We start from the raw sequence: 72,089 nt of genomic DNA, 5'->3' as shown, positions 1-72,089 counted from the left end.
TTTTGTAAACTTATCCTTTATTTTGTATTATGATGAAATTTATGTATTCAATTTCTGTAAAATATTTATATGTTTCTGTTGGAAATGGAAAAAAGAATGAATGAATGAATGAATGAATGAATGAATGAATGAATGAATGAATGAATGAAAAAAGAAAGGGGTGAGTGAGAGGAAAGGAGGGGTCGAATAAGGGATACTTGAAATTGGTATCGAATCTATGCTCACCCGGTCTAAACAAGGATCGGGCAGTTGGCAATCTTAACGCTGACCCATTTTGACATCGATTTCCGACCATGCTCAAACGGTTGCATTTCCCCTGCTTCCCGCCATTCTTGACGTCGGCAAGGCAACACGCAAACAGGGCGCGGATCCGCAGAAAGCGAATCTGCCCTGTTTGCGCTAAATTATTCAGGTTACACACACTCGACTGGAGGTTATTTAGCTAGAATTGTCGATGCCATTTCGTGTTTCGTCCACTATAGATTAAAGGAATCTGCTCAGGCAATGGAAGTCAATTCATGCGAATAGATCTTTAGGAATCAGAGCAAAATGATATCTTAAACTTAAGATAAAGTGATATTCCTGAAGTTGTGATATATACAGATCACATATCAATCGATTTCTTCATTGTTATCTTATTTTCATCATTTTTATCACACTGTTTAGAGCTTTCCGCCACCGTTACGTGAAACATTTGATTTCTTATCAAAGTATAATGCACCTTATATGCCTGTAGATTCTTGAATGGGAGTGAAACCCCTGTGTGTGCGGGTTTGGGTGGGTTTGGGTGTACTGGTGTGGAGGTGAAAGTGTGTGCGTGTTTGTGTGTGTGTGTGTGTGTGTGTGTGTGTGTGTGTGTGTGTGTGTGTGTGCTTGTTGGTGTGTGTGAGAGAGGTTTTTTCTTTACTATTATTTTCCATCTCTCCAGACTTGATTGTATTTTTTTTTTGGTTCTTTTTTGGTTTCATTGGCTTGTGTACAACCCTTTCCCGTGTACGCTCTAATGGACTTTTCTAATCTTGTGTTTATGTTTCCACTTTTTTACCGTGTTTGTACGTTTGCTTTTTTTACTCAAATTGTATTTTGTATGTGATGCAGGGCCCCTTGGCAGAGCAGTTCCAAGTGAGTTGAAAGGGCTACCTTGCTAAAAGAAAACGGAATGAATAAACAAATAAATAGATAAATGAATAAATAAACCCCAAATTACATATCAATGAGTGAATGAAGCGATATCAGTACAATACATCAGTGAAGTTTAAGGAAATCGGACTATTCGTTCAAAAGTTATGAATTTTTGAAGTTTTTGTGACGAGACCGCTAGATGGCCATGGACTGAGTTATGCCAAGGGTGATATCATTCATCCTGCTTTCTGAAAGAATTAATCTAGTGCTCCTTCATTATGCTGGAAAAGTAAACATTTGTGGATTTTTTTTAATATATGTATTCTCTTTTCATCGTAGTCCCTAATAGTGACGTCATGATCTGTAGTAGTCTTCTGATTTATCGGTCTCGTCATCAAAACCTCAAGAATTCATAACTTTTTAACGGATTGTCCGATATTTCTCAAACTTTCACTGATGTGTTCAACTAATATTGCTGCATTCACTCAATCTTCATGTATGTTTGGGTTTCATTCCCCTTTAATTGTTTTTCCAAAATGATTCTCCAGACATGTTAAATGCATCATCGTCCTTTCCCTGAAAGTTACGCAGTAATTTATATTCTTTTAAGATGCGATGACAAAACTATTGGTTTCAAATCATCTCATACTATATATTTACTGATGGAGAGAAAAAAAAGAATGTGGTTTTGTGGTCTGCCTGTCTATCCGTTCTATTCTTTAGTCGTTCTTCTGTCTCAGAGAATGGGAGATCTTATAGATATTGCTACGGTGTATCCAATTTGGTCATAGCGATAAAAGGGAGTATAGTAATCGGCAGAACAGACTTTTCCCTGTTACGTTTTGTTACACATCCTTCCTGTTATACTGAGTGTGTTCTTGATTCTGTGCCTCTTTGCTGGGAGAAAGCAACTGTGTACAAATCCAACAGAGGTAATGATGGATGGAATCTTCAATTTGTAATACAAATTAGCATGTTTAGCGAATTGCAGCTTCGATATCCTGCTCCCTCAAAATGTCAGACGTTCCTAGTACGCTAAATCCTCTACTACGATAAGCTGCATATTTAATTCATCGCAGACAAGTCTAATGGGGAGAGAGTTGAACCACAGTTACATCTTTTTTTCATGATTGAGTGGGCCGTTTGGAGGATTGTTGGCAGTTTCGACAGAGAGCTCAAAGGTCGGAGTTGACATGCATTTCTGTCTTGATCCATGTGCATACCTTGGTGTGATGCATGGTACATTGAGGGCATGGTTGTAAATACTTTCAGTGTAAAGATACTATTAAAGCCCAAGTAAAATGAGCAGTTTCATTAACGAACCTGTGGCAGAATTAATCGAACAGTTAACCCACGGTTAGTAACCATCATGCAACAACATATTTATGAGATTGCATAAATATACAATACGTACTAAGCGGAATCTATGTTGAAAAGAGAGGGTTTTCATGTACACACATACACAAACACACAAATACACACACACACACACACACACACACACACACATACACATTATAACATTTTGAGGCGTTTGTGTGCATGTATGTATGGGCGAGTAGGTGCACACAATGTCATATACAATGACAACATTAAAGTAGTATAATACAACACAAGAGCAGTATTTGATTGAAAGGTATTTATTGAATAACATCTCTTGCAGCCAGGAGGCTGAATTGCGGACATCTTACAAGGATCATCATGAATACATTAAAATATACAAAGATACATTAAATATATTAACTATTGCACAATCATTAACCTTTACCATTAACAAAACAAAAAAAAAAACAAATAATACGATTACAATTATTCACACCTCTGTTCTTGTTTTGTTTTGCACACGTAAGGACTAAATACAGTATACTGTATTTAAAAACGTCTGTTCCTTTTCTGCAATAGAAAATTCATAGCTCCCACTGAAATTGTCATACATTTAATGTAGACCACTCTGGACAATATTCAGTACTTTTTAGGCGCATTAATGACATCAACAGGAATGATATCAACTTCTCATACGACTGTCTCATTTAAGCAAGTGCATGCACTTTGGTAATGTCTTCCCCCCTATCTTTATGCGAGCATGAAAACCATTACACGCAAGCTCTCACCCCAAACGCACTCAATAAAACTTGCCGACTTGCCTTTTTGAAGCCAGTTTATGTCAACGTCCTCATCTGACACGCTAACATGAGATTTGCGTTTCACTTCAACATCGTTTATTGTGTCAATTATTACAATTTCAGGTGCATGCATATTTGAGATACAGCTGGCTAATGCGACCCTGCAGATTAACCATTTGGAGAATTACAGACTCCAGGATAGAGATTGATCCTGGAGAAACGGAGAATAGTGAATTAGGTTATTGTGTGAATTTAAACTCCATGGTTCTTGATCATTACTTTGGGATGTATTAATTGACTGGCGCCATCGTCTTGCTCTAGAAACCATATCCATACCTTTCCTTTCTTTCTTTTTTTTTTTTTTATCCAGCCCCATACTCATCTACCATGACGACTCCAGATCAAGTTTGAACGTGGGGATGAGGAATATTTGATGAGTCAAACACGGCCCATCAATATCAAATCATTCTTTCAATCTTATCACTATTTAATGTCGGCCTCTTATTATTTTCTAGTTCGCTTTAATCTGAATCAGACTCCAACTCAATCAGCTCTATATTCCGTCTTCACATTATGGATAGCTCCCGTCGGAAGGTGCTGATTTAGCTTTATTTCAGTAAGATGTTATTAACACCTATAACATTATCATGTCCTGATAGATATTCATTTCAGAAATACAGCCAATTTACCTCTATAAACAAACTCCCTGGCGAATCGAAGCGAGAATTTCTGTCCACGTGAAAAAAAAATGCAATTTGTAATTTCTACTTATTTTACATAATCTCATTCCACACGATCATCACAAAATCGTCAAGAGCTGCGCATGAAGAACATTATTCATTCATAATGTGATACGGAGTATTCACAATTGGGGAATTAACGTTGATCGTATAGTAATTTGGTGATTCATCATATCCCTTTACTTATCTTGACCTTAAAGTAATGAGTGCTTGCTACTCTTCCCTCCACATACATGGCATACCTATTTGATTCATCTCTCCCTCTTTCTCTCTATACATTCTTAAGTATACACACATACACACACACACACACCCACACACACAACACACACACACGCACACACACACACACATATATATATATATATATACATGTATGTAAATGTATATATACGTATGTATTATATCAGGGCTCGACATTACATGTAACTTTGTGAGTTTTTTTCTGAAATCTTTGAATCTGACATTTTGGTGGCCCCCAAAAAAGAAAAAGTAAATATTCACTTTGAATTTTGGCTTACCCTATCGAGACACCAAAAGATAACCTTTCTTGAAATTTGGTGGCCCAGCATCAATTTTAAGTGGCCCTGTACCACCGGTCTACCGCTAAATGTCGAGCCCTGTATACATGCATGTACCTGATGTACGACTAATGTATGATAGAGTTGAGAAGGAGGAAACATATTGTATGATTTGGACTCTCACTGGTGAATAATTGACGTATGTTCTGAAATCTACTTAAAGTACATCATTCAGAGTATTTTCTGTCTTTAATCATTCACCGTGCTCATCACGAGCGACTTGTATACAAACTTGTATACAAGTTTTCAAATTTATAACTCCTTTCATTCTAAACCTCTGTCCACATGATAATCATAACCGTAGAGTTAGATGTTCACCATTCCCGGAATACCTTTCAAAACGAAAAAATAGATGTATGTAGCAGATGATATCAATAATCCAGTTTGTGTATATTCCTTGATCTCATGTCTTCTTAGAATCACAGGGAACCCTGTCGATGTATCGGTAACAATATCGATACTTTTTTAGATTCTCTTTGATCCATTTTCATCATCAATGAAGGAAACCAACCTCACAAAGAGATATACCTGCTGCTGCCGTACTTGATTTTACATTCATTATGATTTGCTTCCTCTAACTTTTACTTTTGCTATACTGTTATCACGGTTATTACTTCTTCGAGTAATGGACAAGGCATTGCATTCACGGACATTAACCGTCCTTAGGTTATCAGACTGCAGTCTGCAATCATTGCAAACTTAACATGCTTATTTGATAATATATAACTGTTTTCAGAAATGGCTGCTTATTACATGTATTAAGAGATTTGACATCGTATTCAAAAGCAAATCATAAAAAATAACCAAACACCATATACAATCAAGTGAAATGAAGAGTCCTCACATAGATTGGAAATTGAAAGAAGATGCCATCGCTTTTCTTTTACTTGTCAAAGGAATGATTGGGCTAACCACCCTTTCTCGTCTCGGGAAGCTACAGAGATTAATTTATATCAAAAATGGTCAATTGTCATTAAACGAATAAGAATTGCTGAAGCCTCGTCGATGTCAATGTCTTAACAACAGCAAACGTCCTCTAAATAAACGCCTTATAGAAAGTTGAATCACTGCCAATCTATTCGTGCGTATTTTGCCGAATATCACGCAAGTGACACGGTAAAGTTACTAGACCAAGATTACTGTGACCGGTAAAGACCATTCGCGAACTCTCGGAAACTTTCATAAATATTTTTTAAACTGTCGGTCGTGTTTCATTGCTCTCATATTTTGTAATAGCTTGCTACTTGGGGTACACTCTCCGTATAAGATGATCCTATTAGCACACATCAATCCGGACAAACGACAAGCGATGTCATTTCTGCTCCCATCTATTTGGGAGTGTCTCAAGATGGCAAGGTGCATAAGAAATGGATTTAACATTATATCTGCGAACGGTTTTCCATGGAAATTTCAATCTGTCATGCATTTTAGTATGAGGAAACTAATTGTAAAACATAGCAGGCGATGTTCTCTTCACTCCTCAGTATCCATTACGGTATGAATAATAGAAAAAGCTATCACTTCTACATTCTGATGATCCTGGAGTATGTGTTTTTGAATATTGTCCGCCATCTCCTCATAACGTCGCTCCCTGTAGTTATCAATTCATGAACAGCAACAATAATTCCACAGAACCAAAGTTTTAGATTACTATATAATGGACTGCGCTCATTCTTCTCTTCGCTTTCATGTGTGTGTATGTGTGTGTGTGCATGTTTTTTTTTTTGTGTGTGTATGCTTGTATATGTCTGTGCACGTGTTTTCGACTTTCAGTACAAAATGTGCGTTCAAGTGCCGTCAAACATCGAATAATGGAACTCCATGGTCTTTGTGAAGAAATGCAATGATCACAATAGGACGATCTATGACCGTTAGGAGTGCTATCATACAGGTGACGTACAGGCACAGATAAGAGTCATATACACTGTACAAACAATCTTTCATTATACGAACTGGAGCGAATGGAACGCGTGTAATTCGAAAACTGTCAAATCAGATTATGTATAGAGCACGTGAAATGTTTCGTTTATTTGAGCGAGTGTTTGCCAGTGACCTTGATGAAGATGTCAGCTCAATAGTCAGATGTCGTGTAATCACTACTTAATACTAGAAGCAGAGGGACTATAAATGTGCCGTGACGTAACAGGAAGAACATCTACAGTACAGAACAAAACATATGAATGAAAGAATATTGTCGAATCGAACAGACCACCGAAAGGTTGAAGGTTAATCATTTTAGATGGCTTAACAGAGATTTTTTTTTTTGGGGGGGGGGAAAATTTATCTCTGAATATTCAAACTCAAATGTCATGCACAGCTTATTCACAGAAAACAAGAAAATAAAATCAATGGTTCCTCTATTGAAGCATAGTTATCTTTACATGCGATGAACAATTGTCATCATAATTTGCGTTACGAAAGTTTGAATAATGTTTAAAAGATGAATTTGAATAGAAATACCGATCATTACATTTCTTTAGAAAAGCTTGTGACAGCATACGCTGCGTACGATTGTAAGAAGATTGAAAGTCCTGTCGACAAATGTGGTTTCCTAATTTCATACGTTCAAGGTGATATAAACATTACATTTATACTCTCGTGACCATAATGAAGGAATGCGAATTATACAAACACGTTACCGTAGGTAATGACTGACTTCAATGGCACGGCTTCACAGTACGAAAGCGGGCGTAGAGCCTGAGACAGGATGCTACGAGCAAATGCTCTTTTTCTTTAATCAGTCTTTTCTCGGGCAATCATATACGATTAGAATATGACTGTACCGACGGCTCGCCTAGGGATAAATCAAGATTTCTTTCCCCCCTCCATTTGACCAAGTGATATGTACTGCCATCGAATCCCAACAAATAAATCTGATGAATTACGGATTTCTGAGGGTGGAAGCACAACCAGGCGAGCGCAGGCAGCGGTCTTCGGGGTGAGGTAGCCGGGAGAGGAGAGGGGCAGACACGGCAGGTTTTGGGTGTCATAGAAAGAGACCAAGAAGAAGAGAAAATTCATAACATCCGATAGGCACATCATCTTCGGAACCTGCCTCCCATTAATTTGGATGTCAGTATAGCTATCATGTTATCCTTTAAGCGTCACGACACCATGGCATTAAGCCTTCGCCTTCAGAATTTCACGAGGGAAAAAAATCGTTTTTCATTCCTCTGTCTGACACGTTGTGACTACTTGACTTGAAAAAAACAAACATGCATAATATGGACATCGGTGAAACTTTTGTCGCTGATGATAACGATGCGCCCCTCAACGAAAGGTAAAAACTTTATTCAGTGGATACTAAAAATAGAGACAAAAAAAAATCGACTGTGATGAATGACGGTATGCAGTGTGATAAGAGGAATGCTTTTGAATTCCTATGTGCTCATCGCTTGTTTCTTTTCCGCGCGATGATCGGAATTACACCCACTAATGCAATAAATTTTGAGTTAAGTCTCTGTATAACAAGTGTCCTTGATCGGTGTTTCATTAGTGACGTGCTGCTGTCATTGGAGTAGCAATAATGTGACATTTCATGGACTGGCGGCGGCGAGTACCAAATTAGACCGACGTTTTCTTTTCCCCACGTCGACTTAAAGATTGCTTCGCTTTGTCGGTCGTCCCACCGCACATAACTGGTGCCGTGTTGGTTATCAAACAATAAATTCATACAAATCACATCTTTCATAATACCATTTCATTCTCACAGTATATAATATCATCGCATTTGAGATACAGGAAATCGTTCAAAATGCAGAGTTGGTATTTTGTTTTGCCGACACACCGAATACTCGATAGTCGGCGATGCAGTGTGGGCCTCTCGAGCTTATAATTTGGTTAAAATAGTGTCATTCATAATATTGTACACTTGTTATTCCTTGATGTCAGTATAATGATGACACAGTGTGGGCGGTTTGTATAAAATAATGTATACATATTATATAAACAATGGTATGTGGAATCATCTTTGTGTGTATGTGTGTATGGGGTGTGTGGGGGTGTGCTTGTGTGTGTGTGTGTTTGTGTGTGCATGCATATTTTTGTGCTGAAAAAGATGAAATGAAAATCAAAGGCCAAAGAATGGCAAATGTCGACAGTTCATGAAAGATGCCCTCAATCAATGCGCGCTTCCTGACACAGATTAGCAAGCATTGGTATTGTTTATGGGCGAGCCAATTAAGGCCACGCTTTCATCATTATTATCCTTCGAAAGATATGCACACACGCGCGCGCTAGCGCACGGACACTGCTTTCACCGCTTAAAGTTACCGTCATACATCAACGTTCACAAATCATACATCCATTGAGTGGTGGTACATGTGCATGTTCGAAAGAGTAGGTCAAGCGAGAGTGCGAGAGACCGATGAAAGGAGATTAATACCGCGTGTGAGCCCCTCGTCAATGAGTTCACCCATAGCCTTGATCCGGAATTAATCTAGTCTATCCGTTCCAGAGCTCCGTCATTACTGCCCACTCCCCCGATGTGATTACAATATCAAGTTCGCGTCAGTAATTAATCAATTGCTATTGATAGGGAGCGAGTCGCGCAATTGAGACACACAGACACGTCGCTACAGGCTGGGGTGGAGATCCACCCCGTTACAATAATCGCATGTCTATCAATTGACGGTGTGTAAAAGCACAAGCCCTCCACTGGGTTGGTTAGTGAAGATGAATTGTGTAATTCTTGTTTTACAGCACAAAAACTCAATATATTAAGCAGAAAATAAAAAACGACAAAAAACACACACACACAAAAACAAAAATGGAAAGATGTTGCTGGTTTCATAGAAAAAGGAAAGAAATTGAACCCTTTTAAAAATCTTTTTCCCAAACAATATTGAAATCAAACAATTGATCATAATAAATCTTAAAACCAATCAAACATTATTATTTACATTGTTATGAAATATAAAGTCTTCACAAAGGATCCCGTGATGGAGGTCTTCACAAGGGAGCTCATAAAGAATATCTCCACAAAGAAATCGAATAGAAAGATAAACACTCAAAATTCATTGATGAGTTCAAAACCAAACTAGGCAATACAATCCTCATTGCTCTTTCTGTTTGTAGGAGACAGAATAGGAGCAAAATATTCACGTGTGTAGATGGCATGACATTAGAACTGGGGTAGTCGGGATATTCGAGTTTCTTCCGCGCTTCTCCGCGAGGCAGCTATACTGTAATATCAATATCTCACGCACTGGAAAGTCACACCGTGGGTGAACTATTTATTCAGGGCGAGCATACATCGGCACGAAGAAGGAGTTAAGTGACGCTATGATGAGGAGAGGAAAAAAATAAACAAACAACTATAGAGCACTGGATGGGGAGAGGTGGTGCTAGGGGTTGGATGAAATCCTCATTATGCCTTGATGCAAGACCACCATCCGCCTTGTCATGCGCCGCCCGTCTACAGGTCGCCCGTCTACATAGCAGGTGGCCCATCTATACAGGTCACCCGTCTACAGGTCGCCCGTCTACAGGTCGCCCGTCTACAGGTCGCCCGTCTACAGGTCGCCCGTCTACAGGTCGCCCGTCTACAGGTCGCCCGTCTACAGGTCGCCCGTCTACAGGTCGCCCATCTACAGGTCGCCCGTCTACAGGTCTCTTTTCATATCTAACGAAGATTTCAGCAGGGCTGTGTCTCGCACACAGGTGGTGAAATGAGTCGCTTCATTAGCCCTTCACAACCATCGCTTTAGGTGAGAGTCCAGTCCATGCACAATTTGACTTGTTGAGGGTTTTTTTTTCTCGATATAAAACATGAAATAGGACAGTTATGGACTGTGACAGTTTCACGTGCTTTCACCAAACAGTGATACCAAATGCATTACATAATTCTGCAAATAAGATGAGATGGTGATGGTTAGCACTTCACTACTCTTTGATCAGTATGTACTGTGTCCCGTTTCATAAACCTTGTGTTGTTAGTGACAACTGCCACATTTCTATGACAAATTTGCTCTCAGCCAATCAGATGCAAGGATTTCAGTAGCTTATAACAACTATCGCAACTTGTCACAGATAACAGGTTTTATGAAACGGGGCCTAAGAAGACATCTAAAAAAACTAAAGCTTTTGTCGAATAGCTTGACGACTACAATGACACAAAAATGATGACGACATAAGCAATAGTCATAATGCTAGCAATAATAGCGATCATGGTGATAGTGGAAATAGTGATTATAACATAGTGTTAGTGAAATAACAGTGAATACATATAATCTATTCACATCGATAACAGTTTTAGAAATGAGAAGGATTGCCGTTATAGTGCAAATGAAGGTAATGATGCTATAATTTTCCTGGATAGCACCATTTTTGCAATGCTCGTTTTGAAAGTTCTGTCATTGTTGTTTCGATACCAGGCACCTGCTTCACATTCTGGATCAAATGGGGCAACTCTGCTTTAACTGTTTTGCCAATGGACCGACGCGCCGCGGAAAGGATTGGACTCACCGTATTTACATACAAAGACTCAGAACATCTTCCAATAGACCACGATGCTCACTGAAGCAGAATAGACGTTTCCTTGATGGGTTTGTTCTAATGTACGGTGAAATATACGGTGACCCTACTCCCGATTGCTTTCATTTGGAGATACGCTGTATACATGACATCCCTGGGATAAGGAGGAAATGTCGCCGGTTCGTAATGCAGTCAGGTGGATTGTTTGGCGCAGCGGTGGGATAGCAGCAAGATTTTATTTCTATTCCCACTGAACCTTATCACACACACACACACACACACACACACACACACACACACACACACAAATACTCAAAATTATTATAACAAAGTCAGAGTCGATTCATGCTTTGAACAATTGCCCTGCAGCATTTCTATTAATATTCTATAGTCACATGAATTGATTGGAGTGGGAGGCTTAATTCGTCCGAGGAGATGTGTTCATACAATAACTCTCAAATCAAGAAATGGAAAACGACAACGTTTCCCTCCATTTTTCTGAGAGTCAAACATTAGTCCAGCGTCTCTATATTACACCTGCAATGCTTAATGTAGTCTGAGCATGTTAGCAAATTGCATTTGGATAAGTTTCTGGCAGCTGTAAATCGAAGCTTATCAATCACACAAAGTGGTGTGTAGCATGAATATTATTGTATGGTAGCTCAAGAGGGCCCTCCTCCGTCAACTGTTTTGCTCTCTATGTGACTAGAAAGTATGATACTAAACACTCAAAATGAAATAAAAGATAGAGAGATAGTTGTCCCAACTATCCGACCACGCGTCTGGTTTAAACATTTGGAGACTCAAGAAAGTCATGAGAAAGAATGTTATATTATTGTGATGTCTTGAATTGACCATAATTCCATTATAAGAAGGGAATGTCTCTATTTGGTATATAATTATAATCATTGGAGACTTTGGTGTGCACGGGGGGAGGAGGTGAAGGGGTGGAATTATCTTCGTTACTGTCCTGTCTCAGCTTACGGCCTTGTTGATATATTGTTATCATTATACCTTTAGGAAAATGATATTTTTCATTCGTGCATTTCTTCAACATGTTTTATGCAATCTAACGCCCCCTGCTGGTTACACATTTGATAAGACATACCTTATTGCTTAATACTTAATGAGACATTATAAACTTTGTTGTTTTGTTGTATTTTCTTGATGTTGATTTGTCAACCAGGCCACTGAGGAGGTGTAACGTTTCTTCCCAGATGAAAACATGTCGGCTAAGTAAATTGACGATTGATATAATCATGTTTGTTTGCTCAATGCGCACACAATTTGATGGCGCTCTGTAATCGTTAAATCACTTATTTACAACATACTATGTGAAAAAACATGTAAAAACTACAGGGTACTTTCGATGCGCATGCGTTTCCTAGCACTACGCATTGTTTTCTCCTTCTTTTTTTTTCACCACAACGTATTTTTATAATAACGTACCTTAACGTTTTGCTATTACTTCGTTAAGTATCGATTACGTTATAGTGCTGATGATTTATATGCGGACCGGATCGGCAACTCTGTTCTATGTGCCCATATGTATATAGTTTATGACTGTGTGCATTGATTAGGATAGATAGGTAGAATGTTGCATGGTTTCACGAATCCGAAAATGATAATAACAACTATTGGAAAACAAACAAGCAAACAAACAAAACAATACAAAACAAAACAATTGCTACTGTATATTCAGCGACAACAACCCGAGGCAGTTATGCGTGCATTGTTTGTGTGCGAGTGCGTGCGTGTATGGGTCTTCGTGTGTTGTATAGGTGTCTGTAGGTGCGATGCTTGTGCTCATTACGTAAAAGTGTGTGCCTGTGCTCACTCAACAAGTGACGGAAGGCAATATATACCAATTTCAGAAGAGCACAACACACCAAAAGTATAGAGTAAAATAATGGTTTCTTTTGCAGTTTCTGTTACATGAAATTCGCCCGTTTGTCATGTCTGTCGTGAAAATCGCTACAACAGCTAGTGCAAGACGGAGACGATGGTCATGTTAGGTGTAAAGGTCTTTTATTGATAATGTGATTCGAATGCGCTAACATCATTTTTTCCCCTAAGCAATGGCACATATAAAAATTTGTTTATAATCACTTGCATAATAGCATTGCAGCATTAAAGCATAATAAAGCGTTCTGTGCTATTTGGCAGGTACTCATTAGGCATGTTAATCACCCCTCAACCAAATGCTATTCACATGAGTTACAAAAATGGTTAAACATTGTTAAAAGGAATTTTTGATAGTTGCGTGGGAGATTGGTGGTCACTGATTATTTGTATGACAAACTATTGCTTTACATCGGTGATTTAATCATGGCAATTTCACGCGCTGTATAGATCTTACATTTATGACTTAGAGAAAAAAAATAACATACTGTAACCGATTTATATAAAGTCGTGCTTTACTATACGCGCCATTGAACTTTTTCTTTGGAATTAAGCGTCTGACAGCTCTATCAAACACAGGAGAAAAAACAACAACTTGGGAATCTAAAAACAGATAGCACTTACATGACACCAACGCTGGAAGTCCAAAGAAACATTTGAGTACAAAAGTTGAGAAATATGTTTTATCCGAAGACACGTAGGTTCGTCTTGGTCACGTGATGAGCCTTCATTGCCGCGACGCTCCGCGTTCCTTTTGTTTTTTGCGCGTGATGCCAGTAATTTCACGTTCCTTCACAGACTCAGAGGTAATACATGATCACGATGACTGGTTTGAAGCAGTTTTGATTGTGTCATTAAGCATCCTGCTGAAAGAAAAAAAAGTACTAAATGGACACCATGTTCTTTGCTTTCACGTTGTATAATACCAAGAAGCTTCATGAAGCTCCTTGATCATACAAGGGATGAATATTTTTACAACACATGAAGGGACCATGTTGTCATGTAACGGCTTATTTGTGATTGTATTGCAAGCCATCTCGGATGACTGTGATATTTGAAACTGCTGTAATTCTTTTTAACGAATGAAATCATTGTCTTCCTATTTTTCACCGCAACTCTCCCAGATTTCTGGCTCTGATTTCAGCGCGATATCACCGAAAACATCTTAGTCTTGGATGTCAATTTTTCTTTAAACTTATGGCAGTGCAGCAACGCGGGTGTCGGGAATACCAGCGTCTTTGTTTGCTCAAGTCTGAATGGATCTATAGAGACTATCCATTTCGACTGATATGGATAGCTTTCTTTCTTCTGCCAATGTCCTGAGGTCATGTGCATCGGTTTGCTATCGCTTCTCTCCCCGGTCCGTCCCCGGGGATTTTTTCCTGCTCCGGACACAACACCCTTTGGTTTCTCACTGATAAACCAAACGAGGTGATAGCGCTGTGTATTTCTTCATCTTCATGCATGATCCACCACACGCTTCAGTTAGACCGGGGAATTACTTTGATTTTGTGATGGGAACCCCGGCTTATTGAAATGGGAATTGTGGAAATGTGAAAAAGAACGTATTTTCGCCCAAAGTGCACGTAAAGAGGTGAAATGCAATACGAACAGAGCAGAGATGCTGTCATAACTTCTACTTCTAATATGGTAATAAATTAATAATTTCACCATCTCCCTCACTGAGACTCCCACAGCTTTGGACGCATGAAAATGTTTGTTTGTGTGTTCTGTGTAATTTGTTTGATGTTATAGATATATATTAAAAAAACAATCCCTTGGTTTTCTTCTGTTTTATGTCCAGTTTTTGTACACGGATCGTATTTTCCTCAGAAAGATTATTTGTGTTGTTTTTTTTTTCATAATTTCTTTTTCGAGTTTCGGGAAAGTGAAAAAATACATTGCATTTTACACACTTATGCATTAATCTTGTGCGCATAGATATTTATATGTAAAATAGATGAGGATAATCTTCACTATAGTTCCATCAATATCATAATTCCAACAAATAATTGGAGAATTCAGACTCTCTGTCTATGGATGAATGTCTTCATTCTGTCGCGCCTTTGTGTTTAGTCACGAAATCTAGCCGTGTCTCGGAGACGCCAGTACAAAGCTATAGGTTTGGGAAAACATTTACACAGACACATTTGCCTTAAAATCACGAATTTGGAGAGATATCCGATAAGTGTCAGTTTGAGGTCACTTTTACAAGATTACGCGTTTTCTCTAACAACGTTGTGTACTTTAACAATTTTGGAGAGATTTCTTCTTTTTTTTCATATCTTTGTTTTCTCTGTTGTCTCCTTCACATTTCCTGTGAATCGAATGTCAGGTTTATTCGAAACTGAGTTTGAAAACTGAGATCTACATCGACGATCTGGTGACTTAAAATAATCGCAGAGTACAAGGAAGCTCATAGTACAGCTACAGACTTGCTTTGTGAAGGAAAAAAAGATGTATGCTGAGAGAAACTGATGAATCCATTATCAGATTCCTATATAAAAACGTATATGATATATATATATATATATATATATATATATATACGATCTAATGCCAGAGGCAATATCCATAATCTCGATGATAGTTGTTATGAAGAATTGTTGACTCAAATACATAACCGTTCAGGATTCTATATACATGTATCTATGTATCTACTTTAATATATGTATGTATATTTATATATGTATATAATTATACCTTATATAATGTAAATATTGTATCTGCTTTAATATGCACATACATCTCTTTTGACATATCTGTATATAATAGAATATACTCATATTTACATATTCATAATTATATCTATTTATCTAATTGGCCCATCGCACTGGGTGAAAAAGAACACTCACAACGATGGACTAACCAATTTGCTGTTCGACAACCAAAGATCAGAGTGATCACAAACGTATTTAAACGTAGCTGCTGATGTAGCACCGTGTGAACGCCATCGTAAAATCATCTTTCCCCTGCCCCTCCCCTCCCCCTTTTTTTTTTTTGCGAACACGTACACAAACTCACTCACGCGCAAACTGAATACCTCTCATTCAGGAAGAATCTTCTTGACGTCATCGTCTCTGTATAAGTGAACTCGTAAGCTATAGATTCGTCGCAACTTAAACTCTTATTATTGTAAACTGCATACATGTCTATATATATACATATATATACATATATATACATATATAGTCATGATGGTACTCGTATATGTTTCATATCATACTCTTCTCATATATATGAATATTATATATATATATATATATATATATGAAGAGTTTGATCGCAAAACAAGTTAACTCCATATTTGTCAAATTCAGATACTTGCGATAAAACCTGCTAAAAACACAGAAAAGAACGAAATATATATGGGATATTTTAATCATGACTCCAACAATAAGCCTTGTTATGCAACAAGTGAGGTTTTGTTGGAAAGGTTTATTGCTCTATCTGATGATGAACCTACTAAGATGGCGCTTAACACGTTTCGATCTATTCATGTATATATATATATATATATATATATATATATATATACATATATATACATGAGATATATATGATATGTATGATTATTATATATATATATATATATATATATATATATATGATATGTATGATTATTATATATATATATATTTATCATATATGTATTCACATACATATATTACATTATTTATATTATATATTATATATTATATATATACATATATTACATATATATATATTATATATTATATATATATATATACGTACAAATATACCATAACACTCAATTCACAATCATAGTGCAACATTTACCATGATTAATGATAACAAATCACTCGTCGTCTTAAGGTGACCGACAAAGGCCAGTATCATCAAAATGAATAAGATGGAGTATTAGTTTGTCATATGAATTATCTGTTCATTACAGCTAAACAAAACACGTAAGCAGATAAAAGTCAAATGAGATGGTCTTGAACGTTTATATCAATCTAGTTTACTTTGATATTTTTTTTGTATGTGATGTCATGTCTGAAACTCTCTTCTGTCCGATAGGGAAGGTGAGATATAATGTAAAGAAAAGTTTAGAGGGAAGCAAAACGAACGTCTGTGCGCTAAACTCGGAATGAAGAAACCACTTGGATACCGAAGGTATTTCCATATATACATATATATATATATTGCTGGTTGTTTGGATCCTAACTTTGGTAGCAAGTCCCTAGGGGTAAAACGTTAACATCCTAATGATACATTAGCAGATTAAACGAGTATCCATGAAAACATGTTGTCATTGTAAATCATCGCATATAGGAATGTTCCAGTTGAGCTTGCCCAGACAAGAGTATTGAAAATAACGCGATTAGCATCTCTAATGTATTGTATCACACTACATCTTTTTCCAACTCGCATATAGCTAAAAGAATTTAATCTCAAAATTATACCTTGCAGATTTTTTTTTTCTTAAACTTCCTAATATCGAGAAGAATCGAACAGTTCGGATAAAACATGGAGTGCAACTGCTAAGTAAACCCTTACAAACGTATAATTCTGTTTTGCTGTAGTTGAGTTCAAAGCATGTCCATTTGTTTTATTCCTATAAAAAAAGTACCAGATAAAGATGTAACGATAATAGAACATGCACCAAGATAGAAGGTTATACTTATAAAGGGCGTCAACAATGAGAGGGGATTTTTGGAAAGAGAGAGAGAGAGAAGGAGATAGATAGAGAGACTTCCGTTTGTATCAGTCTGATAAATCGTATTAGATTGATATGTGATTGGTTTTAGTTTTTTTTTCTGTCCATGTTTACATTCTCTACTGAAGTCAATTTTCAATTATTTAGTGTGTGTACCCTATTGAAGGGAAGTACGTTTTTGCTTTATTAAGTTCTCTTTTTCATCTTCACGTTTATATGTAACTAATTGATTGTGCTTGTTTTGTATTATGAAATTCAATACTGTTTTATTGTTTTATCAAAAAATGAGATGATTAACCGAATTGAATTGAATACTAAGATAAGCTTACGCTGAAAAGGAGAGGATGCGCACGCGTCTCTCTGTGTTTGCGTGTGTGTATGTGTGTGTGTATGTTTGTGTGTGTGTGTAAACAAGTGATGATTATCCCCTATTATTTTCTGTTGTTGGACGTGTTTAATCATTGACTCTAGAGCAATTAACATATCAGTTCCAATCTTTTCCTCTTTACTCCATTTCGCACGTCGGCACAACTTGAATGTTCTCATTTGCATGCTTGGCCGAACTTCGCAGCACTCAAAGACATCGCTCTTTGAGACATCACCAATCTAATGGCTTAGGATGTAGTGTCATGCAATGTACCAGAAGCCTGGACTGTGATGAATGACATACCCGCACGACATAAGAACCTACATACCCCTCCACGCTCCAGATGCTGAACATCTATCTCCACAAGGCAAAATTTTTGGAAGATGGTCGTAAAAAGGTTATTTGACCGAAGGGCTTACGAAAAAAAAAAAAGGAAAAAAAGAAGAAGAAAAAAAAAACCCCTAGCTGCTCACACGCGCCGCTTTAACGAGAACGTGCAAAGATGCAGTGGGTAATTGCACCGGGAGGAAGAAACGTAGGAACCGTACTCCCAAGAGTCAGTGCTCTTAAAACGGCAATGTAATTCGTCAATGGCAACATTAAGATAATGATGTCAGGAAAAACCAGGCTCTTGGTCACAAAACAGGCGTACATACCTGTATATTAGACCACCAACAGACGTCATAGAGGCATTTGTAAAACATCGCTGGTTAAGGCACAATTAGAGTAATGTGATTCGGAATGCGGCAGATTCTTTTCACCGTCCACTCACTTAATGAAACGGTCAATCAACCTAGCGATGTTATAAAGATTAAAAAACCCCAAATAAATTCAAATACAATAAACATCTGAAAGAAAAAAGTTAATTTGACATTGAATCAAAAGAAAAAAATATACTAAGGAGACTCTTCTCAAGGCTAATTTCTTAATATATATGAAATAATATTGTAATAAATATTGCGTGCGTGTGTGTGTGTGTGTGTGTGTGTGGGTGGGTGTCGGTGTATAAATCTGTATCTATGCAAACGTACTATCGCAGTGACGTAATCAAGTCGACAATGTTGAGATTTCTTAAAATCCTTTAGAAACAAGTCTTCTCTTTCAGGTATATTTTCCCGCTCTGTTTGTTTTATTTTTAGAACACACCCTTTGTGAGTGAGAGTGAGAAACGCGTATTGTCACCGTAAAGCAATGAAAGCAACGGATGACTGAACGACTGCATGGTTCTTTTTGCCGAACGTTCACTTAATCGAACGGTCAGTCAACTGAGTGATGTTATGATGGTGAAAAAAAAGAAACTCGAACAAATTGAAAACGATAAACATCTGAAAGGAATTAGATTACGAATCAAATCAAACGAGAAAATATACGGAGGAGACTCTTCTCAAAGAAACCAAGGACCGGATATAAAAGGGAACTAAGAGAATTGACCAGTATAAGTTAGATCAAGATAATGAAGACAAATTTGAGACACCTTACATCTCTAGGAAACTGCCGCGCACCTTGTATTTTTACATTCATAATTTCGAGAATTTTGTGTAACCACAATCCTCTCCTTGGCGTATATTTAAATCATTGGGGATTACGTGACCTTCAAGGCTAATTCCTTAATACATTTGAAATATAATTGTGATACAAACTTGTTATGGGTGCGTGTGTTATTATACAACTCGTTATTCCGAAGGTTCGTTATTCCGAAATTCATTTTCGGATTAACAAATCTTCGGAATAACGAACCTTCGGAATAACGCCACAAATGTTCGGATTAACGAACCTTTTTCATTTTCGGATTAACGAACATCTAGGTATAGGGAATTTGTGTGTTTCGGATTAACGAACCTTCGGAATAATGAACCTTCGGAATAGCGAACCTTCGGAATAACGAACAGCACCCGGTGCGGTTGTGTGTGTGTGTGTGTGTGTGTGTGTGTGTGTGTGTGTGTGTGTGTGCGTATCCGTGTCTGTAGGCCCATGTGCATAAATCTACATCTGTGCATACGTACCGTCGCAGTGACGTAGATTAAGTCGGCAATGTCAGATTTCTTCAAATCGATTAAGAAACAAGCTTTCTCTTTCAGATGAGGGGGGGGGGGGGGGGGGAGGTGGTAGAGCATTTGCAACACTGCAGAGGCTACCATGTGTAAAGGAAACCATATTATTATCATTCAGGTAAATTTTCCCCTTCTATTTGTTTTATTTTTAGATCCCCATTTTTTTAAGAGTGAGGAACGAGTATTGTCACCGTAAAGGAATGTAACAAAAAAACCACGAAAATAAGTTGCGCGCTCATCCCCAAAGAGAGCCGAATATTCTCAGAGCACAGAAATTCTGAAAACAACACCATTAAAACCTCGGTAAGCTTCTGTCGAGATTACGCCTAGCAATTCTCAAAACTCCCACTGTCGACTGACTGTGAACTGAGTTTGAACTTGATTTTTTTTTTGTTCTTTTCAATTACCTGACGACGGTATAGGGATGAAACAATTTGGATCTTGAATGAATTTTCTCCTTAAGCCCTGCCCATGATATTGTTCTAAGGTTTTACTGCTACGTAGACCCCAAACACTCAAAATTAATTTCATCAGCAATCGCACTCTCTTTCACGCTTGAGGATGATCACACACACCCACCCGCCCACACACACACACAAACACACACACACACACACACATACACACACACAGAGCATAACATACACGCATACATAGAATGTCAGCTCAGTTTGATGTATTGACTATACATACTCTACATTACCATTTGTTTTGAACGCCGGCAAAATAAAAACAAAGGAAAGAATAAGTAACTACAAAACTAGACATTGATAATGAGAAATTGTGCTAGTGCTCTCAAAGGGAATCATGAACACTCGTCTGGAATGTGTAACCTGCTTTGCCCTATTAAAGGGGGAAGTGATATACATGGATATCCACAACAGCAAGTAATTCTTTAAGAACCTTAAAGTTTGTCAGAAAGGTCACTGAAAAACTCCGCAGATAATTTTCCGATAGTTTTATTTTCTAATAGTTACTGAAATTGATGTTGGCATTTGCTCTCATTCGAATCTTATCCTCTCTTCTATCTTGATTTTTTTTGTTCTATTTTCTTTTCTCAGCCTAGAAGCATTCTAGATATCGGAGTATATACTCAAATCTCTTCTACATGCTGCGGATTCTTTGAAAGAAATCACGTCATTTTAATCCTTGCTTATTTCATTGCAATGTGATTATCTATTGTATATGTTGTGAAGGGCTAAAGGAATACCGGTGACAAGAAATGAATCGATGAAAAGGAAACAGATACATGTATATATATTAAACAAACAGAATAAAACTAGATAAAAAGATTTCACACTGATATATAAAAGAGATGGAGAACCGGGAAGTGTTTCAACCGTTGAAGTCAAACAAACCATGCATCTCCGAAAGTAAAGCACGCAACCGGAACATGTGATGACCAGCTAGGATATAAAAAACATGTAAGATCGCCACCGCAGCAGGCATTTGAGACAAAATTTGGATCTCAGGTGGTCTCATGGTTCCACTCTCGCTTGGCTCTTGTAAAATCGCTAACGAACATTTGAATTTGAAGAGATTCCCAGTGAATAGATGCTAATAAGTGCCGTGAGCCTAACCACCTGAGACAGACGAAACTCTTAATTACGTGGCAGCATGCCTGTTACGTTCTGCTTTGGCGCTGTTATGCACCTTTGGGTGTGCTCATTTTTAGCATTCACGCAGGGCATATCGCTGTATAGTGCGACTACGTGGAAATCGAGCGTACTTGCATCATAAATCGCAATCTCTGTTTTTAGATTATATAGCTATCTATTATAGGTTTGTGTGATATATTGTTTAATTGAAACGATTTCTTGTGGTCAGATAAGCAAATGGTTATTTCCTGTAACTAGATCTACATGCAGACAAACAAGCACACATGTACAGGATGACAGATGCCTCTTTTATTGTAAACAAAAACCGAATAAAACCAAGCTCCTGAGACAAAACAAAAGCAAAAACAAAAAAAATGCTAGTTTTACTGATACCTGCAAGGGATTAAACAACGAAGATGTGAGAAAAGGGCGAAATATAGATACCAAAAAGACGTTGCAAGCAGTTTTTACTAATTTGGGGGTGGTGGTGTTTTTTTTTTTCTCCTCGCAAAAATCCTTGATTATATGTTTCTCATTAATCACATGGAAGATTTTACATGATCAACGGGCACTATAGGTGTTACGCAGCAACGACATCTTTTCCGTGTGGTCAAGTCACAGTAATTTATTTTGTCGTACGTGTGTCAATGCCTGTCTTGTTTCCAGAAGGACACAATTATATATGTGTGAATCATACTATGATCGAGTGTAATGACGTAACAGCTTTTCAGACCTCATAGTCTTGAAGCTTATATAGGTTACCTCTAGAATATTCTCATAAAATTTACACATTGATTGATCTTAAAACGTCATGCAAAATACGATAATGATACCGTCCCCTCTATAAAGAGGCAAAACACTCTGTTCTTCGGATTGGACATAAAAAGGAGGTTTCATGTGTGAGAGAGTCACAACTTATGCACGTAAAAGATTCCTATTCATTCATTCATCGAATGGAACAGAGTGCATAACCGGATGAAGTGGTCCCGCCTACCATCCATCTGGACCCCATGGAAGATCAGCAAACAAACAAACAAACAAACAAACAAACAAACAAACAAACAAAAACGTCTATACGATAAGGATCAGATGGGATTTTTTGTTTGTCATAAGTCTGCGACCTCTTACAAGAAATGTTTAGGATACATGTCGTTGTTAATTTTTTTTTTGTCTCCAATATTTCCCCACGAACAAACAGGACAGTGTTTGATTCTATTATATTTCTTTTTGGGTGGGGGATGATGGTGGCTTGTATTTCAACATATAACTTAACAGCTACAAATCGCATTCTTCTTCTGCTTTTATATTAACGTCAAAGGTAAGATAGCTCAGAAAATTGTGTATCTACTGGGTCTAGGCTTGGGAGAAATACACTTTCTTCTTATTTACCTTTCCTCTACTCTTACATCAACTGGATATCTTCATATCTGTTTAAAACGAAGTACATGGGATTTTTCTGCGGTGTCGCTCCCTGCCAGACACCATCTTGATCCTGCAAAGACATATCTATTCTTCAGCATGCTTTACTAGTATTAACATAAAGTAGAATTCGCAAATATCTCAAGCTAGTAGATTTATCTTCTGTCATGAAAAGTTGACAAATCAGTCATCACAAGATTGTTACTTCTTGTACAGTATTCCACGCAAAGTCGCAGCACGATAGATTTTTTGTTACCTACAAAATAAGCAATACCCACACGCACAGCTTTCACTTCGGAGCGTGTGCAATGATTTAACTATGTATGCGAACTGCAGGTAAACTCCTGGTCAGTAGCTTTTCAGAAAGATTATACTTTATCTGTGAGCAGCTGAGATATATCGACTCTGTTTGAGCAAAATTGAAGAACTCAACCAATGAATTAGCGAGTGATTGTACGGTATTCAGAATGTAAGTCGACGAATAGGGAGGCACAGTCTCCGCGTAATTTATGCGATTTTACAGGATCAACCGCCAAATCCTGTAGTCATGGAAATGGCATGGAAACAGATTTTCGCCGTAATTCTTATTCATTTATTTGTCATTTCTGCATGACGATCAAAGATCTCCGTATCTCTACACAATCTTATCTCCCCCTGCTTTTCCCTTGTACGTTGTTGCGAGCGAGCATAAAGTCTTCTTTTCCATCGATTCCGGCGCAGACTCACCCAAATTTGTTTTTATGATATTCTTTTTGCGGAGGGCGCAAACCAATCAAATCGGGCGTAAAAGCCATAACTCATTACGCACATGTCGGCTCAAATGCTAGCCCTCCAATAGGAGATGGCTTGTGACGGTGTACGAGGGCTGCGTGCCTCTGATTGGCCATTTCTTCGTAAATGAACTGTCACCGCCTGCTGCGGTATAAAACGGAGTCTGTGAAAGACGAAGCTACGATTTATCACGTACCGTTCTTCGCACATTTGGACAGGTGACGCCCGCGGAGCCGGGGAAGAGAACTTACCGACTGAGAGAGATTCACCTCAAAAAAATTGAAAGTGGCCTGAATAATTGAACGGGATAACAGAGACCCAGTTTGACCTTGGATTCACACAATAGAAGAAGGTAAGTTAGACGCTCAATCCACTTTTCAGTTTCAGTCTCCTATTTTGCTCAGATTCCACTGGCAATTAAAGTTGGATAAAATTTTGTCTTCCCTGTCGTTCATTGATGCACGGTGTCCTCTTGAGAGCAACAGGTATACACGATCTTTTAGAAAACATAAAAAGCCCGGCAATGTTGATTGTTATCTTACAACTTAAAGATCCAGACTAGGGACTTGAATATAAGACTGGACAGAGGAAGCTGAGATTCAGAGGCAATTCCTTCTGCTTTGAAGTCGATGTTATTCGTCGTAGGCGGCATGGGATATTAAAATAGTGGGCGTCAGATTTCGGCCCATAGTACAAACGATTTTGACGGTCAGGGAGGAGATGAGATGAGAAAGGTTTTTTTTCCCCTCCAAAATCCTCTAATATCTTATTTGAATGCTGTGGCGTCCTTGTAGTAGTCTCGGGACATCGGCGTTGAAGTCCTGAACAAAGCAACTTTAATATTGCCATGAATTGCATTCTTTTGAATATTTCCCCCCGAGATGTAACTTTCGCCAATAATTCGTTCATTTCTGTTTGGGATCTCCTACCTCCTATCTTATCCAGAATCCTTGTTCGAAATGAGGACTGCTTCCTTCTATGCATATAGTTGTTATAAGCAAGAGGCTAGTCAGTGTACTTTCCTTTTCAAATGAGTTGAAGAAAGAATCCGTATATCTTCAGATTCAAGCATAGATTTCTGAAAATGAAAGAATGGCACACCACACTGGAACTCCTTGATTTACTTGTTGATGATTTTGTAGTGATCAAAAGAGAAAATGACTTTTTCTTGAAGCAAAATCGCCAACATGCTCTTTGCATAACATGGAGAAGTGATAATACTTTATTCGACTTGTATAGGAGTGAAAAGGTTTGAAAGGTTAGGAATGAAGTGCGACCGGCATGATTACACAGACTCTCGCAAGGAGCTGAATGCGTTTATCTAACTGATTCTAATACTTTTGAACTCACGCCGAAGTTAAAGGACGAATCGCAGAGCAAAAAACCTTTCCGTCGAGGAAGATTCTCCGTATGAACTATCAAATAAACCAATGGACAGAGGATAAATGCCCAATTTACTCAAGTGTTTCAACAGTACACATCTTTTTTTTTTCTCGCAGTTCACGAGATTTACATGCAAACCTTTTTGTCTACGTCATTGGCCGCTTTCTTTCAAGTCCTATTAAGATTTAATGAGATGCTTCTTAAGCAAGACACCGGTAGGATTACCCAAGATAGTTCAGGACGGAATATAAATCATATGATTACATGAAGATGGCACAAAGCGGAAACCACAAGCGGCAAAGTTGTAAGCGGGAATCCATCACTTAGTGACGATCATTCTAAAATTATTCAATTCCGTTTTCTTTTTTGTTTTTAGAAAGTGATTGCTCAAAACATGATTATTCCATCAATCCTACTCCCATTACTTCTATATCCTGCATTTATTAGTTCGCCCACTTCTCGCTCTCTGTTCTTTTTCGGCGAATTTCTATTGGAGCTTTCTCATCACGTAGAACATTAAACAAAAAAAAAAGCACTTTTTCCGCTTTGCAGGTGGGTCAGGACATTGGATATTTACTCATTTTGTTTCCGATAATACTCGCGGTATTATCTGTTCTAAGATATCTCTCATCTTCCTTTTTTTCGCCTACTGATTGAGATCAACTTGAGAGTGTGCATTATTTTTTTCTAAATGAGTGGCATCATGCCGTCGTTTCGTTGGTTGAGGCACATCAGTGTTTTCTATTATGATTAAGGTACCGTTTCACGATGTTTATGGGAAAGCTCTTTCCTATTGCGCTATTTTAAGCTGGATTATAAGACCAGTGTATTCATTTGCTATGTGTGTTACATTTCCTGTTAGTATTTTCATCATTTTATCACCAGTACTATAGAAACGGGGAAAAAACTCTCATTCTCATTCTATATATATGAGAAATTATGACTACTAGATTGGCTTTCGACATCTTTACTATATGATGTAAGAGATCCCGAGGCTGCCGGCTTTTTTCGGACATTTCAAGTAAACAACATGAAACTTGAACGTATTGCATTTTCAATGGCATTTCATAACGGTTCGATATCCTCAATGTTCTGTAAGGGACACTCCTAAAAGATGTTCAGTTATTCTCTGCAGTTATTGCTCATTGCGTTTATATTTGTCTTCGTATAACTACAAGTCTTTGAAATCTTCATCTCAAAAGTAACAATTAAAACGATATTCTGCAGTACTTTATATGGAACTGTTTGAAGTGTCTTCGGGAACTCTGGAATTTCTCATTAAAAAGGGAAGAATGTACTAGGAAACATCATAAGAAAAAAAAAGAGGTTTGGTGCAATATCTTTGAAGGTCATCATGATTATATAAGTGAATGTGTTCATTGTGTAGCAAGTCTGACCCAGGCTGAATTCTGAGAGGGATCTTATCTTGGCTGCGGACTACAATGAGGCTCTAAGGCATTTTCAGCTTCATTTTCAGACTTTTCAGTGATTTAGCCATAAAACAAGATGACGGACCTGATGGAAAGAGGATGAGTCATCGATTAAAAACATGTAAAACACTCAGTTATATCATCTTCGCATGGCGACACGATTTTTTTAACTTTTTTTCATTTCTTTGTAGGCATGCATTGGAGAAAGTTGATCATTATAAGGCATGAGCATGATTACCGAGGGAGCTTTTCTCAACGATCGTCACAAAGTAATCAAGATGCTGCGATCTAAGTGCTTTGTAATAGATTCTTCCATTGCATGAACGAAAATATTCTATTATCATTAACTGCCGGGTGAAACGTAACACACGGTACTCTCTTTATGCAGAGATTTCAAAGAGATTTGAGACGGACAAAAATTAATTGCAAAGGAATGACCCATGAATATAGGAACAATCAACGGCTTCTTTTTCTTTCAGAGGGTTGGGGTTGTTTCAGCTTGTTGTGAAAAGTAAATTGATGTCACGAATATTTAATGAAATGGTTATCTGAGCGCTATCCATAGAGAGAAACAAGGATAGGGAAATTCGGGTGAATTGCACACTTGGAAATTACTCGTCCCTTCGATGTAGAAGAGATGTGGTATTAACCTTTATAACTCTTTGCTGCCACTTGTTAGTGTTAAAAAGGGACTCTGGCTTGCAAGGAGTTAAGCACGACGTTATTCGAGCCATTGGGTACTATATAGGCAGGTGCGACCGTTTTATACTGGGTACATGCGTTTGTCAATCTGAGGGTAAATATCACATTGTGTTATCTGACGTGCGTCATGACTGGACAAAAGAATTCCGTAAGGTGGCCAATCCGGCCGCCGGAAACGGTCAATCTCACTCCCACGGTTCTCTTCTCCGCAAAGGTGCTCCGACTGATGTCTCGCCTTCAGCTGTCAGTTTAACAGATGCATCTCATGCGTATCCTTACATATAGGCTCATATATGGATATGAATATATATATATATATATATATATATATATATACATATATATTCAACATTTGTCGGGGAAGAATTGACGACGTTTTTAAAATTTGGACAATTGACCCTTTGTTTCTTTTTGTGCCTCATCAGTTGTTCAGTTGTTCTTAGAGGGTCGCCAGAGTGCGAGAAAAAATAACAGCAATTTAGTCGCGTTTCATCTTAAACAAACCATCTCATATCAAGAACGGAATTCATGACAGAAAAAAAAAACGCGGTATACTTACATAATGCCAAACGACCGAGAAAGACCTTTCCCTTAGCAACGTGTAAAGCATCAACTTAAGCAGTCGTGTTCGCATTCCGAGAAAGCCACAGAGGCGCTGGAACATCCGCCATTAATGTGTGTGTCGATTACACAGCCGGCGTATCACCGAATCCGACTCTCACATAGATCGGGGGACGGCTTCAAATTGAAACGTCTTGAATTCCAGGCGTCAGAGATGAAGGAAATTAATCAAATCAATATTCGATCATATTGGAGGCCTCTCGAGAACGGTGCGAAAACAAACGCTTTACTTCATAATTCTAGACGAAAAACAACCGGAGGGAAAGGACTAAACAGGGGCGGAACTGACATTTCAGAGAACCCTCGCAAAGCTGGTGAGAATTGGCTTGATAGATCCCCACTCGGCTTCCTCTGACACCTTTGGCACTCGTGAGAATGATATCCAGGCATGCCACTCCCCACAGGATAACCAGTCCTGAAAGACCTTTCCTAGTTCTTTTTTTTTTGCACTAAAACCATCTGCCGAGCAAGCTTTATTCTTTTTCACTCGGAACTTGGTACGGGGGCTTTATCGATGCCTTCATATCCACCTGTTTGTTGTAATACGAGAGTATACAGTACAGCAGAGTCAAACAATACCGCAGGATATTTTTCTTTTTGATATCCTACATCACTCTGGAGAGAACCATTGTTCATGCTGATCAAACACAGCACTCCTGTAGCAGGACCAGAAGTCACAAAATAATCAAAAACCGGCTCATATATTCAAGAAATTTAAGCCGTCTTCCTTTTGTTTCAATTTATACAGGCTGATTCAATTCAATTCAATTCAATTCAATTCAGGCTGATGGTGATAAGCGTACGGAATTTGGATCAGATGAGCATTAATACGGATACGATAAAGTGTGGATGAAGTTTTAAAAAAGCATGATATAAGTGCCAAACATAGCTCCGTGGTTAGCATCAAAATCAATCATATCCATGTTTTCATGTAAGCACCACTATAAATGTTCCAACAAATAAGCGGCAAATTCAAAATGATCGGTGTTTTATTTACCCATGTGATTCAGTTGTACACTTACTTTATATGATCGAGAAGTAGTTGCTTCATGGTGTTTTATATATATATATATATATATATATATATATATATATATACATATTTCTAAGTTTTTCAATTTAATTGATCACACATTATTATTGCATAAGCAGTAATAAGCTTGGAAGTTATGGCATAAAGGGTAAACAATTGAAATTATTTTCTGAAAATGCGTTTTGCCATAGCCATCTCTCTACTTCCAGAAGTATAACGACACACGGATACCATGCCAAGGGAGTGTGTATGGGCCCATTCTAGTACTTTTCCTTATATTCATTAATAGATATTTCTTAATCTGTACGTTCATGTTCCTGTGATATATTCGCAAATGATGTAGTGATTTATTGTTCACATACAGATACTGATAAGTTACATTTATGTTGCAAAGTTATTTATATTCAATATATATTTATAGATGATATAGAAACAAAAAATTATGTATTACTGTATATGAGAGTTGATGTTGTATAATCCACGATGCTCCAAGAACTCGGAGATCTTCCTTGATGGAAAAAGGATTAAACAGGTTCAGAATTTTAAATATTTGGGTGTCACTATTGATGATCACCTCCTCTGGGATGCACACATACAAAGTCTTGTCAAATCTATTTCTACGAAATTATTTATGCTATGTAAAATGAGTCAATTTTTGGTATAAATTCGCTGAAACTTATATGCATACTGCAGTTGTTCAACTGTGTATTGGCTCATACACATGTTCTGTCTGGGGAAATTGCTCTGTTAAGAATAGAGATATTCTTTGTCGCTTACAAAAAGAGGGCAGCACGAATTATTTCATCAAATTTTGATTACGAAACTGTAAATGGGAATGAGATTATCAATGTTTTAGATTTAAAAGCATTTGAAAACAGAAGGAATCATTTTTTTTTTTGTCAACGCTCATGTATAAGTGCATCCACGGACTTGCCCGCCACCAGAATGTGCAATAATATTTGACAGGCATGGATTTAATGAGAGAGCAGCTGATTCTTTGAATGTGGTACCACCTAAAGGAAATGTAGAGTGTTTTTAAAGCTGCTTTAGATATGCAGAAGGAAATGTATGATGGAAGTCACTACCAAATGTCTTCAAGAAATCAAAGTCACTATTAGCTTTTAAAGCATTGTATACGAATATGTATTTTTACTGATTTCATTAAACGCCCCGCTCTTACATATGTATCAAACTTTCTTTTTGTCACACTATATTATCCATCAAGCTTGTCGTCTTGTGTGATGTTTGTGTGCTTGAGTGCTTGAATGTGTTTTTTTATGGGTACAAACAAGCTTTTTATCGATAGAATTTGATGCGCATAACTGTTTATAATCTATCCATGGTCGACTCTGATATAGGCACCTATTTTTGCTTTTTCTACTGTGGTCTTGTGAATTCAAGTTCCTGCCGGAAGAGTTTAAGCTCATATTGTACGCAAATGGTTTGATTGCATATATATACCATTCTTTAATTGCTGTCTTAACACAACTTTATCTCATTACACTGTCTGTCATTTTCTACATCCAGTTATTACTGATTTTAGCTGGGCGTCTTGCATGCTCCCTCAAACTTTGTTTTTATGTGTATGTAATATGATTTTATATTCACATATTTGGATTATACAGGACCTTGATGGAAAACAGCACTCACCTGCTGATCTTGTTATCCTGTCAAAAATTGTTGAAATAAATAGATGAAACAAATATTTTGAAATAAACGATCTGAGTGTGAACCTAACCCAAACCTCACAACTCATATGAAAAATTACAACATCGTAGAGTTCACTTTTACTGGTTTTTCTTCTAAAGAGCTTCACACACTCGTCACGCTCTTAAGCCATCTTTTGTCTTCAAACATAAAACATCAAAGCAGGCGAGTTGATAAGTCCCTTTTCTTTTGAATTCACATCGTCTACATAGTATGTTTTTGTTTAAATCGTATTCGTGTTTTATTGTGCTATTCATGGTAATATGTTGTCTGGTTGCAACTGAAACTAGTTCACAATAAGACCACTTTAAACAATGAATGCTAAGATAACAATCAAATTGACAAGCAGCAACGAAAAGACCAGTAAAGATGCTAGCATGTAAACTAAAGCGAATACAAAAGCGAGCATCTCAGAATATCTTAGTTGGGATGTGAACTTAGATAACAACATTACATCATTTTTTTTCTCCAACAATCGTAGGCGTAGATCTTGTGTGTCAGTGAACACGTCCTATCCGCTTAACTTGTGTTCAGTCATAGGATTATTGTCGACAAAAAAAGGCGCCACTTCCCGTTCATCTGAGGATATTTGGTGCTGCCATCAATCATAGAGAACAAGAAGTCTGTGAGAAAGATTCTGTTCCCCAATGCAGCCGATACATCACCTGCTTGTCCGAAGTCAAATTTTTACACGTTACACGCTGGTACAGTTGCATTTCCAATTATGGCCGGATGTCTGTGGAAAAAGCCACGCCTTGGGAGAATACGGGTCAAAACTTCATCCACGACTTTCAATTTGAAACGTCTTCTCACCGTCTGCCACCTAACATATCAATAAAAATTTGTTGTATGTTTGTGTGTGTGTGTGTGTGTGTGTGTTCCGAGGGGGATTCTTTTCAAATCTCTCCTCAACTTTCACTATGCCTAATCAAGATACTGTATACACCATGCAGTTGTCTACTCTGTGATGCCTCTGTCTCCGTTGGCTCAAATACCAGATACTGTGACAGGAATACCTCAAATAGGACGGTGTAATCCTCACTAGGACCGAAATAAAGTGTACCATAGGAGGTGTATTTTCGTTCCTCGAGGAGAGAGATTGCAGGTGGTGACGGGTGAGGAATAAGCAGGAATGATGACTGTCTCGACACCCCGTCAAATAGGGGTCAATGTATATCAATCATGAACAAGACAGGGGATTGGCTGGAGAAACCAGCCTCTCGGCGTTTTCATACCGAATTCGCCACCGCGCTGTCTGCTGCTACAGGCATACATTCAATTTGTACTGGTAGACAGAGGCAAGAGTGTATGTCACAAAACAAAATGATAGTTGATTTGATGAAAGGCTCAATAGCTTTATCATAACGGAAAGCTAAATGATTTTTCTGCATGCTGGATACGTAAAATATAGACACACTCTCTTTCTACTTGATTGCATGATATATTACATATATTATATGTATGTATACTCTTTGTATATCATTCATCGCCATATATATATATATATATATATATATATGTATATCATATATGGCGAGAGACAAAGAGAGAGAGAGAGAGAGAGAGATAAAAAGATCCCCTATAGCAGATAGAGGAATGTTTACTCTGTTTTTAAAAAAATGCACGACGTACTGAAAATGCATATATTAATTGTGCAATATCTTGTTGCGATATTTTCATCTGCAACGAAAGCACTCATACGCATCTTGAGAAAACCGACCTTTCTTTCTGTCCAAACTTGAGTAATAAAAGAATAAAAACTCTCTTGAAGATGAGTTTCGAGTTTAAGTCGACGTCAACAACATACTCCGCAGAGAATGGAATATTTGAGAGCCATTGTCTCGGCAAAAAGTGCGAAAAATGTACTCGATGTCCATCAAGTGGCATACAGTCAGACAACGAAAGACGGTTTAACTATTTTATGATACAACAGCAGAGATGGGCGGGGAATTCTCCACGGGTTTGCCTGAGACCTTGCGCACGATTTTGGCGGTTAATGCTTACCTATTGGTTAATGCTATAGCCTGTGAGGAGAGAGGGAAAGAAGGGGGAGGGTTAAGACAGCTGTAAGATGTGAAATGTTTTACCCCTTGCGTTCACATTCAAAACTTTGAGAGTGGGAGCTTTAGCATGTTTATTCTTAGTTCTTTAAAACTCGTCGTGTTCTTGTGACTGTTATAAACAAAGCAGAATCAAACTCTTACAGCAAATAAAAATGCATGTCCCTCATTGAGCGCGCCCAGTGCGTGAGGGAGAACATCACACAAAGGATGAAATGAAGCAGATGACATCGAACACATTCGACTGTTTAATTCGAAAGCAGAACAACTTACACATGCTTATCAAGTGACCCAACATCTAGCAAACACGACTAATGCACATCCGTACACAAGCCGGTTAGCTTGTCTGTAGACTAAATCTAATGCCAACACCATTTTAAGCCATCATGTCGGTTCGTAGCACATGATTGTACAGCTTTGATAGGGATTCCTGCATTTTACAACTCGTTTGGTAATTTACAATTTGATGATTATCAACGATGGCTTAAATTTCATCTTGTCTTACATATCAAAGGATGGTAAATATGATATGACTGGTGTGAGTTGCATGCGAACATTGGATACGATGCGTGCGTCTGAACACGGTCTCCTCTCTAGCATGTCCGCCAGTCAATGAGATCAGTATCTACCTATCTCCGGAAAGAATCTTTTCCCCCCGTTTCCTCTCGGATGTGTTCAACTTTATCAAACCCACCGTGCTGGCTTACTAATGGCTTTTTGTCGAGACGATGGATAGAATGTCCCTGCAAATGGCAAAGTCAATTAAAACGGTTTAAAAATCCACATGCCGTATCAGTTTTTCCCGATTCCAGAGAGCAAAAAAAATGACAATTTCTACAGGCATGCCAAAGACTGTAAAGTGATACGTCCAGTGGAAAAGACAAGTGAGGGTCTGTAATTCATTGGCTTTTTTTTTCTTCTTCAAATTTGTCCACGTGATTCAGACAAATTTCCCTCAAATACCGCCATCGATTGTGAGCAGGGGCGGGTAGTTTTCCCGCCAGCTTTTCGCCACCTCCAACGACCCAGCCTTGATCTACTTCAAGGTATCTTACGTCATGAAAAAGCGAGATTGATCATGATATTTCTTTTTTAATTTACATACATTTTATTGCCCAACGCTAGCTTATGTTTGTTAAATGATTGCATGTAGCTATAATTATAACAGTCTCGCATGCTGTTATTCAGTTATCTATTGCCTTTGGCGATCTTTGTTGAGATAAGTGTGTATGTTGTAATAAAGCAATTTTATGTTGACTCAAGGCAATGATTACATCGTACAGTTTGAAAGCTTCAAGATCTTCTGCGTTTCTTGAATACGGGATCGCCAGCAGTGTGTTTCATTTTCCAGTAAAGCCGTATGAAGTCTCCTAAGGCATATCATTGCAATATGTGTAATGTGTAGGTGGCTGTGTGCGTGTGTGCGGGGGAGAATTTTGGTGGTATTTTGTCTTATGCCTTCTTTAATTTATAGAACTTCATGATCAAAGCAACATCCATACATCCCTGTACGTAGACTATAACATCGACTCGTTATCATTAAGCTACTACGTTTGATAATCACGGAGCGCCACTGCCATTTTATGTAGAACTTTGCAGTTATCAGTTTCTTTAAGCACAAATATGAATAAAAATGACACTTAACACTCTGCTTAAATAATGAAATGGATATCCGTACTCTTGCTACACAGTATCTAGCTGGAGCGTAAATGTGTGCGCTTGTGTGTCTGTCTATTTTGCGCGTGGTCTTTTTTCTTTTTTTAACCAGATCGTAAACTGACGATATGGGTAACACCCAAATGCAATTCCCGGTTTTCTTTTTGTTCATGATGTCGTGTTATTCACCCGGAGTCTCAAAATGTCAAGCCCTTGATCGATTCAAATGAACGAGTTATGCAGTATGTTGCCGCCATGGCTCTCCCCCCTCCCAAACTGAATGAAGTTATCTGTGCGTCTCCAAACAAAGCTGACAGCGAAGTCATTAGCGCCATATTGGTGATCTCAAAGTTTGTGATATCGCCTGATATTGCGCCTGTATTTTGTAATGACGCGGCTCTCTCTCAGAAAATTGACACTTCGTGGCTACACGGCTACAGAGCGCAATAACTGTCATCATTCATTAAAGTTCCAATCAGTCCCCTTCGAGTTTCCTCTGTAAACGACGATTAGGATCTACTCGGCATATTTGAAATCTGTATATTTTTTTTTCTCTCGCAAACTAGAGCACACCATATCCCCACGTAAAAACCAGTGGATTAAGATTAATCAGTGTTTGAGAAGAAGTATGAACGTGGTACCACAACTCAAACAGGTATCATGTGGTCATGTCATTATGTCTAAGTAAAATTCTTAACCACCATCTCATATTGGCATTTTGATACATCGACGCTGGCAGTTAGAACGGTCAGATAGGAATAAAATCTCAGGGAATGGTGCAAAGCAACAATTATGATGGTGTCTTGTGAGGACTTGATACAAATATAGGGCAATAGTCGTACGGGTCCTTTCTGACTAGTCTCTCTGAGGGAATATCATGTACTGTCATTGTCAATTAAGTCGATGGGTCGCCGGCTAGCAACTTCTGAGTGTTTTCGGCGGTGAGCACTCGAACCAGCAACCATTACCGGTATGCCTCCTCATTTCGTGAATTCCCAAGTTTCCTTCGTCACTATCGGATCACTTTGACACTATTCTATCACTTTAAAATGGATAATGAATTTTAAAAAAAAAGGATATTGCAATAAGATGTGTTCCCATCTGATCTGATTACGTATGGATAGGTGATCGCAGGGAAAGTTAGGTCGGAAGTCGCAGTTAATTTCAAACGTGCCGCCGCAACCACAGACAGACATCTCGTCTCATCTCTCAACTCATGCTCATCGCCTCCTTTATAGTTCTGTATAATTGCTACTCTGGACAATAATTTATTCATGATTTTTCTTCATTCTTAATATTCTTGATATACTTTCATAAAAGCAGTGCCGATACAAATGCAAATAGCGCACAGAAATACAAATTTCGAAGTGCATCACATCTCCATTTGTTATTTCTCGGATTTCTTTGTATGTTGATATGACATTTCATTCAAACAAATCGAAAAGAAACTATGAACATATACAATGAGCGAGCTCGGGCTCAGGTGGATCGCGAAATCTTGACAGCTAGGCAAGCCCCCTCTCCTAATCTGTACCTGATCGGCTGCTAGGGAACAGAAGTGCACGCAAATGTCAGGGATTTGCAAAACAGCATAGTTGTGTGCATTTATCAATACAGCTACTAGACTCCTAGTACGGCAGTTTTGCAGCAATATACATAATATACATAATGTGCATATATAAATCTAATTTCTTTCATAAATCTAAATTCTTTTCAGTATTATCACAGAAAATGTCAATATACGAATTACAAAATATGTGATTCGAAGAAAGAAAATGAAAGTGTGAATTCATTTAGTTAACAAAATATATATATCTTATTGTGATATTTGCAAATAATCAACTGAGAAATTAGGCAGCAGAAGGACAGCCACTATAAGCGGATGCTTGAAAATACATTTTTATTTAGCAGAATGGGGAAAAGACCCGAACATAAGAATATAATGCATTGGGTCTTATATTCTAGTGCATAATATATTAATAAAGATATGAGAAATTATGAATATGATGACAACAGGGTAATGATGAAAAATGTGATAATGGAAATGATAGATGATGTGATGATAAAGGTAATGGTGGTACAGAAACATTGTGTATATTTGCTATAGTTTTGAATAAAATTCACAGCAAAAAAAAAAAATCTGATCAAAACAAAACAAAACCTATATTCACAGATTCTACATTCACAGATTGTAGTTTGACAGTAACATAGTTTTCAATCTGTAGCCTTAAAAGAATACAACGTTTACATGACTTCTCATAATCTGGAAGTGTGTTCCAAGAGTCTGGTCCATTATGTCTTATGAATTTTGCGCAATAATAACTTATATAGTATTCTTACTGACTGTATGTTTATTCATTGACTGTGATATAACACGTCACCATGATGGTGGACACGTTTCAAACTGTCGCATGGTGTTCTGGAAAGTATTAAAAAAACCTCTAGTATAGTTACAAGTAAAAACATTGCATGCGCCGTGTCGTTTTCACATTCCAATTATGTGAATGACATTATTTAGCCATCTACTAAATTCCCAAAGAATACACATTGATGAGAATTTACCATTACCATGAGGACGGGAAGAGAAGATACTGTGGTAGGCCAGACCAAAGGCTAAAATCCAGGAGAAATAGGGCAAATTTCTCCGTCTGTTTATTTCGTCATTGTGTCTCCAGCAATTAAAGTATATCAAGATTTCACTATCGTCACGTTTATTCTTTGTAATTTAAATCATGTTTCTCTTTGAATAAACAGACACGTGTTCTACCCTATGACGGTCATATCTTTACGAAATCCAATGCGAGACCATTAAAACAAACATCGAACAAGACATGCTCCGTCAAACTTCATAGCATTGCGGGAATATCGCGGGTTTTAATCGTGACATACAAGTGTTAACTGTAGAAAAATGAACTTAGCATGTGCCCTAACATGAAGTCACCGCTTCATGTTCCTTGAGAGAATTCTTGAAAAGTGTAACTTTTTCCTGTGTCTCTTTGGTACAGTGTATTATGTTTTTATAGTGGTGTATTATGTTTGATAAGTTGTTTTTGGATTAAGATCTGAAATTGTGTTTGGTATATAATTAGAGGGAAATCAAATAGATATAGAGTGTATGTACATGCACTTGCGCTATAGACGATAATTATGATGTAAAGCGCTGTGAAACAACTAAATAGTTCGTAAGAGCGATATACAAATTTATTGTTTTGTATCGTAACCATCAAAACAGCTGTAATAATACCTTAAAGAGCGTAGTATCTTATAGTTTTATTCAAAACACCTGTTGATGTCACTGTTACTTTAATGCGGACAACCGTGCTTATTGATTACATAAATGTATATAATGACAATGATTATAATAATGTGGTCTTCTTTATACACGGTAGCCACTCTGGTGTTGCCAATGCTCTACCTTTAGGCCCTGCCAACCTTATTTTTTCTCTCGAGTTGTTAAGTATCAATTTATACACTAGGGTCGAGAGGGGCATCGTGGGTTAAAACATCTTGTCGCAAGACGTAGATACTTGACGGGATTAGAACTCGCAACATTCGATCGAAACTCAAGAATGTTGTCCACAAGTGTCACATAATACCACGAGTGGTAATAAACTTACATTTTTCATCTCTGTCAGTCAACCATTTTTACCACTGCTGATTTGTACCGATTCTTTACCAATTTCAAAATATAAGGAAAAAAGTACTTTAAAAAAACTTTCGTTTTGATGTTAGAGACGAATTAAATATCTGGGACCAGAGAATAAACTCTTCAATTATGACTGAGCTCTGGTCAGCTAATATTGTACACGCATCAATACGCTATCCTTTCTCACAATAAATGGTATTAAGAACACTGCGTGATGACCGATCACAGATCGAAATCTTTTACGAGGACGTGTACATAATATTTAGAAACCGGATGGAATCATTTTGACCAACTGTTAGTCATCATTGCAATACTTCCCCTTGTATGATAATTACAGCATAATTATGTTCCATGGTAAGCTGTATTGATGCCCATGATAATTTGCATTCGGTCTGCTGAAGCCACAATCAATTTGTTTGTGTGAAAACGGATGATAAAATAATACCGCGATGTAGCATGAATTAAAAGTGAATATTCGTGTGCTTAAAATGCCATAGAAATATAACTGAATACTTTTTTTATCATAACTACAGAATACTTCCAAATTTCATCATCTTTTCTGTCCATGCTTTGACAGATCCTAAAACAAATGTTAGATGTAAGACACCCACTCAATAGAACAGAAATAACGTTCACAAAATGTTGAGGGATTATATTGGTGATATAGGCATAGAGATTATTCTCATGTTGGTTGCATTCAGCACAAAGTGTGCTGCGTTTTAAAAAGGTGACAACTTGCGTGGGTTTGTGGAGGTGACGTCTATGGATATTTCATCACTTCTCTTCTGGCAGAAAACATGAAAAGGGAAAGGTATAAGGGAGGAGGACATGATCAAGATTATCGCCTCACTAATAAATTTGTCACTTAATCTACAGTTCTCAAGTCCCTTGACAATCAGACAAGGGGGACGAAGTGTTTGAGCTGGGGGTGGTGGAGGGCCCTTCAGTTGTATTCCCGCCTATGCTTTCCCTCCATTTGGGAGCATGCCGCCGCACCCTTTGACGCCGTTTCAATCAACCTGGGACACAAGTGGGTCTAAATATCCACACGAGAGGGGATCTATCTTCGGCGGAGTGATGCGATAGATACCCCCTACTCACCCTCTGCAGGGATAGAGTTTAAAGATACTTTTTCTTCTTCCTTACGTTTGAACTGCATCATTAATGGCAGGTTTCGGGTAATTGTACATCAGTCTGTGTACAGCAAACACAAAGTGCCGGTGAACTTGCATTTTGTTTCAACTTGGTCCGTTGGTGAGATTCTCACGTCAATGTGGCAAAGTGAAAGATGTGAGTATTAAACAGTGTTAAACAGAGGATGATGGAAAGAGATAGGAGGATAGGATACCTTCGCGACTGAGGGAGAATATATAGTTGAAACTGAACTCAACATATATTTCCAACTCTTAGTGCTAGTTGTCATCTCTCCGTAATTCACGGCTGTTCACTGTGGAAATCTTGAAAACAAAATGCATTTCCTACGTGTACGAAATTTATTCAAGAATCTTTCTGTGGACATTCTTAATCATGTTTTTTTTTTATACTTCAAGGCTTCGACTGATATATTTCTATAGACACACCTCTACCTCTACCTCTTCTGTTTCTGTGTGTATGTGTGTTTGTGTGTGTGTACGTGTGTGTGTTCGAAAATGTCAAAAACGATAAAAATCTGGCCAGGTTTATAGGTCTACTAATGAAATAGAAATAAGTATCTTTAACACCATTTCCCTGTTTAATATCAGTATGATTTCGGAAAAATACGTGTCTCACTATTAGTGAAGTAACACACAGACAAAATTTGTGTGTGTGTGTGTGTGTGCGTGTGTGTGTATCATGTTTCATTATTTGTCGACTGTCTTAGTCAGTAGCAACAAAAGCAAACTATCAGACACGACTGTCAGAAAAAAAAACACACACACATACACACGAGTGCAGTGTTGCGCTTTAACATGGCAGCATTTTGGAGAGGATTACAATTCGTTCGCGAGGATGCGTTTCCGGACGATCGTGTTTGACATGTGGCTGAGACCTCCTAATTCGGCCCGCCTTAAACATGCTCTGCACACTGAGCTGACTGCAGGGCGACAAATTCGGATGATTGCAACTTTACTCGAAGCGTATGATTGCACAAATAATTATGACGTACACCGGAGGCGCCACGAGTGCACCTCGTATAGCTGTCATTCCGAGTCTTCATTCAATAATGCACGTCGGAGTCGGAAAAGTTGCTACATACACCTAATACGAAACGTCGTATTTCTGATGATATGTTATGCCAGCAGCTACATTGACCTCTCAATGGACTTCATACCTAGAGGCCATAATATTATCCTCATCTCGCTTAGACGGAGCGGACGTTAGCTGATGACTTACCAGTGATGACTGTTCACAAAGCAGCTATGCGTCGCCTTTTGGACGGAGGCAAAAAAAAAAAACGCCTCTGTGTCAACACGAAAGATGAAGAGTCATGACAAGACAGTGATGACCGTGTCTTCTTCTTGATGCGCCGTCTCTTTTACTTTCTGTTGTCGCGCTTTCATTTCTGTTGACTTCATTTCCGTAGCAGCATTCGAATTAGGAGTGGTCGGAAATGAAGTCTCGGTCAAAGCGTCGCCAGGTAAAGACCATAAAAGACGTGATGAGGATAAACACGGAGGTATTTTCGGGTCCCCTTCTGTAATCACAAATGGTAAACTCCCCCTACCTCTTCTCCTGTATCGCTGTCAAATCTATGCCTTATGACCTGAAAGAAGCGAAATTTTGTCCGCTATGAAAAGTAAAGGATGCATTTTTTGTAATAAGATAGTAGTATTCTAAAAAGACATTACCGAATTGGATATTGATATACGCTTCATATAAATCAAGCTTTCATTTCACACACAAACAGCTAGAATGGATGTAATGTAGACGTGTGGATGTGTGACTATGAGTAATGACTTCCTCGAAAATCAGAATGTCTAAATGTTTTATGATCTGGACCAACACCAAGGATTTTGAGAATAAAGTCAGCCTGAGAGTTTATAGTAAAAACAAAAAAAAAAATGCAAGAAATCATTTTATGCCTGTCGCTTAAAGATACTTCTACTACTCACATGTAGAAATTTAGTGCGCAGATGTCTTTGTTATAGATAAGTGAATTTTAAATGAATTTCACCATCCTTACTTTGAGCGTTTGATCGATAGTTTTTATTATGCTTCCAGCTATAACCTGAAACTAATCAAGTTTGGTGAAATCAACCGACAACATAATATTTCGAAAATGGGGAAAATCAATCCGCATATCTCCTACAATCGTTTAAAATTGTGTCAGTATCAAATAGCTTTGAGTCCGCGAGTCGTTGGTTATGGAATATAACCGCTCTCGGTGTTGAGTTTTTGTCATTTCGTTTTTCTAATGACTCGTTTTAAGTCAAGAAGCGTTCCGTAACCTTAGCGTTTTAAACGTCTTGCCAAGAATAGCGCTTGGCCTGTGGGAGGCTTGGTGTAGAGTTGCTTGAGCAAGAAAATCTCTCAGTAGGTCGAATTTAGTGAGGTTTTGTCCCCGTGTCTATGACAGATTCAAAAATCTGATACCACGAGGTTGCTAGAAGACGGAAACCCCCGGAAGAAATCGTTTGTTTGTTTGTTTTTGTGACTTCTCTGGGGTTTTTTTCTTCAGGTCCTTTAGATGGATTGATTTCGAGGCGCACCTAGTACTTCCGTAAGGCAGAGGAAAGAGAAATTTCCATAAGAATCATATTGATGTTACATTGTTCGCTCCAGGACGCGAATCAATGCTATTCTTATACCTGTCTGCATACCCTGAAAAGCTTTTCAGGGCCGCAGATCTTCATCAGAATTACCTTACAACAAGCACACGCTCACACTCACACACACACTGACGAGTGGAAACAAAAATCTAAAAGAAATAACGAGATAAGGTGGGAAAAAATAACTTCGTTGAAGATACATCAAACAGGCAGAGAGAAACAAGATCGGCGCTTGTATTTTGATTTGTATTCAAATCAACAAGACAAAAGTTTTATCGACTTAGAGCGAGAGAATACCGAAATAGCACCATCGACATCAACCCATAGGCGTATTTCTGAAGGAATAAATGACATCCATATCAATTACAAGATCATCACAATCGTGGAAAAAAAAAACAACTTCACACCTCATATCGCTACATTATTCCATCAATTACGAATATACCAAAGTAACGATATATAACATGCGCCCTCATCAAATTTTCCCGGAGAATTCAAAACGGTCATGATTAGCGAGCTTTAGATCTGCGACGCGAACGCTAAGACGACGCTAATTTGGCCAAAAATTGTGTTCTGGACATGCGCCAGACAGGTGGTTCCATTGTCCAACCCGGTAGGCTGCGTCGTCTTAGCGTTCGTGTTGCAGATCTAAAATTCGCTAATATTATATCTCAAGACCGAACATCCCTCCAAATTGTTGCTGATTTTTTGATGAGTCATCAGATGCATACCATCTCATTGAAGCAACATTGTCTTATATCCACACTTGTCAGAAGTACCATTATCTTTCCTCTCACATTAGTACGAAATCTCGGTCCCGTCAAGCCCAAAACATCATCCCATCATACAATTTACATTACTGCGGGGGAAAGATATTATGGTAGATAAACGGTGGGCTGATATATGACATCAAGAGTTCATATCGTGTTAGTTTCCGCCACTGAGCAGAGCGTTTGACATCATGTTTTTGACCACAAGAAAAGCTTCAGTCTATCCCTGTCTCGTGTCATGTCCATTAAGATGATACTGATTTCACGTAATTGATATTTTTTCCAGAAGAGGCCATTTGTATTCGTGTGTCAATGACCTCAAAATAAGGTGTTAGATTCCTTCGTTGATTCATCATGATAAAATACTTGGTCACCGTCCGATTAACGTGTACACACAATCACACGCGCACGAACACCTGTAAAAACACGCGCGACAATTCAATGTGCAGAAAGGAGCATACATAAATCTGTCATTAATCGTGTTGTCGTTCAACGTCATTCCTTAAATGGGTACGTGAACGCGGGGAAATTGAACTGGCGGTATAAAAGCAGACACGCGGGCGGTTGGATTCATAACAGCTCTTTAGGGGAGGCAGGGCATAAACGATACATCAAACAAGCACGCAAGGATAAAGAACGGAGTTTTCACTTTGTGGAGGAGCGTAATAGAAAAGGAAGAAAACAAACTCGGAAAAAAATACGAAAAAAGACTTGATATCGAGAGGGTTTCCATTAGACTAAAACGGGAGACGGAAAGACAAATCGTTAAGCATGATGCATGAGACGGCATGCGTAACCGAAACCATGTAGATATACCAGCGATTACTGGCCGGTAGCTTTTAACGGAGGGTGATCCCCTAAATCGTGATCCAATTTCCTCGGAAGACCGCCTTAGAAAAGTTATTTACACGCTGGTGGCGTTGCCCTGTAGAGCCGGCCAGTGAGAAAAGAGCATGGAAGGGGTACTACAGTCCCCCGGAAGACTTTATCTGCTCAAGCGGTCAATACTAACCAAGATGTTAGGAAGGTTGGGGGGGGGGGGGGGGTGAAGGAGGAGTGCGGAAGTGCAAGGATTTTGTAGAAAAAGAAAAAGCGATGATGAGGAATTGAGGATGATAGTGAGGAGGATGGAGGAGAAGGCGAAGGAGGAAGAGCATTAGGAGGAGAAGATGAGAGGAGGAAGAATTGAAGTCTGAGGGAAAAGAAGACAATCGTGACCTTCTTGTGTGTGTGTGTGTATGTGTGTGAGTGAGTGTGTATGTATGTTTATCAAAAAGTGCTTAGCTATCTCAAATTTGAATCAAACAAGAGGAATTTTATAATCGAGTTTTATAATCCCTCCGATGCCAGAAATACCACACGTCGATCTTGACTTTAGGATTAATTATTTCTGCTGTCATCGCTGTTATCTTCAATTTTTTTTTTTTTGACTTGCTACCTTCGTAAGTAGATTTATTTTGCTTCTCCATGATGGAGATGATATATATAGCTACCAATATTATTCGCTTTGACAAGACCAGTTTTCGCCAATTTCGATGTGGAGATATCGCTGAGTAGGACAGTGTATGGTAACACAAGTATAGCACATTTCACACCCAAATTGTCATGAAAACACTTTTTTTATAGTATGACTAGCGAACTGACAAACATCGTCATTTTATTAAAGATTTGATTAACCAAACATGAGGCATTAGAAAACAAAAGAGAACATGACCTGCATGAAGAAATTCAGGGATTTGGATGGCAAGCTGTCAAAACGAGATCATTTCACAATCTTTTAATGTTTTTATGATGAAAAATGAATTAGTGCAGTCTCTCTTTGACGTGTCTGACACGAAACTTGGGAGCAACAATTTTACCCTCGAGTGATCTGGATCTACAGTTAGACAATTTTTGATTGCCTTAGTCCATGTTCGCATTCATTCCCAGGGTACTACTCCGTAGGAATACAACATAATTATGTCATTCTGGTGCAAAGCTCATGTGCCTGTCTGTTGAACACATAAATGTGTGTGTGTGTGTGTGTGTGTGTGTGTGTGTGTGTGTGTGTGTGTGTGTGTGTGTGTGTGTGTGTGCATGCGGGCAGTTTGTGTTAACCTTTTATCCGCAAATGAATATGTGAAAAATAACCCTTAGAAAATTAATGTGACTTTCGCATTGTGGCAAACGCGTTGATGCTCCCTTGGTGTAAAAAACAACAACATAGCTTGAAGATGTACTATGTGTTTGAATGGATGTAATAGGGCTTGGTAAATTGCAAAATTGTCGCCCTGCATTCAGCATACCCACCAGGGTCACATCAATTTATCTTCTGTAACACGAGCTGTCTCGTTTAAATCACTGTATCCCAAAGGAACGACTTGTAATTGCAGCGCAACTGTAAAAGCTCTCGTTTTGGAGGATATACGCTTCATTTTGTCTTGTATTCTTTTACCGCTGCGGCATGAATAATGGATAGACGAGAATCTGGAGGAGGATTTGCATTATACTCGAATCATACAAAAGCACTAGTTTTCCACCCGTGCAAGTAAGTAGTTATGAATGCTTTCATTTAAGCAATCTTTGAAATATTGTATGCTCAAGGCTCAAGTTTTCTCCTCCAGCAAAGGATATACAGCTGTTACAAATCACCAGCACTTATATCCCACTGGCACTTCAATCGTTTTTTGCTGTTGTTGTTGTTGCGGGTCGTTTTGTGTGCGTGTGTGTGTGTTTTTATTTTCTAGTTAATTCTAGTCAACGCTTGAAAAGTAATCTGCGAATTCTTTACGTTTTTTGAATAATTCTAGAGAAGATATCACCTGCACTACAGATGGATTGTCAGTGGGATAGAACATTAGGAATCAGAAATGCGTTAGTGCTTAGAATATAGCCAGTTTCACTGCACAAAACTTACTTTTGTTTCCACAACCGCAATCGACCACACAAGTGCCGTATGAAAAGGATAAAGATATAAAGATGACCCCTTCTCACCCCCACCTTCCTCCCCCAACTCCCCCCCCCCCACCCCCACCCCCCCCCCCAAAAAAGGAAGGTTGAGCGTCAAATGGCTGCGGGGAATCTGAACTTTCTCAAAATGACATAAATCCAATAAGCGTCAAGGAGTGCCGACCAACCTGAATCACACCCTTGTTTGCAACAAGTGCCATAGATAGCTACTTAGGGCCTCTGAGTTCTTCTTTTGAATATCTGGATTTCTCGATAGCTCATAACTGAATTCCAATGATTCTCGATATAGTGTCTCTTGAAAGTCTAATGCGATAGAAGGAAAGCCTTTCTTCCGTACATCCTAAAACTACTCGAAGAGATTGGATACCCTTGGGGACACCAGAAGGCTTATAGGGTCTATCAAAGAAATACCTGTATCAGAGAGCATTTGTTCTTCTCTTTCTTTCTTTTTTGTCTACTGAGGGGTTTCTGATATATATTCTTGATGGTGTTGACAATGAGAAGGTTTCGGGGAATCACTTCTTCACTCAGGTAAGGAATATCGGCTTCAAGGATTGATCAAAGTTACTCCGTGATCCAAAGGTTATGATCGAAGAGTCATTGTGCTTAATCATGAAATGCGTTATCATCCAGATTGATAGGCCAAAGAAGACGATGGCTATCAAAACACCAATGCCTTTTAACATCACGTCTCGTATTTCTAGCCATGATACTTATCATGATCTCGTTGGTGTGTAATGTAGGAAATCTGTCTTACACGCTGCCTTTTTTACTTCCTTGCTTGTAACTGATTTTCCTCGACCAAATTAAAAGGGAAAGGGTCGATGAAAAAGACATCAGCGTTATTTGCCTAGTCCTCAACGTGGAAGAGATTACTCCCTGAATTCACGCAGAGCTGCATATTCTACCGGATGGATGAATCGAATTCCACACACAGGATGCTTGCTATTGATTAATGGGCAGTCCAAGCTCCAAAGAATAGCTCCAGGCTCTGAAAAAGGGGTGAGGAGGAAAAGATTAATCTCACATTTAAGAGATTTGCACACTCTTTAACCAAATGTCCTTTTTCTCCCCCTTGATTCGTGCACTGGCAGCATTATCGACTGCAGTCCTTCCGTCGCTCATACTCCATAAAATGCGCGATGAAGCGCAATAAGTATTACTCAAGGAGACCGAGCAAGCGTGCTGTACACACTTGAAGACATCAAAAAAAAAAAAAAAACACACACACAGCGAGACAGACAGATAGACAGACAACATACAGTCAGAGAGGGAAAGAAGGAAAGGGGTTGGACACACAAATTAAAAAAAAAATATATATTGTTTAAGTTCATGTTAACTTATAAAAACAAAAAAACTTTCTGCTCAAAGTTCCTGTCGTTTCCCGTGACGCTTACACCACTTGCAAAACTATCCATTGCTATTTCCTTTTTTAGCTTTACTGGAAAAAAAAATAATTTTGTCTGCAATGGTCAGAATTATGTGTTTCTTGTCGACGATTGAGTATGAGTAGCCAATTGTGAATAAAGGATGAGGTACACTGTCAATTTTGAAATGACTTCAGTTTGTCGAGAGTGCCTGAAGACACAAAATACGGAACAACTTAGACAAATATCTCTGAAGAAGATACTCTTTTCACTTGCTAATCTAAGGAAGTTGAAGTTTACATGAAATATTGGTCTTTCTGACATCAATGTCAAACATCGTAAGATTTGAAAATTATTGAAAAATTGAAAGAATGTCATTTCAATTGATATTTTCACTCGTGAGATACAGCTAAAAACATTACATTGTCAAGAAAGTCCAGGAATATATCTTGTCTGATGCGTATATGGGGAAAAAATACAAAGGTAATTGTAGCTGACATTTCCTGGCCTTTTTATCATTGAGAACGATTCACGAAACTGAGCGTGGGCGACTTCAATTTGCATTTTAATTCATAATTTCGAAATTGCAAAAGGACACACTGATTACTTTTTTTTTTCGGAAGTCCACGTAATTATGTATACAGCGAGTTACAGATTAGTGGCTCAACAGATGAAGTTCAGTCTTTGTTTTATTTCTTCACGTTGACCACACCAAAATCTTAGTGCTTTAGTATGGACAAAATCAAAGACAATGCAAAGATATTTCGTCAGAACGTGAAAATGAAAGTTTTTATTTGATGTCTATTCCTAACTGGTTTAATAACATCTAAATATAGTAAGTAACAACAGTATTGAGTCGAAAGGAATGGGTGTTCGGAGTCTAATTATCATCCCGCGGCACACAGTTATTTTTAAGCATCCACGTTATATTTTCCAGATCCGCCTTACAACCATGATACCGCTCTTGTCATAATTGTTAAAACATCGTCTCTGTTTAGCTAATTTTGAAGCGTGCATTCTGAAAACGCGGGCAGAAAATTAAAGTGTAGAATATTAAGTTTGGAATATTTGTAAGAACTTAGGCATTCAGATATAGCTTAATCTAAATTCTACATCTAGAGCAGTGAAGGCAGTGCTTATAGAACACGTTGTTGAACTTCGCGTACTATTCCACTAATAGCATCCAATCTAAGAAGGTTGACTTCTTCTACCATACGAGCAGAGCATTCAACACGTCCAAACGCCAACATAACCCATTTCAAAGCGAATCACGTGCCTAATTGCCCTAACGACTCCATCATTTGGCGGCCCATAGCCTAACCGGGGACATTAAGACATAGCAAGGGTTGTACCGTCATCGCTCTAATAACTTTGTTGTCGTGATGCACCATATTAAAGCACCCTGCTCCCGCATCACAGCTCAATATCAACATGACACGCCTCTGATCCAAGCCACTATCCTCTCAGACGACAACTCTCGCACTGGTTTCAGGACAAATCCTAGGTTGAGCTCCACATTTACGAGTCCGAGAATAAATAAATCTATCCGAGAAGCGAAGTAGCAAGAACAAGCCATTACAGCATGGTACATTACGTTTCTAAAAAAGGTGAACTGTTGTTCTGATGATTATTACCGCTCTCCGGCTTCGGGTGCATTCCATCAATCATATTTTGACGTATGGAAGGCAATATATAACTAGAATACCAGATAGATAGATAGATGGATGGATGGATAGATAGATGATAGAATGTTACAAAATGAACAGTTGATGAATAGATGGCGGGAGAGAAGAACTACATGATTTAAATTCTTTCGACGGCTGTCTAATTATCAGGACACTAAAATAAACCTCAAGGAATGCCGTCTTCATTAAAATCCTAAAGATTGTATCGATCATAAGACACTTGCACTCTTAGCATCCAGACTTTTGCATAACAAGCATGACAATTGCATGGTGAAGAAAACAAACAAACAAACAAACAAACAAAGTGGGTATATACTACTGCTGTGTTGCAGGAGGAGTTTGGTTTAGCTCCGTGCATCACGGCCTTTAAATTGTAAGGTTCCTGATTCGAATCTCTTTTGCAGAGGCGATTGCACACTGAGAGAAGGCACTTAATCCTCATAGTCCATTAAGTCTTCGTAGGGAACTGAATGTCTTCGGTCACGTGGTTATTAGCTTATTACAAGCATTCTCGCTTCTTTTACGGTTACGTAAAACAAATCATTCAATTCGGCGCATGAAAAAAAAAAGATATTTGATTTAGGAGTAACTTAATGTAATGAAATGAAAATATAGTCATGATAGTGTGGAAAGTCGAATAGTAGGGCATCTCAGTAGTCGATCTTATTTCAGTATTTCATTGCGTGTTGCTATGACATTATCGATCATTGGCATTTTTTATCATCTTGAATACTTTACTTATTTTCAAGTTTACGCGAATCTATTTTATGACAAATGCACACCTTTGCTATTCCACATCACCGGAACCACTATGAATAACAAATACCTGTCATCTTGCCGTCGTGTGTAAAAATGTCTTGCTATAATTACAGAGATGAATTAACACAAGGACACAAAGAGTGGTAAATTAAAAGAAAGATGGTGAGATAGATGAATCGATAGACAGACAAACAGACAGATAGACAGATAGATCGATAGACAGACAGATAGATAAGGTAGCTAGATTGATGTCTATATCATTCATTATCATTTTATTTTATACGATTATTTACCAAGGCGATGTAAAGACTTTCAATATTAAGCTATGCATCATAGATTCCTTTTAACACTGCGTAGACAAAATGACTTGGAATGAAAGTATGAACGATGATATAACTCCAGGTTTTATCAAACACAATTAAGCTATACATCGGAGACAACAATGCGGGCAAATAGGCGAATAGTACACAAAAAGCATAATAATGCAAATGAGTGGACTGGCCACGACCGAAATTACCAATCCGTTGTTTTTCATTATATTTTCGGTAGGCTTTTTGGTTGATTTCTCCTGGGTTCTGGCAAGACTTGTCTCGTTGCCGGGCCCTCCTTTAGCCGCTTGCCTAAGGGCACATTTACCACAGGTCGAGCGACAATAACAATAATGGGATGGGTCATTTCTCGCCTTTAAATCACGAGGAATAAAGTTCTACAGTTTATTTTCACAGTTTTACCTCCATCATGTCCAAGGCGGTTATAGCGTTGCCGTAGTATGTTTGTGTTTCGTTTGGTGTGCTTTTTTTAAAAGAATACCATGTTATTGTGATCACTAATATAATTGTTATTTTCATCATCAATCGTCATTCTTTTAGCGATATTAGATCCTTTGTCGTAAAAGAAACAGGTGATTAATTTCTGGCGTTTTTTTATAGAAAGAAACACACATACACACAAAAAAAACACACTCAAACATATACAGAAATACAGGGGGCAATTTCAGTTTTCACTACTGTGAGGTAACGAGTAAAGTTTGAAATTATTGTCAATTCTGGAATGTCCAATTTTTTCTATTTGATAAGTGATGCGTGATAGGAGAGAGTTCTCTCTTTTATTTTGTGATAAATCGGTAAAGGTTTTTTTTTTTTTGTCTCGGCTAATCTGGTATAATGGTATGTGTCTATCTTTTAATCACATTTTTTCTCAAATATTCATAACACATACGATTCGGCCCTGATATTCCGGTCGTGAGAAAATTGTGCAGTCTTTCCGTATTTGTAGACGCATATATCAAGTTATGTTTTGTCAAACAACGCTAAAGGAATATGACTTGGGTGTCCTTTTTTTCCCTCTCTGCTTTTATTTCTCTCATTCCATTCTCATGATTAGAGAATTCTTTGATGATTACGATATCGCATTACCCATTGCCAGCTCTACCGCCGTAAGGTTCTGGTAGCGTAATGCAAACTGCTATCGGCATACCACTCGAGTTATTATCACATTAAAGGCTAGTAAGCATCGATCTATTTCATTTTCTTCACAGCTACGTGATGTTCCATGCTGTACACTGCGACGCGACAGTCGGCCGTTGAATTGTTGTTGAGCGGCGATATTGACAGTAAACACAATACACGCTTATTTTACATCATCGCATGCCTTTATCTACGCCAGATATGAAACTGTTTTGTTTAATTGGAGAAGGTTTCGCGTGAATGCGTGCTGATTTTGCACTCTTATCCGTTAAATTTTGCATTCGACATCTTATGGTGTTCATTGACCGAACAATCCTTAAAAGATTGCTCAAAATGGATCAGGGCACATAACATAACAAAGAAAAAAATAACATGATAAAAAAAAAGGTTTCAGCAAAAATAATGTGAGAGAGAATCGCTGATAAAGAGGAAGCCACGAGAATAGAAAATTGCCTTTGCCCTTTAAAAAAAAAATAGGGTTTTCAAGGATAACACTATCATGTTAAGTTTAATATCGTTAATGGAAGCTGTTTATACGACCACGTTCATATATTCATTAATCACGTTCGGTCTTTTTTTTTTTTTCTTGTTCATTCCTTTTCTTTCTTTCTTTCTTTCTTTTTTTTTTTTGGGCAACGTGCAAAAGATTGTAAAGAAGGGCAAAATATACAATCATCAAAATTGAGGGAAACTTATCAGACCACCGGCGATGTCTCACCAGAAATAGCGTCCAAAAATGACCAACATATTAATCCAGGGTGTGAGTGTGCGTATGTGTGTGTGTGACCGTGTGTGTCGCTGTCATTGACAGGCAGGTTCGTTCTTACAACAGAGTTGTCTTCCTCGTTTTCAAGTCAAATAAAAGAGAGTATATCCTATGGAGGCTCTACTATGACTTTCGAAATCACGGTAAACAAAGACATCAGCCATCCACTTACATGACAAGCAACAAGTTATCAGCATACGGACAAACAATCACACAAACACACACACACACACACACACACACACACATATATATATATATATATATATATATATGCATTTGTATGGCTTTTAATTTGGTTGGCTTAGTGCGGGCAAAGGAAAAGGGAAAACAAAACGAAATTCTCATTGAAAAGCAAAAGCGCATTCGCCAGGCCAATTTTACAACACAAAAACATAAAAAGACGTCGATAGAAAAAAAGAAGAAGAAGCGACCAGACAGGCACACAGAGAAGAGGTAGGCATGCTCTAAGATCCTCTTTACTCTGCTTTTCAGGCGTAGCTGATGGGTTTTAATTAGACCTATAACATGCGCCTGGGGTAATATTTTGTTTCTGCGTCTACAACAAATAAGGCACGCACGAAGACGTCACAACCCTTAGCAAGAATTAAATGAGATGTTACAAAAAAGATCCTTCCGAAGAGGTTTTTTACTTTTTCTCACTGGTTCTGCTCTTTATTTCTGGCCTCTCATGCTCCTTTTTTGCTCTTTTGTCTATTTCCACTTTTCTTACATTCCCTTGCACTGTTTTCAATTTTTTTTTTCTATACCAAATGACATTTCTTCCTAGACAGCGTGTAACAAACAAATAGTTAATTTTCTTGCTTTTTTGAACTAGTGTCATTTCAGTTTCGCCGTGGTTTTAATTCATAATATCAAAATTAAATGTTATTTTTGTCTTGGAAATCACGAAATAAGTTATGTGCCTTCAGGAATAGAAATGGCGGTCCTTAACAATAAGTTTGATGTGCAAATGGAAACGACATCCGCCATGTCCGCAATCAGTTCGTTGGTCATGGGCTCAATCATGCATCTATGGTGAGCTTGTCTAACCATCATGCCTCAGATATTCAGAATAAAAGAGAGAGAAAGAGCAAAATTACAAATCAAGATCTTCACTCTGAGCATCGCCCTAACCCACAATTAATCTTCCATGCACTTTAGTTATCTCGTTAGTTTGCCAACCAAGAAAAAGGTCGGAAGATGCTGAAGGCACGCGCGTTCACCCGTCAGCGTACGGGTCGGCATGCATCAATCAAAGGTAGAAAAGGCGAAGCAATGGCCGAAATATGAATGCGCTCCTTTTGATGCCAATGAACAAAAATACAGCTCGTAACTTTCTGACCAGGCCGTGACGACAACGGAAACACTTATCGAAGATGTCGTAGGAAGATTTGTTGTATTTTGTGTGCAATAAAACTCCAGTGGACTCTAAAACTCTTCATTTCACATCCTTTATCCTACAAAGAAGGAACTTGAATGGGAATAGATAGTGTAGGAAGTGGACTGCGAGTTAAGCACTGTGAAGTTAGATGAGAATGGCAAAGTGCCTTTCTACAACTTACTTGATTCTTACAAAATGTGCACAGTTCGTTGACTTCCTGTCCATAGGTCTCCTTTCCGAGGTAATAATGGAAAAAATCTACGCAATATCAAACAAATTTTATTTGCAGCTGACGCACATGCTTAGACTGCTATGTGTATCATTCATGAGTGTTAATGTCAAAGTCTAGACTTTAAAAAGGATTGGATGTTACATCTAACACACAGATTTGTGTTATTGTTGATTTGGTTTTATCTATAATTTCTTCATAAGCTGTTTGGTTAATTCGAAACAGTCATTGATCATGAATCTGGTCTGTAATACTCTGCCGCGCACGTTAATGTTTCATTTGGCTGACAGCTGCTCCCGCGGTTGATTTCCTTGCTTGAGATTTGTCATTGTCTACATTTTCTGCTGTTCCATGTTCATCCATTTACTGTCTCCATGTGCAATATCATGATTATCGTGAAATTTACTCTGCCCCCTTCAGTTTCTCACACTTGCTTGATAATTATGGATGCACCTGTTATAATCGTGATTATTTTTTTTTATTGATATATTGCATCTGTGAAATGCACATTGCCGTATCCACCAATATTTGAGCCCATTTTGGACATATCTTATTTTTTTATCCATTTTATATTGCTTTATGTCACCCTTGTTAGATTGGCAAAGTTTGATCAACATTAAAAACAAACTCAATCTATCCCCGGAGGTATTAAAATAGTGTGACGTCAGGCTTTAAAGAAAAAAAAAATATATATATGGCATTTTTCAATCACGAGAGTTCGGCTATGATTATTACACAATAGCTTAATCAACTATTAATCCCAATCACGTCATGTTTTCAGCGATGCTCGCTACCGCTTTTCTCTTCCTACCCCCTTTTTCCTTCCTCCGATATCTCATTCAGACATGACGACTTGCCAATGATTATGCACCAACAGCCGCACGCCCAATGATTGAGGTTTCGTTTCCCTCATTATTTTGGTGTTCCGCTAATATACGAGCAATCAACGTGCCATAAAAACGCGAAATTGTGAAATAATGAGGGACGGATTACGCTTGATAATATTTGACTGATGCAATGAAAATCACGGGCATAATGCCAAGGTCTTTCGTTAACTTCTGCATCCTCATTTCAATTGATGTACAGAAAGGGTACATTAAAAGGGGTATTGACAATTGTTCAGTTTGCTTTAGTATAATGACAGATGAAAAAAAAAATGTCGCGCCCTTTATGAAAGCAGTGATAGAATTTATCTCTGGCTACCGCGTGATCATTGCTAAGGGTACATCAGCCGTCGAATGATATGTCGGCCGTCTTTATCGCCTATTTATTATTTGTATATCTACTTATTTATTGGTATTCTGTCACTCTATCAATAGGATTGTGTCTATGTCGTTGATAAAAGTTCCTAATGCCGGCTTTGATATATTTCTATGATCACAACTACAGATGTAATTGTATTTGTCACAAAGCCATGAATTTCTTTGAGCCTCTAAAACCATCGCTGTCATTCATAACACAATGATTATTACAATCCAAAGGCTGTTACGGAAGAATGTTGAAGTCAAAAGAAGTTGTGCTACCACAAATAATACTTTAAATTGTGCGCACTTGCCAATAACCAGTGAACTGCAGTCACAGGATGCTAAAATATTAGTCATACGATTTATTTACGAAGTCTCTACAAAGTACCCATTGTACACTATATATATTGTTTGCATCAAACATTAAATTTTGTTAAGTATAGTTCAGTGTAGGCGGTAGGCGTATAGATTGGAGGAATATTGAATAAAATATGTCAAAGAAAATATGTAAGGAATTAAATTCTGGTGTGATAGGTCTGTGAAGCACGTAATGGTTGTACTATATGAAAAGTGTAATTACAGATTTACATGTATACATTAATTGTGTTTAGTGAAATGTCTCCACCGTTTATAGATATGATCATTAAAAAATCTTCGTAAGTGCACGAAACGTATGATCTAAACACTGCAAGACTTCAAGAAATTGTATTTAAGGGAAAAAATGATTCATGCAGATTATCTTGGCTCTCCTGTTTTAGTATTTTGGGGGCTCTTTAATCACATTGATAAGCTGCGCACAAAATATCTTTGATTTTAAATCTCTAAAGAGTTAGACATTTTGAAAATGAAATTACTAGCATCTTCTTGATTCATCTTTAATCGAGAGAGAGAGAGAAAAAAAGGAAAAAGCCACCTGTAAACAGCATAAAATGTGAACACCAAAATCAGGAGTTCAAAAGTTACATTCATTAATGTGTGTTTCATACAGATTCAAATCAACTGTTGCCATAGCACAAAAAATAATATGAAATGATCAGCATATAACCTAAAAAAAAAAAAAGCACACACACACGCACACACACACACACACACACACACACACAATATTTGCGTTCGCATACTGTCTCATAATGCTACTTCTGACAGGGAAATGGCATCACGCCCATTATGAACTTTAAATCGTCTGTCTTGTATACATCGTTAATTCAATACTCTGGGGTTTTTTTGTCCCTTTGTGCACCTCTCTCTCTCTCTCTGTCTCTGTCTCTCTCTCTCTCTCTCTCTCGCTCTCTCTCTTTCTATCTCTCTCTCTCTTTTTCTTTCTCTCTTGTCCCTCATGATTCTTAAAGCCTTATAACTTAAACCTTATAACTTAATAACTTAAGTTATCAACCTCATAACTTCAACCTTAAACTTCAACCACATCTGAGGATGCGTGCACCATAGGGATTTTGTTCCGGAGGAAACTATTCCGCAGCAGTGCAGACAAATAATTTCTCTGTGCCGATAGAAATATCCTAGAGGGTAAAACATTTCCTCGACAACTTTGGGAGGTTTTAGCACAACATTTCTGCTCCAATTCTTCAAATTCCGCTTCTTTCTTTTATCCAATGATCTTTTGCTGATTTTGGTTGACCACCAATGATTTAGGGGGAAGTTATGCAGAAAGTTGTACTTGGTAAAGAATGTGCCCCTGTATAATCAACCCGCACACACACAAACACACACACACGTTTATATGCATAAACATGTATGTATATGTAGATACAAGTGTCCAGATATTATTGTTACAGTTTCTTTGTATTGCAGTAGTTACAGGGATCTAAAATTGTCTATCACCATGAAACGTGAGCTAAGACTGTTGTCGAATGTTTCTCATATTTGGAAATGCGAAGCAGTGATTTATTAGTGAACAATTTGGATGAAATGAATCTGTTGTGGTCGTTAGATTGTGAGTAATATAGCCATGCATTCGATTTTGAATCAAGTTTCCATGTTAGGAGCAGATTTTAGAAATGAAGGAACTTTTGTGAATTCATCGCTTCAAGAGAATTTCTGATCGAGAGCCCTGTAATCTGGATTCTTATTTCCGACCCCTTATTTGAAACTTCTTCTTTACAATTGTAATGTATTGGTTGCCTACATGGCGAGTGTTTTCCTTTCTTATATTTTTTTTCAAGCAAGCTTACACATTCCCGATTGCAATTGATCATACAGAATGACTACAATTGAGGAGAAACTACGCGTTTCTGCTGGCAAAAACAAAACAAAACGAGACAAAACAAAAGAAAACAAACACAAAAACAAAACACAAACACAAAACTCTCAACTAATTCAATTCAATTCAATACTGACTGATGATTTCTGTTTGCTGGCGAGGATATGCACTCAAGTTCAGTGATCGCTGTTACCTCCTCGTGCAAAATGATAAACATTGCGCCAATACTCAATCTCCTCATCGTTTTGGTTTTCTTCCCTTCAGGTTGGCAACACATTATCATCTACTTTTGATAACAGGGCTAGGAAAGGGTAGATGAGCGACTAGACGGGCACAGAAAAGAAAAACGCCGCGGGACTACGAGAGGGGCCAGTCATGAAGGGCACGTTTCGCTTCTACCTTTGGGTTTGCATCGTCGCTTACGTAACATGGGGTGGTGGAGCACTTCCGGCAGTCCTTGGCAAAGAACTCGTCATGGATGACGTCGAAGAGCAAGGTAAGCCAAAGGCATGGTATCGTTTTGGTTGAGAGGGCGCGTTAGATTTTTGAAAATGAGAAACCAATTATGAAATATAAAAGAGCATTCAATTTTTAGGTGAGTTGAAGTTTATTTGATGAAATTTGATCGTAAAATGGATGAGATATTCAAAAACAAAGTAGTACTGAAAAGTAAGAGACTTTTGGTACTCGTGTTGATGACAACTTGTCACCTCACATTTTCATATTTGTCTTGCCAGAGTGCATGGAAATGTGTATCCTTTCTTTTGCTTTACCTTCAAGACACAGGGGGTCCTGTTTCGGTGACGTTAATGAAGTTTCGTAAGGCCGGTTGTTTCTTTACTCTGCCATGAGCATATCCCAAGAGTATAATCAAGTAAACTTCTGCAGTTTATATCTCGCGTGAATGATAATGAGTGATCGTCGTGTGGATGCCAAAAATACTTGTCACTGATGTATTTCGAGGAATCCTTGAAGTCTCTTTCATTGCACTGTAGAGCCTCCGTCCACAGGGGGGTATATTACACTCGCTCAGCTACAGATTTGACAATAGCTGGTGATCGATCTTTATTTTGTTGTTGTTGTTTGTTACACTGTGACATTTCACAACAAACACACAAACAGGAAATTAAACTTTGCTAGAGCGAATACATTTTGAAATAAGGAGAGATTACGTTTCATTGTGGTAAATGGACGAGAAATTTTCGATGAAGATATTGACATGACGCGCCAACAAGTGCCGACGGCATTCCAAAGGCACTTTGTAAGAACATAAGAACCAGGAAATACTTCCTTCCGCCTTTACATTTCTCTTGCTATTAATCTTTTTTGAGATATCTGGACAATCTTTAAAACTTCTTTTATTCTTTCAATAGACGTATATTGTAATGACTGAAGGGTGAAACTGAGACGTGCGTTGATAAACAGTGAAAAGCGTTGTCTCTACTCTGTACGCCCTGTTCTCTCCTACAGACCTGGCGGAATGGGTTCAGGGGCAAGAGACGCCATTGAGAAATCAATTCTGGGAGGAGGAGGAGGAGGAGGAAGAAGGGGAGGAGGATGCCATGTCGCCGGAGTCTGACAAACGCCAGTATCCTGGCGGTAAGCGGCAATACCCTGGCGGTAAGCGGCAATACCCTGGCGGTAAGCGGCAATACCCTGGCGGCAAGCGGCAATACCCTGGCGGTAAGCGGCAATACCCGGGGGGCAAGAGACAGTACCCGGGGGGCAAACGCTCCCAGTACCTGGAGGCTAAGCGCCAGTTTGTTGGCGGTGAGCCCATACCTTCACCGGAGTTGCGGCAGTACCCCGGCGGCAAGCGACAATACCCCGGAGGTAAACGGCAGTACCCTGGAGGAAAGCGCCAGTACCCTGGTGGTAAGCGCCAGTATCCCGGCGGCAAGAGGCAATACCCTGGCGGAAAGCGATCGGAAAGTGATCAGGATATGCTGCCGATGGAAATCCGACAGTACCCCGGCGGCAAACGACAGTATCCTGGCGGCAAGCGGCAATATCCTGGCGGCAAGCGGCAATTTCCCGGCGGCAAGCGGCAATTTGTTGGCGGTGAGCCCTCAGAGCAGGTGTCATCCATCAGCAAACGGTTTGCTCCCGAAGAGGATGACATGATGGATTTCTCAAAGCTTGCCCAGATGTACACACTGAATAATGACATTCTACTTAATGAACAAGACCGCGAGCTCGAAGATCTCCTAGATGACATACTAGTAGATACCAGGCCAGAGTTTGATCTAGAGAGGGCCAGGGATTTGTTACTCGAAAACGCCAACGCTGACGATGCTTTGGCGCTAGATCTGTCTGCTGTCCTGCAAGATCGAGAAGGGATGGATGATTGGTAGCACAAGTCCTTAACTGGTTTCAAAAATGGGTTAATCAAACTGCTTTCTGTGGAATATTTTCGAAAAAGTCTTTAAAGATTCACAAAGAAAAAAAGAGATGAACGTATTGTTGAATTCGTTGAATTTACTTATGCCTTTCTCAGTGAGTCATAAACGTTATTTAGTTAATTACGCAGGCAGTAAATCGTATAACGATATTTATTATCACTCAGTACTTTGTATATCATCTTACATCAATGTGGGGAATGCATTCAGACATCAATTCTCAACGTCATAGCGTTTCCCGGCAGTGTAATCGAAACAAAATTATTTCTGCAAGTCAACTAGTCGTGAAGACGAGTAAATGAATTTCAAAGACGCAGTAACTAACGTAGAAAATGACACTTTTATATGTACATAAACGACTAGTAGTCTAGTTAATGGCAGATATTGCGCTTTGACACATGGTTCGAGATACCTAGGCCAGAGTCAGAAGATATAGCTTCGTCTTTTAAGTATTCAAAATCTTTTCGTAAATCAAAAATTGAAACTTTAGAATTCTACTGTCGACAATCTGTGAATACCTTCAATTATTACTTGGCAAGGCTAGGGTTATTGAAGCACTAGGGCCTATATGTACATATAAGAAGCATCGTTATGACCGTAAGAAAACAGTGCGTACAATGTAAATGTCCAGAGGATATCGGTTTTAGGGGTTTTAGTTTTGCGTTATTTCGCTTGCTTTTCTTTATCTAGTGATCAATCCTCGTGTAGAAAAATCCGCCCTCTGTTGTTCAAATCCGTCCTATAAATATGCAGCATTCCATCACGAACGTGAGAAGACGAATTACGGCTTTGAATACGTGTGCAGAACCGAACGGATAATTTCAACGTTGATTGGGACCACATAATCATACGGACATCACTGTGAAAAATATCAATAGATGTATATCTAAATCGGCAACACCGATCAATGCTTTCCAATTGCAGTTGCAGTAAAACTGTCACAAACTGCATGCCATAGTATCTGATTATAACTCAAGATTATTAAAATTGTCTGTTGAATCTTTTCTTTTGTCACTATATCACAATTATGGTCATTTCATTCATTAGCACCAACTTTTCACAAAGGGGAAAAAACGAAAAAGTTGATTTCAAGCTCGTTGATTTATGTCTTTTAAGTGACCAAAATCGCAAGAAAAGAAGCCTGAAACTTATTGAGATAATATATTATGAAAAACAAACTGACGAAAAACAGAATGCTGTAGTTAGCGATTGATAGTTTGAATTCGAGGAATTATATTCGAAAAAAGAGAGACCATTATTATGCTTGAGATGGGAGTATTCAAAAACCCGAGATGTTTGTGCCTTATAAGGCAAAAAGAAAAAGAAAGAAATTAAAAGGTTCATAGAATAGTTGACAACTTTGCATGGACAAAATAAAAGCAAATAGAGAGCAGCCTTTAAATACATCCAAGAGTAGGCCTAATTGACCTGTCACCTATTAATGTTATGTGTTATATCGTCGTCTTACAGAAAATTTATGTCGATGCGTTTGTGTTTTGTGGAAATTTCATCAAACTCCATCAACGAAATTTCGTATTTACGGAGTGGTTTGGTCATTCGATAAACTCATCACTGCGATTTGTACAAGACTGACTACCAATGGGAGGCAGATCGTACTAGTTTTCTAGCCATAGCTTTTACCCACACACGGAAACACTGTACTCGAGTTGGGTGCCTAGTAATGTTGCCATGCAATTTGTTAAAATTAACATAAAGGGCGACAGGCCATAAGAAAATGGCATCAGATTACTAGTATACTTCATTCGAGATTGGGTCAGAAAGACCAAAGCTACACGTCATGAGGTTGTTAGTCTTGCTTCATTCATCATCCATGGCAATCACAGCCCTATCCCCTCAAAGAAAAAAAAATAGTAAGAATAAATACGTAAATGAATAAGGTTTGGGGAAAAAAAGTTATCGCGTTGATGGATCGATTTCATTTTCATTTTAATGCTCCTTCCTTCTCATTTCAAACGATGATTGTTGGATTATGGATTGGCGATAACACCTAGTGTTTGTTTCTGGCAGTTTGCCAAATGCACTCAAGTAATCAGAACGTCACTATGTCTGCTTATTCGCCTTTCTTAATATCAAAAGAAATTCACAAGATGGTCCTTCGCTATCTTAGTGACTCTTTCTTTGAATGAACGAAAAGACTCCCTGGTTGACTGTTAATCACTGCGAAATTGAACAATTTTGCTGATGCTGTGATGAAATCCTGATGTAATTTACATCTTCGTCAGGAAAAAACAAGCTTTTTTTAAATTTCTATCCTTGATCAAGTTTTCACGTTCAGTTAAAACTTGGCAACTTTTAACGCTCACGATTCCAATGAAACAAGCATTATACATTATGGACAAAGCATTTGGTGGAATGATTAAAGTTACGTGCTAATTAGAACTTCGGAATATCTTAGATGTTTTAAGAAGTTTGTATCAAGGCAGTCTTGTGTTTGCTTCTGTTGTCATTATTTATGCACCTTTCAAAACTGTTTCACATTTCGCAAGTGCGATGAGGTATTCACTTGTGCAAAAACGCGAGGTTTCTATCAATACTTATGTTTCTCTGAATTTTTGATTCAGCAGTTTGTAACTGACGCGTATACAAACCTTTTATTGGTGTGTCCCCTTGATGAACAATGAGCAAATTAAATATTACATTTCGAAATCGCCTGTGTGATGCAGCGAGTATGCTTTTCGTTTTGTCTTTGTGACTGTTATTCCAAAGAAAAGTAATTCTTTGTGGATTTTTCACAAAAAGGCATAACTGCAACCTCGTTCTTTTATCTTTTTTCTTTTTTACTGTTGTGCTAGAGATGCAAATTTTGTCATCACAATCTAAAATTTGAAATTTGCTCTTCTTCAGCGCAGTGTTTGTCATTATTTTTCACTTCCCCCGCCCTTAACTTTCTCTCTTTCTCTCTTCTTTCTAATTCTCTCTCTCTCGCTCTCTTTCTTCATCATCATTATTCTGGTATACAAGGGGAATCTCTTTCTGTTTGCGATATATGTATAATATGATATGATTATGTATGTATATATATATATATATATATATATATATATATATATATATATAATCATATAATACATGTATGTATATTATTGTCTATACATATGATGAAATACCATCAATATTAAATATTTTATTTTACACCATATATAGAATATATACTGTAAATATATATACTTATATAAGCATATGTTTAAAAATGACCAATATTTTATATATATATATATATATATATATATATATATATATATATATATAGACAGAAGTATTGGAACAAGTTCACGCGGTTGACTGCAGGTTCATCCGAATTTATTGCAACTCTGAGTTTCATGCAACCTCCATGAGGTGAAATCATCAGGCAATTCATGCAACCTCATGAGGTTGCATGAATTGCCTGATGATTTCACCTCATGGAGGTTGCATGAAACTCAGAGTTGCAAAGGATGAACCTGCAGTCAACCGCGTGAACTTGTTCCAGTACTTCTGTCTAAAGCTCTTCCTTTGAGGATATCGAGCACTCTTCATAGTAGGATAGAATCACCAAGTGAATATATATATATATATATATATATATATATATATATATATATAAATTGTATATATATCACATATGTATGTATAATTTGTGAGATTCATCCCCTCGAGTGGGGAGAATATTTTTTGCGTCTCTCATCAAACACACTTGTTGGTTTAATCAAGTTATCTGTCGGACAAATCCCATCTCACCATGGCCGCTATCACATGATTTGATTGCACGCCTCTTGCTGGATGAGGAGGCGCACCTGTAGGCATCATACGCACACAGCAACAGACACAGACACAATAATTCAATGATACCTCAACAAACAGCGTCAATTTTCCATAGAAATCCGAGGTGCTCAAGCCACCTGCTGTAGTCACACACTTCACGTAACAATGAGCATGCTTTTTCTGGACATGCTATACAACAAAGCTGCTACCAGGTATAGTTGTGAGCTCTGACATACGCCCCAGGTCATGCAGCTCTCTTCACTCAATTAACATGGTCATATCAATACCATTCGTTCGAACAAAAGGCAAGCTGGGAGCTGCGACCACGTCAGCAAACCGTTGTTGTACGAGGGTGATGTCGATGATAATGACATTAAATAAGAAGTAAGTCGAGCTCTTGTCATTTGGACAGAATGCTGATAAATTGAGGGATCTGGATCAGAAAAGAGAGTTACGTATTTCTAGAACATATAGATAGAGTACGTAACAAAAACGCCCACACTGTGGTTCCACTACGGTGACAACAAAAACTACCAAAGAAAATTATTATGTCCCTCTACAATTATCACTGTCAGCGCTACAGATGACAGAAATAATGGAAGCGATGATAGTTTGATCAGAAGATAGAATATAGCAATCATGAAAATACTAAACACGGTATCTACAGAGATTATAAACCCATTTCACCACAAATACTGTTCAATTAATTTAGCTCCAGAAAAAATAATCAGAATTTGAACGCCATGTTTGTACTGCCAAAAAGAGAGACAATCTAGTTTTGTAAAGAATTTTCACCTGAAGATAAAACTCTTATTAAAAATAAAAAAGTTACCGTGATCAGACGAAGCTTGAAATTTAAATGACAATAGATTTAGCTTGAATAAATTTCATATTAAGAAGGCAGGGAAAGCTTCTCTTCTGCCCCTGACCCCCTCTCAATCCACCCTACTCTTCAAGTCACACTTGAACGCTACAATAAGCAAAAATAGAACCCGACAAATCAAATATGAAGAGTGTGAGGACCTTTTTGTTCTTTGTCACTGGGTGATTCAGTATTGAACAGTCTGTCTTTATTATACTACACTGACCGACTATGCAGGCGCAATCAGTATCTTTCTTGTGTACTCGTATTTGTTGATTAATGTGCATTACCGCACTGTTAATGCCAATCTCTTCATGCGCGTGTACAAAAGGAAATAAAGTATATAGGGGAAAAAGGTCTGTACACACAAGAGAATTCAAGTTAAGAGCAACAGGATACGAAGTCACCTTATAAATGAAAGGTGACTTCGATACTCGCCTGACTCGGTAAATGGAGTGACTGATGAGGCATCTCCAGTAGCTAGACCTTATTTTTTCTCAGGCGGTCAGACAGCAGTAATCAATGCACGAAACGGAACCCTGTGGTTGACTCCTCCCAACAGATCCGTCTAATACACAGTGGTAAGGGATTCTCTCTAACACCTGTTAAACACGATTGAGAACACAGGCTAAATCGGCCTGCGATTTTTGACAGACGGATTCATTTAAAGGATTCATGTTATTTTAAACCTCCTCGACTGGCACAAAATATCGAGCAAGGAGAAGAAGAAAAAAAAATGATAGGATTATACGTCATCTAAAACGTGAGATGTTCCCATTTAGATTTGTCCTACAAGGCGCGTTTTATGACGCACATATCATATTCATCTCTCGGGATTGCATTTCAATTTCTTAGGCTCTCTCTAAAGGCGTGCCAGGGGCGTTTCTTTCCCGACATTTGTATTCCTCACTTCGCACATTGTAGTTATGCTTCCTGTCATATATATCTTGTACTACTTGTGAAACATGAGCAGACTAGACATTCAAGTCAAGCCGTGAAGGCTGCATATAAAGCCAGTAAATATCAACATCCTACAGTAGTATTCTGATATCAATATAACAAGCGTGTGAAGAAGAGGATTGTTGATATGATAGGTATATATATAATATATTGGTCACGTGTCCATATTCATTACTTTTGTGCAACATGAAATGTGCGTGTGTGTGTATGTGTGTGTGTGCGTGTGCATGAGTGTGTTTGTGGACATGTAAGCCTATTATGATAAGTGATCCTATATTCAAACGTGTATATATACTATATATGTGTGTATATATATATATGTATATATATATACTGCTTTAAACATCAAATTTTCTGTTTGTCAAGCTTTTGTGTGAGTTGTCGGTTGGTTGCTGTGGTCGCATAGGTCTACTGTTGGATATGTTATGTGTCACGTTTCTTGCTGCTTTATAATTATGCTTTTTGAGATGGATAAGGCCCCACATCACCTTTTCCGGATTGAAATATGAGCTGCACTATAGCCAGGCTGCTAACTTTCACTAGTTTACATCAGTGCTCTCTTTTTTTTTCGCCTCATTATTCCCAAAGAAATGAGTAGTAGTAGCGGAACTCGAGTAAGCAGGAATTCCCGTTAATGGACGCCGACGTCGTAAGTTATCATAACGGTAAATCAGATACCGGTGTCAGAATTCTGGCGCCATTTTCACAGCAGTGTAGTGTCAAAAGCCACTTGTTGAGTCACTAAATAGTGTTTCATTTCAATTATTACGAGAGTTTCAGGTCAGCTTCATGTTATGTCTCAATCGCGGAAACACAGCATGGTGCTGTTATGAATAAAAAAGATGGTGCTGTAAAAATAAGTAAGAAAGTAAAAAAAAAAAAGAGTCAGAAGTCATGGAAAGGTTAATAATTATGAGTTTGATTCATCTATGTCTACTGCCTGAGGCCTACGGCGCAGATTTACGCTACTATCTTGTTTTCTTCTTATTATCATTATCATTATTGTTATTATTATCATTATTATTATCAATATTATCATTATTATTATTATTATTATTATTATCATCATTAATAATAGTAATATTAATATCAATTTATTATTATTATTATCATTAATATTATTATTATTATTATCATTAATATTATTATTATTATTATTATCATTAATATTATTATTATTATTATCATTATTATCAATATTATTGATATCATTATAATCATTATTACATGTGTATTACATTTATTCGCAATGTTAACCATTTCTCTGTATTCCAATGGTTTAATAGTCTGACCACTTTTACTTGATCTGAACAGGGAGGTGAGACTCCTCTCACATCCCTGTTCAGATCAAAATCTCCGAAGGTTCTAAAATATTATTGTCTGCACATTGTTCTTATTATTTGTTGTTGTTTTGTTGTTTATAGGTGAAACGTAGTCTAGTAGTTTTCCCTTAGATGATCGCAATTATTGTTCAACCACAAGGTTTTTTTCTTTCTTTTGAGAATCAGAATATCAATGAAAGGAAAGACGTCCACATGCATGGAATTACGTTGTACATGAATTTAAAGTGCAATTATACACTATTAGCTGTTATGAGAGTATGGCCGTACGAAGGGGGTGAGGGAGTAAGGTTAGTAATCACCCCTACATACACGTACGCACACACACATACACACACACACACACACGCACACACACACACACACACACACACGCACACACGCACACACGCACACACACACACACACACACACAGACGCACTCACACACACCACACACACACACACACAATCACGATAGTCTTCTCTTTTCCCCAGACTTATCTCTTTTCTCTCATCTTCTTCTCCTAATGGTCCTTCAAACACACACATCCACATAGACGTACTACTTAAGTATACTGATAAAGTGGAGACCCAGACTCAGAAAAAGAGGTGGCATATACCACAATACAGCCCTTCGAATTGTCCTTGAATAATCAATTTTTCTTACTTTTTGACAATTTTCCAAATATTCTCTCAAAAAGTGTGCACCAGATCGTTGGATTTCAGTTCTTCAATTTCAAAAGCTTCCTCGAGTGGAAGGGGGGATACACCCCCCCCCCCCCAATCTATATACACCCTCCACCCTCCCGGTCGCTTCGCTCCCTCTTGTGTGTGTTCACCCCAAATTATAACATGATTATTCTTGCCTCACACCAAATATATATATATATATCTGCATCCGACCATGAAAAAGAATAACATCACACATGAAACAGAACACTGATAGAGGTTTCGTAAAAATAAATGAATAAATAAATAATAGAAGTTGTACGCGCAGGACATAGGCCTAGTCATCTTAGCTTATTTGCTAATTCCATTCTATAATGGCAATATGTGAAACATTAGAATTTAATAATGTGCATTAATTCAAGTTCTTTATTTTTGAATAACGCCTGGAAATTCGCAGTAAGTGTAAAAGAGACTGCCATTTCGGAGCTGGCTTGTTATAGTTATAGAAGGAAATTATCCAACAAGAACTAAACTGTTGTTCTTATGCAGGTGTAAACCATTGTCTCAAGACAACGATGTGTGGCCACTCCCACCCCCCCCCCCCACAATAACAACAAAATACTGAAGTCATTTGAGCATGATGCGGAAATGTACGTCAACTTGTTTACCCCCAGAATGTTCGCAATCACTTTCCAGGTTAAGTGTAAACATCTGGGGATGACAGCGAGACTGGTAATGCAGGTTTAAAAAAAGATGCGTAGAGAAGAAAAAGGAGAAGCAGAGCATCACTTACTTTGACCTCGATGCCAAGAAATGTCCACTTATGTGAGTTCCGATACGTGTTGGGAAAACACCGAAGTATTCTCGAAAATATGATCACGAGTTTCGCTGGCTCAGGGCAAAAATATTCATTTCTAATAAGATGTACTTGAAACTGACCACAAGCTTCATAACCACCACGCACGTGCCGACAAAATACGAACCAGTTTTTATGGTTTTCATTTTTAATTTCTGATTACTATCCAGTAACTGTTTCTTTGTAATAACATCTTGTTTTTAGGATGCTTTTTTTGCTTTTGTTTTCTTTGTTTTGTTGTGTTGTGCTTTTCCAGAGGGGGTGGTGGGTAGGTGAGGGAGAAAATAATCAAGGTAAGTGTCCTCTTCTCAGCCGAGATAGGTTACGAAAAGGTTTTTCACCGAGCTCGTCAGGTAAATAGACTAGGCCAAAAGCATGCATGCTGATAAGCTGCACAAACCGCCCTGCTTTCCGCAAGGTTACAGATACTTTTAAAGAATGTCAAGTTACGTGAGAATCAAAACAACTATGAAAAAAAAAAATCTGTCTTCACAGATGTTTGATTGTGAACCTTCACTTAAGTAAAATTCCACACCAGGTTCAAATTCGATTTGAAAAAAAAAAGTGAATTGAACGAAAGGTATATAGAGAATAAATTATGCTTTGAAAATCGGACATAAATTAAAAGTCGGACATTTCTGTATAGCTCAGTCGGTATAGCACCGGGATAGCAATTCGGAGGTCTCGGGTTCAAATCCCAACGGAATCCCATTTTCTTTGCTCATGTTTCCACCAATAAATTATATTCATTTCTAGTCAGTTTTCTTCTGTTTACGTTTGTTACATACTCAAAAAGCTGCATCACTTCTGTGATCCCTCGCATTTATCCCCAAGTTGACTTATCCTTCGGGTTTATGCCAGGCTTAAGTGTTTGCGTGTGTGTCACACACAAACACACTGCTATGGCTATTGACCGTCCCGTCCCGAGCATTGTGAATTTAGGGTTGTGGGACGACTACTGAACTAGGGTTTTCTATAGCTCAGTCGATAGAGCACCGGGCTAGCAATCCGGAGGTCTCGGGTTCGAATCCCGTTGGAATCCCATATTCTTTGCTCATTTTTACTTTTTCCACTAATAGATTAAAAGTATACGAATGTTAACGTTTCACAAGTTTGAATTAAATTCTGTGTAATTGTGTCGAAAGGGTGGGTTAGCGCCGCATGACTGTGGCACATGGACGGGCCCTATCATTCTTCCAATAATATGATTTTCAATCATAACAACACGTAGTAGGAACAGTAACAAAACAGCATAATGGTAAATTTTAAGAAAAGCAGGAGAAGGAGGATCCCTTTATCGTATCATTCATTACTATACAAATAATTTATGAATTGTGAGTGCACCAGGGCACGAATATCGCACGAGGCGCGAGATAAGCCACTGGTCTATTCAACAAGGCGCGTAGCGCCGCGTTAAATAGACCAGTGGCGAATCTCGCGCCGAGTGCGATATTACGTGCCCCAATGCACGAACAAAATCATAAATTATTCGTTTTATACAACACCTTGTCCACAATCACAGTACTAAATTAGTGACCGCCAATTAACTCAGGAAAGCCCAAAAATAAATGTAACAATTAGGCCGAGAATTGTAAACCACCCAGTGTACTGCTTTCAAACACTCGTCATGATTCGACCACACAGTAGCACGGAATCACAAACTCTGCAGGGTCTATACCCATTCTACACTAACGTTAGATCGAGTTAGGCCTATAACTGTTAGGCCGATCTGAGATGTCGGTAGATCTAGTAGTAGGTCTATACTTTGTCTATTTCCGAAAATGATTTTGTATAAAAACACAGAAAAATAATCAAATTACGGTTTCTCAACTTGAAATGAAGTCTTGATTTTGGGATCACTGTGGTCCACGTAGCAGATCAGAGTCAAAAGTAAAAACACAACAGTAGGTAAGGCCGCAATACATGCAACTAGCTAGGTAAAGTAGCTGCGCGTACGTTAACGTTGCAATACTCCGCCGCGCCTGGTCTGTGAGACTTACCGGCAGGGGAGCGCTACCGGCAGCGCAGCCGGCCAGCACGTAGTTTGCTGGCGCTTTGCTAGTGTGAGCGGCCGGGCATTAGTAGCCCCCCGCGAAGCCGTGCTATAGTACCTTCGAGCCGTGCAATAGGCCCATGCCAGGGGCCTATTGCACGGCTGTCACTCTCAATGAGCTTGATAGGTATTTTCTATTGAATGTCATGTGACATGTTCTTGGCCAATCACAATTCGACATCATTCTGAGGTGTTGTAGGCTCCTATAAAACGCGCTATGGAGTTTTTGGAACTATTTATATCACACTGTCTTGAATATGCTCTAAGGAATTTCTGTTCACTGTTAACTATTGAACTTCACACAAAGTAACCATGTGAAGTCACACACAGAAAGAGAAGGGATGTGAATGGACACACACAGATGTACACACATAAACACATATCCATACACACGCACACTCTCACACATACGCGCACACTCACACACACACACACGCACAAACGCGCGCACACACACACAGAGTACAACACTCCTTGGGTATTTATAAAGCGACACTTTCTTCCGTTACAATTTTTCCATTTGCCCCAAATGAAATGAACTTTGTAAATAACTCCCCAGTTATCTCAGGTCTCGAGAAAAACAAATTCCGCTTGAACTGCCATTCCACCGGGAGGTACAAATCTGAAAGGTGATGGTGGACACTTTGCGCATGTCGTAATCTTCAGGGAAATTATATATTTTACTCTTGACAACAGCAATGCTAAGAAAATCTTTATTTGAAGTTGAAATTGAGCCACGATATAGGAAAAGTTTTGAACTAAAGTTCACATGTGGGCCGACTAGCGTACCATGTGTTTGTGAAAACAAGCACAATATTTTCACATTTGATTTATCTCTTTACTGCGTTTCTTTTTCACACACCGAACGAATTTAGCATACAGTCAATTGAACAAATATATTGCTCAATATCTATATCTAACAGTGTAAGCACGTGAAACAGTTATGTGTTGGACTTAAATACGCAGCATTGTTTCACGGTAATACAAAATGGAGACCAGTAGGTGTCATTTTGTGCATATCCTAAGATTTCACGTACCTACGGTTCAAGAGAACCTACGGTTCAAGTGCGGAAACAGTCAAACAAAAAATAATCATCGTCCGCAAACCTTCCTTGTTATCCAATTCTGGTACAATCCACATTACAAGCTATTATCATGAGAAGGATGGTATGGTAGGCCCTATATTTTATCAAAGGTATGGTATGGTTTATTAGATAAAATGTTCTCGCAGCCAAACGGCTGAATTGCAACATTTGCTCACAAAGACATAATACTACAAGTTTGATTTTAAAGGGTGTGTACAGTTCTGGTCGAGGTGAGGATTTAGCTTATAACGTTTTGCGAGATATTCAGAAACTACTCTATGAGATGTCAAAGAGCATGCAATTCTAAGAGGTATCAAAAGTTTATTTGATGAAAATCGGTTTTGAAATGGCTGAGAAATCCAAAAACAAGGTGTAACAAAGAGATCCTAATTAAAGGCGTGGCCTGTCGCCTTTTATTATCACCTTTTTGGATATCTCAGCCACTTAAAAACCAATTTTCATCAAATAAACGTTGAATCCTTCTTAAAATTACATGCTCTTTCATATTTCATAAGAGGTTTCTCATTATCTCACTTAAGAATGTACAAAACATGAATCCCCACCTCAACCAGTACTGTACAGTCCCTTTAAAAATGTATTTACAAATTTCATATTATTTATCACTATCAAAAGATGACAATTAATATCATTTACAACATTATTCATGATACTATCAACATCACATGCAAGTCTCTTTGCGATAACAATGAAAGACAAGGTGAATTCAAGAACGAGAGAAAATCAACGCACCGATTTCATTTTGCGTGGCATCAGCTACACAGCGCCATCTGTTGTCGAGTAAATGATTTGTTTGAATTGCCAAAGTCTTTTGTATGTTACATTCAGCATCGAGCACTCTTTAGCTGCATGAATTCTAAAGTAGGCCTATGTCCATATTATTCATCAATGAATATGCCTTTTTTAAAATAACCATTTATGAATCCATTCATCTTTCTAGTGCCTTGACCATAATGCCGTTTGATCAGTATTTCAGTTTTAAAGGGTGTGTACAGTTCTGGTCGAGGTGAGGATTTAGCTTATAACGTTTTGCGAGATATTCAGAAACTACTCTATGAGATGTCAAAGAGCATGCAATTCTAAGAGGTATCAAAAGTTTATTTGATGAAAATCGGTTTTGAAATGGCTGAGAAATCCAAAAACAAGGTGTAACAAAGAGATCCTAATTAAAGGCGTGGCCTGTCGCCTTTTATTATCACCTTTTTTTTGGATATCTCAGCCATTTAAAAACCAATTTTCATCAAATAAACGTTGAATCCTTCTTAAAATTACATGCTCTTTCATATTTCATAAGAGGTTTCTCATTATCTCACTTAAGAATGTACAAAACATGAATCCCCACCTCAACCAGTACTGTACAGTCCCTTAAAGCAACTTCTCCATAAAAAAGTATAACATCTCAATGTACGGTTGTATATAAGGGGAATTTTGAAGTATTATCATCTTTATT

General features: G+C 38.1%; 1 protein-coding gene across 1 annotated transcript; it reads left to right on the top strand.

Moving 5' to 3' along the window:
* Positions 1-57,028: 57,028 nt before the first annotated feature.
* Positions 57,029-59,007, top strand: LOC139724027 (uncharacterized). The gene is made up of 2 exons (XM_071635226.1): positions 57,029-57,149; positions 58,124-59,007. Exons 1-2 carry the CDS (start codon positions 57,029-57,031, stop codon positions 59,005-59,007), a joined length of 1,005 nt encoding a protein of 334 aa, XP_071491327.1.
* Positions 59,008-72,089: the final 13,082 nt, after the last annotated feature.

Source organism: Diadema antillarum, unplaced genomic scaffold, assembly GCF_040938485.1.
Source record: "Diadema antillarum isolate AM-2024a unplaced genomic scaffold, OU_Dant_1.0 scf00000205, whole genome shotgun sequence".
Taxonomy (NCBI): domain Eukaryota; kingdom Metazoa; phylum Echinodermata; class Echinoidea; order Diadematoida; family Diadematidae; genus Diadema; species Diadema antillarum.
The sequence above is the reverse complement of the archived record's forward strand: the minus strand, read 5'-3'. Positions and strand labels throughout refer to the sequence as shown.

Coding starts and splice junctions, on each gene's coding strand:
- LOC139724027 (XM_071635226.1), top strand. CDS start 57,029: ATGAAGGGCACGTTTCGCTTCTACCTTTGGGTTTGCATCGTCGCTTAC. Junction 57,150..58,123: donor GGATGACGTCGAAGAGCAAG/GTAAGCCAAAGG, acceptor TCTCTCCTACAG/ACCTGGCGGAATGGGTTCAG.